The sequence below is a fragment of the Dipodomys spectabilis genome, unplaced genomic scaffold, assembly GCF_019054845.1.
Source record: "Dipodomys spectabilis isolate Male_0828 unplaced genomic scaffold, ASM1905484v1 ptg000042l, whole genome shotgun sequence".
Lineage (NCBI taxonomy): Eukaryota > Metazoa > Chordata > Mammalia > Rodentia > Heteromyidae > Dipodomys > Dipodomys spectabilis.
In genome coordinates, this window is record NW_024870719.1 from 1,922,012 (window position 1) to 1,993,756 (window position 71,745).

At 41.6% G+C, this 71,745-nt stretch overlaps 1 protein-coding gene, 1 long non-coding RNA gene and 1 pseudogene across 4 annotated transcripts in view; 1 reads left to right on the forward strand and 2 right to left on the reverse strand.

Annotated features, from left to right (window-relative positions):
- Positions 1-2,093: 2,093 nt before the first annotated feature.
- Positions 2,094-57,983, reverse strand: Snx6 (sorting nexin 6). 3 transcript variants are annotated; one of them, XM_042677833.1, is made up of 14 exons: positions 57,927-57,983; positions 57,721-57,768; positions 43,773-43,877; positions 42,793-42,903; positions 38,338-38,459; positions 35,976-36,099; positions 24,955-25,050; positions 22,415-22,520; positions 19,088-19,163; positions 14,454-14,493; positions 13,486-13,572; positions 9,019-9,178; positions 8,856-8,941; positions 2,094-3,680 (listed from the first exon to the last, which is right to left on the reverse strand). In XM_042677833.1, exons 1-14 carry the CDS (start codon positions 57,930-57,932, stop codon positions 3,627-3,629), a joined length of 1,221 nt encoding a protein of 406 aa, XP_042533767.1. In that variant the 5' UTR covers positions 57,933-57,983; the 3' UTR covers positions 2,094-3,626. The 3 variants fall into 3 exon arrangements, with proteins under 3 accessions (XP_042533767.1, XP_042533766.1, XP_042533768.1); XM_042677832.1 differs by having other exon boundaries at positions 57,721-57,771; positions 57,927-57,969; XM_042677834.1 differs by lacking the exon at positions 13,486-13,572 and having other exon boundaries at positions 57,721-57,771; positions 57,927-57,969.
- On the reverse strand, positions 41,553-41,650 carry LOC122106573 (annotated as a pseudogene).
- A 6,182-nt stretch (positions 57,984-64,165) lies between the features above and the next one.
- LOC122106485 overlaps positions 64,166-71,745 on the forward strand; it is a 7,779-nt gene continuing 199 nt past the window's right edge. Inside the window, exons 1-2 of the long non-coding RNA XR_006147188.1 lie at positions 64,166-64,243; positions 65,115-65,119. This is a non-coding gene — a long non-coding RNA (uncharacterized LOC122106485). The remainder of the gene's footprint in view (positions 64,244-65,114; positions 65,120-71,745) is intronic.

Sequence of the window (71,745 nt, forward strand, 5' to 3'; positions counted from 1 at the left end):
GATTTCAGCCCTCTTGAGTAGCTAGGATTACAGGCATGAGCCACTGGCGCCCAGCAAGACTCTTGCTTTTTGTCCAGAGAAGCAACATGTCGGGGCTGGGAAGGTGGCTCAGTGGTAGAGTGCTTGCCTTGCAATGCATGAGGCCCTGGGTTCGATTCCCCAGCACCACATAAGCAAAAAGAAAAAAGCTGGAAGTGGTGCTGTGGCTCAAGTGGTAGAGCGATAGCCTTGAGCTGAAGAGCTGAGGGACAGCACCCAGGCCCAGAGTTCATGCCCCACAACCGGACCCCCCCCCCAAAAAAAAAGAAGCAACATGTCTAGAAAAAGAGTTATTTTCTGGACTACACAACAGTTCTGACCAAGTAGACACAAGTCTCCAGGGTGGACATGTCTAGGAAAATAAAAAGTCAACCCTAGTTGGAAGAGGCCTCCTTCTAGTAGGAAGTCTGGTACCCTATAGCTGTAACTAGGCCACAGAGGTTACACCTTAGTAGTTCAGAGAAAAGTATGCCTGATGATAAACCTAAACAAGTACCACTTTGATATGCTGGGAGAGAATGAATTAGTACTGCCGTTTCAGTCTATATGTTATAGCCTACAGAAAAAAAATATTTTATATATATAATATATAAAATATACTTATATAATATATATATATATATATATATATATATATATATATATTAAGCTAGTAGAGGATAGGGGAGAATTCTGATCTCTACCCAGAAACAAAGTAAGACATAGGATTTTACTTATTTTAAATCCTTGAATCCTTCTCCATTCTCCTACAGCAGCTTTTGTTTCTTTTTGTTACATCCAAGACTGGGATGAAAACTCTGCACCTGATACCTTTGGCTCATTGGCTAGCACTCCACCCATACCTTCATTCCCCAGACCAATTCTCATGTCTCCTCTTTTGTCATTGTATTTCTGCAATTAGCCTACTTCAGGCAAATCAGTTTGATTTGCTCAACTTTTTTTTTGTCAGTCATGGGGCTGAACTCTGGACCTGGGTACTGTTGCTCAACTCTTCAGCTAGTGCTCTACCACTTGAGCCACAGTGCCACCTCCAGCCTTTTCTGGTTATGTGTGAGCCACAGCGCCACCTCTGGCCTTTTCTGGTTATGTGGTGCTGAGGAACTGAACCCAGGGGCCCCATGCATGCAAGGCAAGCACTCTACCACTGAGCCACCTTCTCAGCCCTCAACTTCTATTTTATTAAGACATTAAGTCTCATCTGGCTTTTCTGCCTCACTGGTCCAAGCCAATTCATTTGCTTGTAATTTTACCTCCAGCTTCCTTCCTATTCACTGCACATACCTTGCCTCCTACACTCCCAGGCCTTTCCCAATGTCTTTTCCTGTCATCTGGGCATAAACCATCTCCTGCAGGAAGCCCTCCTCCAAGTAAGCTCTCAGTGAACCGTCTTTGAATTATCAAAATATATGCAGTAAGTGCCTTCTCATCTTTTTGTTTCCCAGATGTCATGAATGCATTTCAGTAGTAAATCCAGGACTGACTAGTTTTCTCAGGAAATAAATGCTGTTTTGGAGAAACAAACAAAAAACCTTTTTCTCAATAAAGTGATATGCTTTTGGCTGGTAGCAGAGTTTGAACTCAGGGCCTCATGTTGAACCAGCTTGCTTGCACAGCTAGCTGATCCTCTACCACTTAAGTCATACTTACAAGCTTGCCAGTTATTTTGGAGGTGGGAATCTTACGGACTTTTCTGCCCAGGATTGCAGCAAAACCCAATCTTCAGAGTCTCAGCCTTCCCAGTAGCTAGGATTTGTTGTGAGTTAATTGCCAGTGCCTGGCAATACACATATTTTACTTCATATGCAGATTTTGTTAGTGGAAAGGCCTTACCTACTATGTGATCAACCCACCAACTCCCCACACAAACACTAGTATGTACTGCTACTGCTAGTCTACCTCTATCTCCATGACAGACTTGCTGAAGATATAAACCAGGAAACTTTCCCAAAAGAATTCTGTGCTTCGTTAAGTACAGAATAGCCAATGGATAAGTGAAATATGTAGCTTTTGGATCTGTATTTGCCACTGCTTATCACTTACACATCATATTCACATTTCCAAAGCATGGTACCAACATTTATTAATCCTCACAACACCCCTGTGAGGTAGGTCAACATGTCCTTTGTAGTAGAGAACTGAGGCAGAAGTCAAGTGAATCTGCCCAAACCTGCTAGAGGCTACAAGGGCAGCTGCTGAAGGGCTGGACCTGAATCCAAAAGCTTAGGCTCTTGGTCCTGTTCACACACTAGTGGACGCTGCATGGGTGTATTCTGACCAGTGAAGGTTACATGAAGGACAAAACACACAAATCGCTCAGACAACAACAGAAAAACCAACAGTTCAAATGGCATTGGGAACATGTGAGTTAGAGACATTAACCAGCACATGAGTGAAGCAAGAGCACATGCTGAGAAAGGCTGGAATAGTCCTGACAGGCTATCGCACAGACCAGGCCTTCTTCAGAACAGGGTGAGAAAATGTAAACAAACTAGAAACCCATCCAAGGGGTGATCAGTCCAAATCCCTGTGGTTTCTAAAAAGGAGGAAAGCTAGAAAAAGACAGTGGAAAAAGTCCAAGCACTCACGCAGTTTCACTTTCAACAAGGAATGACAGTTATGTTCATCCACATTAAGAAAGGCCAATAATATTTGTAGTATAGCTAATGGCAATTAGCATTCCATTTGCATACAAACTTTCATCCCAAATATTCTTTTTTTCCTCACAGACAAGAGCTATTCCTTTTAACAGACCTCTCCCTCTGTCCAATTCCACTTCCATGAACTGCATACAGAGAAACACCTCACTCTTCTGTAAAGGGTTGTTGGACTTGGTTCAATATTCAATTTTAAAAGAAATTAAGAAAAACTAAGATCTGCACTATAAAGCATAACAATGGAGTAGATTTATTACAGCTACTCCAAAATTTAGAGTGATAAAATGACCACAGAGTTTAAAACTATCGCTGTTGTCGCTGGTTATGTTAAAATAGTTGGTTTAGTCTACAAGGTTAAGGCAAACATACTAATGCATTTGCTTTTCTTTGTGAATCATACTTAGAAAGATTACAGAAAGTCTGGCCCCAAACTTCAATGTTGATTAATTAAAAGTAAGTCTGATTAAGATGCTTTACAAGGATACATAAAAGAACTAGTTGTATTTTTTAAAAACAAAATAAAAAAAATTCAAGAAAGGCAATCTTTATCTTGTTTGAACAATGTATTCTGAAAAGGTTAAATTTCAAAGATTACTCTTAAAAGTAAATGAGATTGGCAGCCATAAGGATTACTATTTATAAAATAAACACAGTTAGAGGCTACTAAAAAGACTGAACTTTGGGCTTCTGAGCAGGACAAGTGCACAATGGCCAACCACTGTCCAGAGGAGCACAGTGCAGCATCACACTCACAGCCCGCACTGCCTGTCACCGTGCTGCTCCACTGTTTCCCAGAAAAAGAAGAGTAGATATACTGTGTCAACTGGTTCGTTGCTGTTGTTTCCAGTGAGCATAAATGCTTTATGTCATTCAGAGAACAAAAGTAAGATCTGAAGGAAGGCAGCCCTTTTTAACGGGAAGGTGGAATATGGCTTATGTGTCTCCATTTAACACTGCCAGGCAATTCTGTAGCAACTGGAGGTTACCCTAAAAAGGTAGAAAAAAATATTATCAATTTTGTTTAGTTCAAATAGTTTAGAAAAGCCTTATTGAAAATACATGGTGCGTGTTTTCTCTCATATGCAGAAGCTAGATCTAAAATACACTGGGACATGATAAAATTATACAGGACTCTAGGCATTCACCCACAGTGAGATCAAAGGATACTCTTAGGAAGAGAACAGAAAGGCACAATACCTGTGTGCATCTAATCATAGAAATACTTATCAAAATGAATTCTAGGAAATAGAGGCAAGAAGCTTTTTTCTTTGTTGTACTGTTTTCTTTTTGCCTAACTATAACCACTCTGTGTATCACCTTTATTAATAATATAAAAATTTAAGCCGGGCGCTGGTGGCTCACGCCTGTAATCCTAGCTACTCAGGAGGCTGAGATCTGAGGATCACGGTTCAAAGCCAGCCCAGGCAGGAAAGACCGTGAGACTCCTATCTCCAATAAACCACTAGAAAACCGGAAGTGGCGCTATAGCTCAAGTGGTAGAGCGCTCGCCTTGAGCTGAAGAGCTGAGGGACAGCGCCCAGGCCCAGAGTTCAAGGCCCACGACCGACCAAAAAAAAAAAAAAAAAATTTAAAAATACATATAAATATACAATATAACCCAGGTGTGGGGGCATACTCCCTATTATCTCAGCATTAAGGAGGTAGAGGCAGAAGGCTTAAGAGTCTGAGGCTGGGCTAGGAATGTGGCTTAGTGGTAGAGTGCTTGTCTAGCATGAAGCCCTGGGTTCAATTCCTCAGTACCACATACACAGAAAAAACTAGGATTGGCGTTGTGGTTCAAGTGGTAGAGTGCTAGCCTTGAACAAAAGCAGAGCAGGGACAGTGCCTAGATCTAGAATTCAGCCCCAGGTCTGGCAAAAAAAAAAAAAAAGAGAGAGAGAGAGTTTGAGGCCAGCCTAGGTTACATAGATCCTATCTCAAAAATCAATACTTTGGGGCTGGGAAGGTGGCTCAGTGGTAGAGTGCTTGCCTTGCATGTATGAAGCCCTGGGTTTGAGTCCTCAGCACCACATAAGCAAAAAGAAAAAAGCCGGAAGTGGCGCTGTGGCTCAAGTGGTAGAGTGCTAGCCTTGAGCTGAAGAGCTGAGGGACAGCGCCCAGGCCCAGAGTTCAGGCCCCACGACCGGACCCCCCCCAAAAACAAAAAGGCTAGATTAAATAAAGAGAGGAAGGAGGAGGAGAATACAGTCATAATATTCAATGCATATCCTACAAAATTAAGAAAATTGAAGGAAGGGATGAGGTTGTGAGGCACTGAGCAGAATGATAAAAGGGATGATATCCATCAAGATGTATTGTATAGCTGGGCCCCAGTGGCTCACGCCTGTAATCCAAGCTACTAAGGAGGCTAAGATATGAGGATCACAGTTCAAAAGCCAGCCTAAGCAGTAAAGTCCATGAGACTTTTTTTTTTTTTGGTGGGTCGTGGGGCTTGAACTCTGGGCTTGGCACTGTCCCTGTGCTCTCCAGTTCAAAGTGAGTGTTCTACCGCTTGAGCCACAGCACCACTTTAGGTTTTCTGGTTGTTTATTGGAGATAAGAGTCTCATGGCTTTTCCTGCCCATGCTGGCTTTGAACCGCCATCCTCAGATCTCAGGCTCCTGAGTAGCTAGGATTACAGGCGTGAGCCACCATACCCAGCTTTGACGCTAAGAATTTTTGTATATTTACAGTCAAGCATAAGCCACTAGCACCCAGTAAGGGTAACATTATTTTAAACAAGTTTGCTGGGGAATGTGTGGCATGAAACATGTTTTCTGTTGTAATTAATTATCTGAGGGGTGAAGTTATAAAGAGGAATTAAACTGACTTTTGTTATTTTAGACCTGATCATAGATGTAGATATGTGCTCATTATGGGTTGTGCCAAAGACTTTTTGTTGTTTTTTTGGTGCCAGGGCCTGGGGGCTGTCCTGAGCTTTTTTGCTCAAGGCTGGTGTTCTACCACTTAAGCCATAACTCCACTTCCAGCCTTTTGTTTTTTATGGTTAACTGGAGATTAGAGTCTCATGGATTTTCTAGTCCAGGCTTGCTTTGAACTACAATCCTCAGATCTCAGCCTTCTGAGTAGCCAGATCTGGCTTGTACCAAAACATAATGAGTTTTTACGTCTAGTAAATTTAAGAGTATAAGAGCTAACCATACATAACTTATAGTTTTGTTTGGTTTTGTATTTTATTTCTTTTGAGACAGGGTATTACTCTGGTCTGTAGACTACACTGGTCTTGAACACAAAATATTCCTTTCTCTGTCTCTAAAAGTTTAATTTCCTTAATACTTAGTTTGGAGAAATTTGAATTCATTTTTAGTCTTGACTAAAGACAGTAAATGTTAAATTGGTTATTATTTTTTGTACTTTTGACAAGAGAAAAATATATATGTACATGTACACACACATATACATTGTGCCAGTACTAGGGCTTGAATTCAGACTCTCACACTTCACTCTCACAACTGGTGTTCTACCACTTAAGCCACAATTCCAGTTCTAGCTTTTTGCTGGCTAACTGGAGATAAAAGTTTCTTAGGTCTATTTGCCTGTGTTGGCTTTGAACCCTCATATCTCAGCCACCTGAGTAGCTAGGATTATAGGCCTAAGGTAAATTTTTTGTTAAATGATACTTTCTTTTTTTTTTTTTCAGTACTGGAGTTAGAACTTAAGAGCTTTGCGGGCTTGTAAGGCAGACACTCATCACTTCGGTCAATCCCCTAGCCCTAAAATGTCTTATTTTACTTTATCTTATGTTTTTGCAATTTATTTATTCTTGTTGGTTTTTTTGGGTCTTGCCTGAGCACTGCCCCTGAAATTTTTTTGGTCAAGGCTAGCACTTTACTACATTAAGTCACAGCTCTAATACCAGTTTTCTGGTAAACTGGTAGTAAGAGTCTCACAGACTTTCCAGCCCCGGATGGCATGGCACTGTGATCCTTAGAACTCAGTATCCTGGGGCTGGGAAGGTGGCTCAGTGGTAGAGCGCTTGCTTTGCATGCTCAAGGCCCTGGGTTCGATTCCTCAGCACCACATAAGCAAAAAGAAAAAAGCCGGAAGTGGCGCTGTGGCTCAAGTGGTAGAGCACTAGCCTTGAGCTGAAGAGCTGAGGGACAGCGCCCAGGCCCAGACTTCAGGCCCCACGACCGGACCCAGAAAAAAAAAAAAAAAAAAAGAACTCAGTATCCTGAATAGCTAGGATTATAGGGTGTACGTCATGGGCACCAAGCTAAAAAAAGATTTTAATTAGCATATTTAAGTTGTGCAAGGGCAGTTTCATTGTGATATTTCCATACATGTATAAAATTTACCCCACCAACCTCTCCCATTCTTTATTATTATTATTGTGTGTGTTGGATTTGGGTGGAGCTTGAATCCAGGGCCTGAACATCCTATCCCTGAGCTCTTTTTGCTCAAAGCTAACACTCTACCACTAGAGCTATTTCTACATTTGACTTCTTTGATGCTTAATTGGAGATAAGAATCTCAGGAACTTTTTAGCCTGGGCTGGCTTTGAATCAGATCTCACCCTCCTGAATAACTAGGATTACAGGTTGAGCCATTGGTGCCCAGCATCCTCTCCCATTTTTTTTTTTGGTCCATCATGGGGCTTGAACTCTGGGCTTGGGCACTGTTCCTCAGCTCTTCAGCTCAAGGCAAGTGCTCTACCACTTGAGCCACAGCAGCACTTCCAGTTTTCTGGTGGTTAATTAGAGAAACAACAACAACAACGACGAGAAAGTCTCAGTGACTTTTCTGCCCTGGCTGGCTTTCAACTACAATCCTTAGACCTCAGCTTCCTGAGTAGATAGGATTAGAGGCTCTTGGCTTTAAGATGAAATTTTAAATGATTTTTTAAAAAAATTTTTCTCTTTAAAGACAAGGTCTCACTATATAGCTCAGACAGACCTCAAACTCAAGATTCTCCTGTGTGGTCTGGGTGTTGGTGGTTCACACCAGTAATCTTAGCTACTCAGGAGGCTGAGATCTAGGTTCCAAGGTTCAAAGTCAGCCCAGGCTGGAAAATCCATGACACTCTTATTTCCAATAAACTACCAAAAAAAAAAAAAAAGCTGGAAGTGAATCTGTGGCTCAACTGTCAGAGCACCAAAAAACAAACCAACAAAAAGATCCTCTTGCCTCAGTCTCTCAGTGCTGAGATTATGATGATTAAGGGAAAAAAATTAGTAAAAAATATTTGCTTTATTTTTGTGGTGATAGGGACTAATGATACTGGGTTTTCCATTAGACACTAAATTCTTTCAGTTATTACCACTAGAGACATTAGGGATTACACTATGGATATTACCCTTGCTTAAATAATCTTTAAAAAAATCTTCCTTAAACTAGGTGCTAGTAAACTCATGGCTATAATCCTAGCTACTCATGAGACTGAGATCTGAGGAATTTGGTTATAGCTAGCTTAGGCAGAAAAGTCCATGAGACTCTTTACTTCCAATTAACCACCAAAAGGCCAGGAAGTGAAGGTATGGCTCAAGCAGTAGACAGCTTTCCTTGAACAAAAAGTCAAGGGAAAGCACAAGGTCCTGAGTTCAAGCCCCCATACTGGTGCAAAAAAATTAATTAAAAATAAAACATTTCTCAACTAAAATTACTTTAAGGCTTACTGTACAGATCATAGAGGGAGGCCTTTGTTTATTAAAACCAACCATTTTGAAGCAGTGAAACAATGTAACTCCCAAATGAGAATAATTCTGTTGGGTGGGGACTGTGGCTGAGTGTAAAGTGGCTGCCTAGCATGCATGAGGGCCCTGAGTTCAATCCCTAGTACCTCAATAGCCCTGCTGAAGGCACACTGTCACTGAAGGATTATTATCCATTTCATAACCTGACCTGATTTTTGAAAATCTGTTTTTCTTTTCTTTTCTTTTCTTTTTTGTCGGTTGTGGAGCTTGAACTCTGGGCCTGGGTGCTGTCCCTCAGCTCTTCTTCAGCTCAAGACTAGCACTCTACCACTTGACCCATAGCACCACTTCCAGTCTTTTCTGTTTATGTGATGCTGAGGAATCGAACCCAGGGCCTCATGCATGTGAGGCAAGCACTCTACCACTGAGCCACCTTCCCAGCCTTAAAATCTGTTTTTCTTATTTTTTGTAATATATGTCACGAACTATTGAGTTTTCAATACAGTACCTTTGCATGCTTCAGTTCTAATTCTGCAAGTTCCACTAAATTTTTTCTGAATGCTGCAACTCTTCTTGTCTTAAAGTCTATAAGTTCTGTGAATAATAACAACCAAATTAGAGCTGTTTTACATAATCATGAAACATGTTTAAAGGATAACATATAACAGTACCTTGTTTTGCAGATTCAGATATTTTTTCAAACTTCTGACAACATAATTGTTGAGAAGTTTCAGCCTGCAGAACGTCTTTATTCTTGGCTCTTGCCTTATCCAGTGCTTTATTAGCATTTTCATAATCCACTAAAGACCTAGACCGTCTATAGAGGAGGTCCTGTAACACAGAAAGTTTCACAATACAAATTGCATGTTTCTACCTCCACAACCACCAGCAAGCATCAGGGGTAACACACAGTGAATACTACATTCTAGTTGGTAGATTTTTCTTTTTTTCTTTTATTTCTGAAAACTGAACCCAAGGCCTTGACCTGTCCCATTAAGCTGTGAACTTTTTTACTTTTTTGACAGCACTGAGGTTTGAACTCAGGACCTTGCACTTGCTAGATATGCACTGTTTACTTGAGCACAGTACTTTTTGCTTTCATTTTTTTTTTTTCAGATCTTTTTGCCCAAGACCAACCTCAGACATTGTTCCTTCCTTCTATCTCTGCCTCCTGACTAGCTACCACTAGAGACATTTCACTTTTCTTTCTTTTTGGTAGGTCATGGGGCTTGAACTCTGGGCCTGGGCGCTGTCCCTCAGCTCTTCAGCTCAAGGTGGCTCTACCACTTGAGCTACAGCGCCACTTCCGGTTTTCTGGTGGTTTATTGGAGATAAGAGTTTCACAGACTTTCCTGCCCAGGCTGGCTTTGAACCATGATCCTCAGATCTCAGCCTCCTGAGTAGCTAGAATTATAGGCGTGAGCCACTGGCGCTCGGCTTTTTCTTTTTTTTTAAGTAACAGCTTTTATTAGCCAGGAATGATGGCTCATGCCTGTAATCTCAGCTCCCAATAAGTTTGAGGTCAGGCTGGGCTAGAGTTAGTAAAAGGCCAGCCAGAGCTAACAGCAAGATTCTGTTTCAGAACACCAAAGCAAAACCAACCAACCAGACAACACAATAATCAAAACCACCTACAGAAATCTTGATCAACTATCTCAATAAATTAGAAAAAGAAAGGAATTTCCTTAACCTGGTAAAGAGTGTCTCCAAAAAAATTAATTTTTACTACATGGGAAAAAAGTGGAAAAGTTTTCCACTCAAATCAGATACAAAACAAGATCTCTTATCCCATGTCTCCTATCATACTCCTTTTTTGTCAATATGGCACTAGGGGTTCTAGTTAATACAGTAAGAAAAGGAAATAAAAGACATACAGATTAGTAAGGAAAAAATAACTGTCATTTTCCACAGGTGATGTGATGTTTTACACAAAAAATCTGAAGTAAATGATAAAAAAAAATTCCTGGAACCAATAAATTATAACAAGATTGAAGGGTACAAGGTTAATACAACGTAACTTTCTTATTCATTAGACATGAAAAAGCAAAATCTTAAAAGTTTTTTTTTTTTTTGTTGGTTGTGGGGCTTGAACTCTGGGCGTGGGCACTGTCCCTCAGCTCTTCAGTTCAAGGCGAGCGCTCTACCACTTGGGCTACAGCACCACTTCCGGTTTTCTAGTGGTTTATTGGAGATAGGAGTCTCACGGTCTTTCCTGCCTGGGCTAGCTTTGAATCGCGATCCTCAGATCTCAGCCTCCTGAGCAGCTAGGATTACAGGCGTGAGCCACCGGCGCCTGGCTTTAAAAGTTTTTTTTTTTTTTTTGTCGGTCGTGGGGCTTGAACTCTGGGCCTGGGCGCTGTCCCTCAGCTCTTCAGCTCAAAGCGAGCGCTCTACCACTTGAGCTACAGCGCCACTTCCGGTTTTCTGGTGGTTTATTGGAGATAGGAGTCTCACGGTCTCTCCTGCCCCGGGCTGGCTTTGAACCTCGATCCTCAGATCTCAGCCTCCTGAGTAGCTAGGATTACAGGCGTGAGCCACCAGCGCCCGGCTTTAAAAGTTTTTAATATCATTTATGTTACATGTTTCAAAATCAAATACTGAAGATATGAACCTACCAAAAGATTACTAAATATAAAGACTTTAAGTTTCTGATAAAAGAAATTAATGATTTAGCAAATACATATCTTCCACATTAATGGATAGGAAGATATAATTCAATATTTAAAATGTCAGTACTTTTTGTTTTGTAGAACTAGGGATTGAACCCAGGGCCTTGCACATGCTAGGATAGTACCCTCTCATTTATCATGCCTCAGGTCTTCTTGCTTTTTTTTGGCAGTCCTGGGAAACTCAGGACCTGGACACTGTCCCCGAAGCTTGAGCCACTTGAGCCACAGCACCACTTCTGGCTTTTTCTGTTCATGTGGTACTAAGGAATCAAACCCAGGGCTTCATGAATGCCAGGTAAGCACTCTACCACCAAACCACATTCCCAGCCCAGTCTTCTTGCTTTTAGTTTGTTTTTCATAAAGAGTCTCAAGCTAACTTTGCCCAAGCCCAATTCAAAATCTCAGTTCTTTCCAATTTGAGTTATAGACTCAATGTAATCCTAATCAGAATCCCAGTAAGTTATTTTGTGGCTACCAACAAACTGGCTCTAAGGTTTAAGTAGAAAGATTACTGGAAGAACGAAGTTAGAAGACTGTTACAATCCAACTTTTTTCTTTTTGTTGGTCATGGGGTTTGAACTTGGCCTGGGCGCTGTCCTTCAGCTAAGCTATTTAGCTCAAGGCAAGTGCTCTACCACTTGGGCCACAATGCCACTTCTATTATTCTAGTGGTTTATTGGAGGTAAGAGTCTTATGGACTTTCCTGCCTGGGCTGGCTTTGAACTGCTATCCTCAGATCTCAGCCTCCTGAGTAGTTAGGATTACAGGCATGAGCCAACAGTGCCTAGCCCACAATCCAACTTAATTTTAAGACTTACTTTAAAAAGCAACAGTAGTTCAGACAGCTTAGTATCAAGATTAATGGACATAATAAAAAGCCCAGAAATGGGCCTATACAAATACAGCCAATTGGTGTTTCACAAAGGAGCGAAGGCAGTACAATAGGACAAAGACAGTTCTGGAATATAAATCTGCATGCTAAAATAGACATAACAACTGAATCTACCTTTCACAAAAATTAATCAAAACTGGAATATAAGCCTACATGTAAAAGGCAAAATAGACGTTTTTGTTGTTGGCTGTGAGGCTTGAATTGAGGGCCTGAGTGCTGTCCGTGAGCTTTTGTTTTTGGCTCAAGGCTAGCACTCTACCACTCTGAGCTACAGCTCACTTCCCAGTTTTCTGATGGTTAATCTCATAGACTTTTCTGCTCCAGCTGGCTTCAAACTTCCATCCTCAGATCTCAGCCTCCTGAGTAGCTAGAATTACAGGCATGGGCCACAGGCATCCAGCTAAAACAAGATTTTTTTTTTGCCAGTGCTGGCGCTTGAATTCAGGGCCTGTGCATTGTCCCTGAGCTTCTTTTGCTCAAGGCTAGCACTCTACCACTTGAGCCACAACATCAATCCTTTTTCTGTGTATGTGGTACTGAGGAACTGAACCCAGGACTTCATGCATGCAAGGCAAGCACTATACCACTAAGCCACATTCCCAGCCCCAAAACAGACTTCTTTATAACTAAAAACTTCCAGTCTAAGGGCATAGCTCCCTGGTAGAATTTACACTTTTCTAAGTTCAATCTCTAGCACCCAAGATAAAAAAATAAATAAATAAAGCTTTTTCTGCTAAAGACACTGTTAAGGAGACAACTCACAGAGTGGGGGAAAATATTTATAAGACACAAAAATAGGGGCTGGGAAGGTGGCTCAGTGGTAGAGCGTTTGCCTTGCATGCCTGAGGCCCTGGGTTCCATTCCTCAGCACCACATAAGCAAAAAGCAAAAAGCCGGAAGTGGCGCTGTGGCTCAAGTGGTAGAGCGCTAGCCTTGAGCTGAAGAGCTGAGGGACAGCGCCTAGGCCCAGAGTTCAGGCCCACAACTGGACCCCCCCCCCCCAAAAAAAAAAAGACACAAAAATATTTATAAGATATATATAAGACTGCTATTTAAGAACCCTTAGAGCTGGGAAGGTGGCTCAGTGGTAGAGTGCTTGCTTCGCACACATGAGGCCCTGGGTTCGATTCCTCAGCACCATATACGCAAAAAAAAAGCCAGAAGTGACACTGTGGCTCAAGTGGTAGAGCGCTAGCCTTGAGCTGAAGAGCTGAGGGACAGCGCCCAGGCCCAGAGTTCAGACCCCACTACCGGACTGAAAAAAAAAAAAAATTCTGGATATGCTGTATTGGAGGTTTATAGAGCACACTTTTGTGTGTGGGGTTCCCTAATCTACAATTTCTAAAAGAAGGGAAAAAATCTTCACACTTTTCAATATAATTTGTTTTATTTTTTGAGATTGGGTCTTGTTACGTTGCTGGGCTAGAGTCAAACTCAAAACTGTCCTGCCTCAGCCTCCTGAATTATAGGATTATAGGCATGAACCACCATGTATGGCTTGAAAATAAAATTTAACTCCTAGGTAAGACATTCCTTAAAAAAATCAGTCCAAATAGTTCTATGAACAATGAAGTTACCTTAGCTGCTTGAGATTCTCTTAAGTAATATTTTAAGAGATCAGAAAGTTTGAGGTCCTCATCAGCAGATACTCGTGCTTCTATTTTCTAAAAAAAGGGGAGAAAGCTGAGTATTAAATCAGCAGTTATATTATAGTTTGAATAGCTTTTTTCTTTCTTTTCTTTTTTTTTTTGCTGCCTCTGGGGCTTGAACTTAGGGTCTGGGCACTGTCCCTGAGCTTCTTTTGCTCAAGGATGGTGCTCTACCACATGAGCCACAGCTCCACTTCTGGTATTTTGCTGGATAATTAGAGATAAAGAGTCTCACAGGCTTTAAAAGCCATCTTTGAACCACAATCCTCAGATGTTAGCCTTCTGAGTGGCTAGGGTTACAGGAGTGAGCAACCAGCAGCTAGCATGTTGAATGGGTTTGTTTGCTTTTTTTCACCAGTCCTGGGGTTTGAACTCAGTCCTGGGCATTGTCCCTTACCTTCTTTTGCTCATGGCTAGTATTCTCCCACCACTTGAGCCACAGAGCTTCTTCCAGCTTTTTCTGTGTATGTAGTTCTGAGGATTTGAACCCAGGGCTTCTTGCACGCTAGGTAAGCACTCTACCACTAAGCCACATTCTCAGCCCATGATGAATGTTTTTCAACCAAGAATATGAATCTTTGCACAGTCTACCACTTAAGCTACACCTCCCAGTGCTGGACCAGTCTGGGGCTTAAACTCAGAGCCTGGGCACTGTTCCTGAACTTCTTTTGCTCAAGGCTAGCTAGCACTCTACGACTTGAGCCACAGCGCCACTTCCAGCTTTTTCTGTGTACGTAGTTCTGAGGACTTGAACCCAGGGCTTCTTGCATGCAAGGCAAGCACTCTACTACTAAGTCACTTTCCCAGCCACCAGCCCTCCATGGTAAGTATAAAATACACTATTATTAACTATAAATACAACATTATACACCATATTGCTAGATTTAAGTACTTACTCTTGTTTTATCAAACAGTTCTGAAACTTTGAGAAAAAACCTGGAAGGTAAAAATATTTTCATTAGAAACTATATTTAAAGTTTTGATTTTAACTATTCAGTGAATATGCTCTCAAGCCATATTAATAATGGAAATCCTTGTTTCCTTACATAAAAAAACATTCAGTGGTTTTTATTAATGAAAGACTTCATTTAGTTCAACAAAGATCTCTGTATACTTACACAAAACAGAGTACCTGAAATCTTTCACGGATTCGCTCTGATTTATATTGACTGACATTTTAAACTAAACATTAAACTTAAAAAGTCAATTTAGGCTGGCCATTAGAGGTTCACACCTATAATCGTAGCTACTGAGGAGGCTGAGATCTGAGGATCGCAGTTCAAAGCCAGCCCAGACAGGAAAGTCTGAGAGACTCTAAGTAGCCACCAGAAAACCGAAAGTGGCACTGTGGCATAAGTGGTAGAGTGTTCACCTTGAGCTAAAGAGCTGAGGGACAGCACTCAGGCCTAGAGTTCAAGCCTCATGACCAACAAAAAAAAAGTCACTTTAATATTCTTCTTCCTTAATATATGACATATAGTCAGGAGCCGGTGGCTCATGCCTGTAATCTTTTCTACTCAGGAGGCTGAGATCTGATATCTGAAGATTGCAGTTTGAAGCTAGCCAGGCAGGAAAGTCTGAGACTCTTAACTTCAATTAACCACCAGAAAACCAGAAGTGGTGCTGTGGCTCAAAGTGGTAGAGCACCAGCCTTGAGCAAAAAAGTTCAGGGACAGCACCCAAACCTTGAGTTCAAGTCCTACAATCAACCAAAAAACCTTACATATATAATAATATGTACTAAGTAATACTAAGTAAATCTTATAACTTTGAGGTTTTTTGTTTGGTGGGTCGTGGGGCTTGAACTCTAGGCTGGGGAGCTATCCCTCAGCTCTTCAGCGCAAGGTGAGTGCTCTACCGCTTGAGGCACAGCGCCACTTCCGGTTTTCTAGTGGTTCATTGGAAATAAGTTTCACAGACTTTCCTGCCCGGGTTGGCTTTGAACAGTGATCCTCAGATCTCAGCCTCCTGAGTAGCCAGGATTACAGGCATGAGCCACCGGCACCTGGCATAATTTTGAGTATTATTACAGAAACAGAGAGAATACACCGAAAGAGGCAAAAGGCCATTCTATAGGAAAAACACTTGAAGTCCTTAGGGTTATTTGCTAGTTATTTATGGTCATGAAGTTTATGAAGTTCTTGAAGTTTATGCAAGTTTATTTTCTTGTGATGCTTGGGATTTAAACCAGGCACACATGCCTACTAGGCAAAGCCTCTTCCACTGTGCTACATCCTCAGCCTTCATAGTTACTGCTTTAAACATTTCCAAATGTAGATGCTTTTGTTCTAGGAAACAACAAAAATGAATAATGATCTCAGTATAGTTTCTCAAGCTAATGCATCCTAGAATTCTTATAAAGTTTAAGTGGGAAAGATTATAAAATCAATGAAAGCTCTAAAATTATAACTAGATAAAGGTAAATTATGTTAAAAGCAAAAGCAATTTAGTGAATTGTTTTATTGAAAAATAAACTTGCTTGATTGGATTTAGCTTTGAAAACTTGGTAAAGTTAACTTCTTATCAGAGATAAAAATTAATTCTTTGGTAAGGTAGAATGTTAATTATTATAAGCTATGATACCTTGCTTTGCTCGAAAGCTTAGCTTTTGACAAGTTTTCCCACTTAAGAGCTGTTTAAACCAGCACTGGTGGCTCATGCCTATAATCGTACCTAGTGGAGAGAAGGCTGATATGTGAGAATCACAGTTTGAAGCGAGCCCAGGCAGGAAAGTATGCAAGACTCATCTCCAATTAACCACCAAAAAGCTGAAAGTGGAACTACAGTTCAAACGGTAGCGCGCTAGCTAGTCTTGAGCAAAAAAGCTCAGGGAGAACACTCAGGTCCTGAGTTCAAGTCCCAGGACTGGCACAAAAAAAGAAAAAACAAAAGTTGTTCAAAACACATTTGGATTGTTTTTTGGTTATGAATCAATTTTTAAAAATATAAAAGCAACTAAAAGCTAACTATAGTTAGATTAAAACTAGCATTAAGGACAATGCTTAAGCAATTTCCAGGATGCTTCTCTACTAGATTACCCTATGGTTACAATAGGATGCAGTGAGTTATAAAATCTAGAGGAGTATCTTCTTTCAACAGTAAAAACAAAGGGCTGGGAAGGTGGCTCAGTGGTAGAGCACTTGCCTTGCATGCCTGAGGCCCTGGGTTCGATTCCTCACCACCACATAAGCAAAAAAAAGAAAAAAGCCGGAAGTGGCGCTGTGGCTCAAGTGGTAGAGCGCTAGCCTTGAACTGAAGAGCTGAGGGACAGCGCCCAGGCCCAGAATTCAAGCCCCACGACCGGACCCAAAAAAAAAAAAAAAAAAAGAAAGTAAAAACAAAGTAGCAGGCCACTTGGGAGGCTAAAATCAAGAGAATTACGTGTACCATTTTCTGCTTGAGCAGAAAAGTCTGAAAGATTCCATCTCAAGGGAAAAAGCTGGATGTGGTAGCTTGAGCCTGTTAACCTATCTAGAGTGAAAAACAGGAGGATCTTGGTCCAGATGCAAGCCTAAGAAGGAATATCTTACCTCAAAAATAACTAGTGCAAAAAAAAGGCTAGAGGCCTGGATCAGCTGTAGAACACCTGTCTTGAATGTATAAGGCCCTGAATTCAACCCCTATACTAACAACAACAAAAAATTAAAACCTGACATCAAATTTTGCTTTAAAAAATCAATTTGGGTGGGCATGGGTGGCTCAGCCCTGTAATCCTAGCTACTCAGAAGGCTGAGATCTGAGAATCATGATTCAAAGCCAGCCTGGGAAGGAAAGTCCATGAGACACTCTTATCTCCGATTAACCACCAGAAAACTGGAAGTGGCTCTGTGGCTCAAGTGGTAGTGCTCATCTTGAGCTGAAGAGCTCAGGGACAGCGCCCAGGCTCAAAGCTCAAGCCCCATGACGGACAGGCAGACAGACACATAACCACAAAGTAAATTTGATAGACATGGTGGTGTACCTATAATCCTAGCTCCTAGAAGTCTGAGGCAGTATGATTTCAAGTTCAAGACCAGCCTGAGGTACAAAGCAAGACAATGCATAAAAAAAAAAAAAAAAAAAAAGAAAGAAACAACAAAAAGAACGTTGGATATTTGTGGCTCAGGTCTGCAATCCTAGCTATTCAGGAGACAGAGGATTACAGTTCAAAGCCAGCCTGAACAGGAAAGACCAAGAGACATTCTTATTTCCAATTAACTAACCCAGGAAAGGAAAGAGGAAAAAGGAAAGGAAAAAAACAAACCAGAAGTGGAGCTGTGGCTCAAGTGGTAGAGTGCTAGCCTGAAGAGAAAAAGCTCCCAGGCCTTGAGTTCAAGCTTTAGGACACACACACACACCCATAATATTCCACTTAGCTCCCAGGCCTTCACACACACCCCCATAATATTCCACTTAGCTCCCAGGCCTACACACACACACACTCCCAGGCCTACACACACACACACACACACACACACACACACACACACACACACACACACACACACACACACACACACACACACACACACACACACACACACACACACACACACACACACACACACACACACACACACACACACCATAATATTCCACTTAGCTCCCAGGCCTACACACACACACACCCACCATAATATTCCACTTAGCTCCCAGGCACACACACACACACACACACCCATAATATTCCACTTCCTGATGTACTGCTGGTATTATAGATATGTACCACCCCACTTCGCCCTACCCCTCCAAAAGTTTTTATTTATGATAAACTAGACAACACTCTGATGCAAATTCTCATATATGTACATAAACTAGCCAGTTTTATCCAATAAAACATTGTAATTATTAAATATACTGAAGCCCTGCCTTTTTGTTTGTTTGCCGGTCCTGGGTCTTGAACTCTGGGCCTGGGCACTGTTCTTGATCTTTTTTGCTCAAGGCTAGCACTCTACCACTTGAGTCACAGTGCCACTTCCAGTTTTTTTTTTAAAGTAATTTATTGGAGATAAGAGTCTCAGAGTTTCCTGCCCGGGCTGGCTCTGAATCATGATCTTCAGCTCTCAACCTGAGGAGCTAGAATTATAAGCATGAACCACTGGAGACCAGCATACTAAAACCCATTTTTTATTTCTTGATTTAAAACCAGTTAGTCAATATTTTGACAAAAATATTCCAAAATGCTTGCCTAAATTGTAAGTATTGTGTGCGCCTGGGATGGCAATAGAAGTATTTCTCTTCTTTATTTATAGTTAATGTTCTTAAGAAGAATCCTTACTTGCATCCAGGTGCTGTGGCTTATGTTTTCTAATCCTAGCTACTCAGAAGGCTGATCTGAGGATCATAGGATCAGGGTCTAAAGCTAGCCCAGGCAGCAAAGTCTATGAGACTTTTATCTCCAATTAACCAGCAAAAAGTCAGAAGTGGAAGTTTGGCTCAAATGGTAGAGCATTAGCCTTGAGCAGAAAAAGCCAAGTGACAGCACAAGGTCCTAAGTTTAAATCCCAGTACTGGTACAAAAAAATAATAATAATAAAAGAAAAATCCTTACTTGCATATATCTGTAGAATCCTGAGTTCCTAAAGCATAGAGTGAAGAACCAATTCTATTGTAATCATCTGCAGCACCTAGGCAGAAAGTTTGAAGAATTCAATATATCTCTTCATTGATTTAAAATCGTTAGCAAGCAATGTGTTTATAATACCCAAAGAATAGCAAAAGGAAATGACACAAACTATTGTAAAACAACATGATTGTTATAATAGACATGTAAAAATTACTTTGGAAACCAGATGCCAGTTTACACCTATAATCTTAGGAGGCTGAGATCTGAGGATCATAGTTCAAAGCCAGTACAGGCAGAAAAGTCTATGAGAAAGTTCTATGGTTCATTTCTAATTAACCTCTAAAAAAAACAGAAGTGGAACTGTCATTCAAGTGGTAAAATGCCAGCTTTGAGCAAAAAACCTAATGAGCAACAGGTGCTGGTAGCTCAAGTCTGTAATCCTGTAGCTACTCAGGAAGCTGATATCTGAAGATCACAGTTCAAAGCTAGCCCAAGCAGGAAAACCTAAATTCTTCACTGTCCCTCAGCTCTTCAGCTCAAGGCTAGTGCTCTACCATCTTAGGCACAGCGCCACTTCTGGCTTTTTTTCTTTTTGCTTATGTGGTGCTGGGGAATCAAACCCAGGGCCTCACGCATGCAAGGCAAGCACTCTACCACTGAGCCACCTTCCCAGCCCCATAACCTGAGATTCTTATCTCCAATTAACCACCAGAAGACCAGAAGTGGCATTACAGCTTAAAGTGGTAGAATGCTAGCCTTGAGCAAGAGATCAAGGACAGCACCCAGGCCCTGAGTTCAAGCCCATGACTGACCAAAAAACAAAAAAAGCTAATGGACAGACAGCACCCAGGCCCTGAGTTCAAGCTTCAGTACTAGCACAAAACAACAACAAAAAAGAAACACAGAACTAATAAATGAGTGCAGTAAAGCTGCAGGATACAAGTCTAGCAATTTCCTAATAAGTTAAATATAGGGCTGGCAATGTGGCTTAGTGGGAGAGTGTTTGCCTAGTATGCATGAAGCCCTGGGTTCGATTTCTCAGCTCCATATATACAGTAAAAAATTTGTGGACTTCTAGGGTAGAGATTTATTATAACCAATTTTTACTGCTTCATCAATTAGAAACCTACAGTAAAAGTCTTTTTTTTTTTTTTTTAACTGAGAAGTAGTGGTAGGAAAAAAAATAGTGACTATTAGTTCAGTTTGGTGTTACTGCCCTGATTTGTATATACTGAGGCACAACAGTCTATCCATTTTTTTTTTTTTACATTGTAAATGCAAATATCAACATGGTAGAAAAAAAAAAAGGATCATAGTATTTTTGGAAGTTCTTTTTCCCAGTATTGGAGTTTGAATTCAAGACTGTGTATCTGCCTGCTGGCTGGTGCTCTACTACTTGAGCTACATCTCCAGCCCAGCCTTTTCCAGGTTAATTAGAGATGGAGTCTCACAGACTTTTCTGGTATTTTTGTACCGGGCTTAAACTCAGGGCCTAGATGTTATATACCTTAGCATTTTTGCTTCAAGGTTAGAGCTCTACCACTTAAGCCACAGTTCCAATTTTACCACACACACACATATGTGCTGATTCTAGGGCTTGAATTCAGGGCCTGGGTGTTGTCCTTGAGCTTTTTGGCTCAAGGCTGGCACTCTACCACTTGAGCTACATCTCCACTTCTAGCTATTTTTGGGGTTAGGGGACAATGACAATTAAGTGGAGATAAGAGTATCATGGACTTTCCTGCCCAGCTGGCTTTGAACTGTGATCCTCATATCTCAGCCTCCTGAGTAGATAGGATTACAGCCGTGAGCTTCCAGGGCCTGGCTCTTTTTCTTTTCTTTTTTTTTTTTTTTGGTTAGGTACAAGACCAGAACTTGAACTGAGTACCTGATGTTTTTGCTCAATGGCTAGCACTCTACCATCTAAGCCACACCTTCAACCTCAAACGCCTGGCTATTTTTATTTTTATTTATTTTTGTCAGTTGTGGCTCTGAACTCAGGGCCTGGGTATTGTCCTCGAGCTTTTCTGCTCAAGGCTAGCACTCTACCACTTTAAGCCACAGGTCCACTTTCAGTTTTCTGGTGGTTAACTGGAATAGTTCTCATGGATATTCCAGCGTGGGCTGGCTTCAAATCAAGATCCTCAGATCTCAGCCTCCACAACAGCTACAGGCATGAGCCATTAGAACCTGGCAGCCTATTTTTAATAAAAAGTTTGATATCACAGATTCTCAATGAGTCTTTTTTAAACAATTATTTATATTTGAAAGCCTAGTTTTGGGACAAGATCGTGCTGTGTAACTTAGGCTGACCTCAAACCTACAATCCTGTCACTCAACCCCTTAATTGCTGGGATTACAGGCATGTCACCATACTTGGTAAAGACTCATTTCAAAAAGGCCTTGTGGGGCTGGGAAGGTGGCTCAGTGGTAGAGCGCTTGCCTTGCATGCATGAGGCCCTGAGTTCGATTCCTCAGCACCACATAAGCAAAAAGAAAAAAGCCAGAAGTGGCACTGTGGCTCAAGTGGTAGAGCGCTAGCCTTGAGCTGAAGAGCTGAGGGACAGCGCCCAAGCCCAGAGTTCAGGCCCCACGACCGGACCCCAAAAAAAAACAAAAATAACAAAAAGGTCTTGTGGGGGACTGTGTGCTGGTGATTCACACCTGTAATCCTAGCTACTCAGGAGGATAGCTGTTCAAAGCCTGTCCAGGCAGGAAAGTCCATGAGACTCTCATCTCCAATTAACCACCAGAAAACCAGAAGTGGCACTGTGGCTCAAGTGGTAGAGCACTCACTTTGAGCTGAAGAGCTCAGGGACAGTGCCCAGGCCCAGAGTTCAAGTCCCATGACCGACAAAAACAAAACAAAATAAACAAAACAAAAGGCTCTGTGGGGAAGCCAAGGCAGGAAGATCTTGAGTTTTAAAACCATTCTTCAATATATAGCCTATTAAAAAAAATACCCTTGGGTCTAGGTTTCATAGATCACAATTTGAGAACCACTGATCTAATATCAATAGCTAGTCAGAAGGCTGAAATCTGAGGATCATGGTTGAAAGCCAGCCCGGGCACCCCAGCAGGAAAGTCCATGAGACTCTTATCTCCAATAAACCACCAGAAAACCAGAAGTGCTGTGGCTCAAGCAGTAGAGCACTCGCTTTGAGATGGAGAACTCAGGGACAGCTCCCAAGCCCAGAGTTCAAACCCCGCGACCAACAGAACAAAACAAAAAAAGACTTTTATTGTAAATACATGTCAACCTCATAATTATTCCACTAAGAAATACAAACTTTAGCCACTGAAGAATCTTACTTTTGTGAGATCTTGTCATCCTATCAGATTTAGCAGATGCATCCTTAACACGATTATGATATTCTAAAAGAAATGTTCGTTCATGCTCAAAGAAATCATCTACATCCTATGGGATCAAAAGAAAATATGAGCTTTTCCATTTATTTGTTTTAGTACAGTATGCAAATCACTTTATCACCATTATAAATATAAAAGGTCATTAGCTTTCTACTAAAAATCAAGGTCTACATATGCTAAGTTCATCAACACAAAAACTTTATAGACATGACTTCTATCTATCAAGTAAGCAAGCAATAGATGGTTTTGGAACTAAAGGCAATTCATGTCCACACTATATCCTGAAATATCTCTACTTACACTCTGCTTCTACAAACACATTACCAGAAGGAGTAATTAATCACTTTTGAGAAAAGCAAAAAAAAAAATTCTGGTCTCTAGAAGTGAAAAAACTATTTTTCCTGGTCTAATATGCATTCTATGGGCACCATTGGAAGGCTGATAGGCAGACTTCTGACTGCTGTGGGGAACTTAGCCAAATTAGCTATCAAGAAGCAATGATATGATTAATCACTACCCTCAAATTTTTAAAAAATAAGGCTTTTTAAAAATAAGGCCATTTTGGGGCTGGGAAGGTGGCTCAGTGGTAGAGTGCTTGCCTTGCGTGCAATGAGGCCCTGGGTTCGATTCCTCAGCACCACATAAGCAAAAAGAAAAAAAGCTGGAAGTGGTGCTATGGCTCAAGTGGTAGAGCGCTAGCCTTGAGCTGAAGAGCTGAGGGACAGCCCCAGGCCCAGAGTTTAGGCCCCACAACCAGACCCAAAAAGAAAAAAAGAAAAAGAAAAAAAAAAAAGGCTATTTTGGGCTGGAAGATGGCTCAGTGGTAGAGTGCTTGCCTGGAATGCATGAGGCCCTGGGTTCGATTCATTTCTCAGCACCACATACGTAGAAAAAGCTGAAAGTGGCACTGTGGCTCAAGTGATAAGAGTGCTAGCCTTGAGCTGAAGAGCTTAGGGACAATGCCCAGGCCCAGAGTTCAGGCCCCACAACTGACCCCAAAAAAAGACCGCTTTTTTTGCTTATGTGGTGCTGAGGAATCGAACCCAGGGCTTCATGCATGCAAGGCAAGCGCTCTACCACTGAGCCATCTTCCCAGCCCAAAAGACCGCTTTTTTATACATTAAATTTTTTTTTTTTGGTCCGGTCGTGGGGCCTGAACTCTGGGCCTGGGCACTGTCCCTCAGCAAGTCAGCTCAAGGCTAGCACTCTACCACTTGAGCTACAGCGCCACTTCCGGCTTTTTGTTTTTTGCTTATGTGGTGCTGAGGAATCGAACCCAGGGCCTCATGCATGCAAGGCAAGTGCTCTACCATTGAGCCACCTTCCCAGCCCCTACATTAAATTTTTTTCATAGTAGTTTCTCCCTTTCTAAAGTGGTAATCAATCTTTGTTCTCATTTATAAAAGTCATAACCAACAGTAGTTTACATTTAATCACTAAGGAAAAACATCAAAATGGAAGCAGGTTGCCTCTTTCCTAGAGAGCACCCACAACCTTTTGCATTATCAATGGAATCAAGAATCAAATGACTCTTTCTCTGGAAAGTCTAAGTAGAAATACAAAAATAGTATTATACAGTTAACTTTAATTGTAAACACATATACACATAAACAGTCAATAACAAAGCGGCATCATTATCTTCATCATTAGGCTTCCTTACTATTGCCTGATAATGTAATATTCAACATTTTTCTCATATTTTACTGGTAAGAGTTTTCAGATAAATCCTTTTTATCATTTTTAAAACATTAAGAAAAATGTATGTGTTATTTTAGTAGGTAAATAACTGTCTCATGCATTAGCTCATTTAATCTTTCCAGCTAGGTAGTATTAATCCCAATGTGAAAATGGAAAAGTTGAGATTCAGAGAAACTTTCCCCAAGATTACAGAGCTAGAAGAGATCATCAAACCTTAACTGAGGTCTTCTAACTCCAGATATGAACCTGGGCCCTTAACATCTGCAGGGCTAGGTTGAGAGCTAAAATAGAAATAGAGGTAGCTCCTCTTCTTGTCCCACTCTAAAGCTGTCTACCCAACACTCAGGACCTAGAGTGCATGTGGTTAGACATTTCATCCTTCACATTGTCCCTATCCTGCCTTTTTATCTACCCAGCATCCCATGGTCAGTTCCTGACTATCTACAGGAACACATTAAGGGAAGAGGTCCATGCCAGATGTGGAAGGAGGCTTGGGATTTGGACAGGGAAATATGGGGGTCTAGATATCTGGAATAATCAGGTTTGGAAGGAAGAGGCTTAAGCTATAGGTAGGAAAATTCCCTTAGACTGGAAACTTCTAATCTTTGGAGACAGAACCTAGATAAAAGAGAAATAGGAACAAGAAGGAACGTTTTCCAGGCTTTAGGGTTCTACTGTTCAAACTTTTCTTTTGGTTGATTTTAAATACCTGATAGCTCAATCTATGACGTTTGTAAAGGTAAATTCTCAACTAATGACATTGTTAATAAAATTAAAAATCCTACCTTTACACCTGAAACAATTACTCCATCTGCTGATTTAACCATGTTTTTAAAGAAATCCTCAAGTTTTTCTTTTTTGTTCTTTCCTCGCACACTCAGCTGAAAGAAAAGTAGTATGTTAGCTTTTCATTTTCTTGGAGGGGGAGGTGTGTTGGCAGTTCTGGGGCTTGAACTCAGGAACTACACTCTGTCCCTGAGCCAGTACTCTACCACTTGAACCACAGCTCTACTTCCAGCTGTTTTGGTGGGTAATTGGAGATAGGAGTCTCACAGACTTTCCTACCCAGGCTAGCTTCGAACTATGATCTTTCTGCTCAACCTCCTGAGTAGCTGGGATTATAGGTAGGAATCATCAGTACCTTCTCTTTCTTTATTTTTGAAATGTAATTGTATTATGTAGCTCAAGCTGGTTTTGAACTTATGATTCTCCTATCTCAGCCTCCTGGGTGCTGTGATTTCTGGTCTTACAGGTACGCATCAACCACACCAGCTACTTTTAATTTCTTACAAAACTATCAATCTTTTCCAACGTACTTTTCCATTTACTACTCTCTCTACAGAACTTTAGACTTCACATAATTCTCACCACTAGTGCTGAACTTTTAGTTTCTTTTATCACTTCCCACTCTACTCAGGAGTTGGGAACATAGTTAAGCATCAAGAGTACTTGTCTAGTATAAGTAAGATGCTGAGTTTAAGCACAACATAATATACATACAAACACATACAAAGTACTCAAGATTAAATATCCAAGTTAAAAGGCACATGAAGGCCTATAATCCCAGGTCTACGGAGCTAGAAACAGGAGGATTTTCAGTTCAAGGCTAGCCTGGACTACATAGGGAGACCCTGTCTCCAAAAAAAAAAAAAAAAAAAAAGCCAAATGTGGTAAACTCGTTAGTAATCTTATCCCTACCCTCAAAGTGACTTATGGTGCAGAGGAGGATATGGAGATAAAAATGTTTGATTAAATACAGTACAATGAATATGACATTAGAAATATATATTTAGACTAGCAGAACATAAAGGAATTTAGTAGTCTTGGGGGAAAACAACAATAAAATTAGACCTTGCAATGTAGAAAGTAAATTCTTTCACTGGGTATAAAATATATAGGACGTACTGACCACAGCAATAGTAAGAGAATAAAATATATAAAACTTATTGGTGCCTTCTTGGAGATACAGAATATTAAAGGAGGCATAGTTGGAAGAATAATTCACTTGAGCATAAAATAATATAGATAGTAAGAGTTTCTCAGTAGGTTAAATATATAGGGCTAGTACTCAAGAGTATTCAGACATACAAGTTAACAGCATGATGTGAGTATGTGAAGCCATAAGAGTATATAAGATCACCTGTGGGAAAGTTACAGAATTTGTAATTTAAAGAAATTTCAAATTTCTAGAATGTTCAATGATCCCTGTAAAGGAAAGAATTTAAATGAAAAGGGGAAAGAGCCAAGAAGAAGACTCATTTAGGAAAGACAGAGAGAAACAGAGAGAGAACTCCAGGCCTTGCACTTTTGTGCAAGTTTTTTCTCCCCTCACAAATGGTTCTCTACCACCTGAACTGCACTTTTAGTTCCAACTTTTTACTAGTTAACTGAAGATAAGAGTTTTTCAGATGTCTGCCTATGCCAGCTTTGAACCACAATCCTAAAATCTCACCATTCTGAATAGATAGGATTATAGACAAGAGATACTGTCCTCCTCTCCTTCTTCCCTTCCTTCCTAATAGGAGGTATGAACTCAGGACTTGGTGCTCATTTGGCTTGCTTGTTCACAGCTGGTACTCTACCACCTGAGACACAGGAAATATTCTAGAGATAAGGAAATACAAGGGATCTAGCACAGCTTGAAAGATACATTAGTCCTAATATTGTAAACCATATTAAACAATGAAGAACAAAAACGCATGATCATCTAAAATAATGTACTTTTTGTTGTTTGTTGGGGCCTGAACTCAGCCTGAGGCTGTCCCTGAGCTTTTTCACTAAAGGCTAATGCTCTACCACTTTGAACCACAGTTCCACTTGCAATTTTCTGGTGGTTAATTGAAGATAAAAAGTCTCACAGCCCCTCTGTACGGTATTTTCACAATAAAAAAAAAAAAAAGTCGCACAGACTTTCCTGATCAGGCTGGCTTTGAACCATGATCCTCATATCTTAGCCTCCTAAGTAGCTAGGACAGAAGTAAGACACAGGTATCCAGCTAAAATGTACTTCTGCATGATTACTATGCTCAATAAATTAGGAAAAGAAACAAATGTCTTTTCTTATACCAAAAAAACCCAAAACAACAAAAAGAACACACAACAAATATCACTATTTTTTTGGGTGCTAGTACTAGGCCTTGAACTCAGGGCCTAGGCACTGGCCCTGAGCCTCTTTGTGTTCAAGTCTAGTGTATTCTACCACTTAATACTTGATACACAGCATAACTTTCAGATTTTTCTGAGTTGTTTTAGTGGAGAAAAGAGTCTTATGGACTTTCCTGCCTGGGCTGGCTTCAAACCACAATCCTCCTGAGTAGCTAGGATTACAGACATGAACCACCAGTGCCTGGCTCTAATACCACTTTTTTTTTTTTTGGTCGGTTGTGGGGCTTGAACTCTGGGCCTGGACATTGTCCCTCAGCGCTTCGGCTCAAGGTGAGTGCTCTACCACTCGAGCCACACCACTACTTCTGGTTTTCTGTGGTTTATTGGAGATAAGAGTCTCATGGACTTTACTGCCCAAGCTGGCTTTGGACAGTGATCCTCAGATCTCAGCCTCCTTAGTAGCTAGGATTACAGGTGTGAGCCACCAGCACCCTGCTCTCTAATACTTCTTTTTTTTTTTTTTTTTGGTCGGTCGTGGGGCTTGAACTCTGGGCTTGGGCGCAGTCCCTGCGCTCTTCAGCTCAAGGCGAGCGTTCTACCACTTGAGCCATAGCACCACTTCCAGTTTTCTAGTGGTTTATTGGAGATAAGAGTCTCATGGACTTTCCTGCCCAGGCTGGCTTTAAATCATGATCCTCAGATCTCAGTATCCTGTGTAGCTAGGATTACAGGTGTGAGCCACCGGCGCCCAGCTTAGTACTACTCTTAAGGGGGAACATTGGATGCTTTTTCCCTAGGATCAGGAATAAGTCAAAGATGACTGTCCTTGCCATTTCTATAAGCAGGAAAAAAGAAATAAGAAGTATCAAGACTAGAAAGGAATAGAAATAAAAATATAAAGGCTGGGGCTGGGAAGATGGCTCAGTGGTAGAGTGCTTGCCTTGCATGCCTGAGGCCCTGGGTTCCATTCCTCAGCACCACATAAGCAAAAAGAAAAAAGCCGGAAGTGGCGCTGTGGCTCAAGTGGTAGAGCACTAGCCTTGAGCTGAAGAGCTGAGGGACAGCACCCAGGCCCAGAGTTCAGGTCCCACAACCAGACCCCCCCCCCAAAAAAAATTATGAAGGCTAAGCCAGGCATTGATGGTTCATACCAGTAATCCTAGCTACCCAGGAGATTGAGATCTGAGGATTGCGGTTTGAAGGTAGCCCAGGCAGGGAAGTCTGTGAGACTCTTACCTCCACTAAAGCTACAAAAAAAATGTTGGAAGTGGAGTTGCAATGCAAGTGATAGAGCACTAGCCTTAAGCACAAAAGCTCAGAGATAGCACCCAAGCCCAGAGTTCAAGCCCAGGACCAGTGAGGAAAAAAAAAAAAGAGGCTAATGAACTAGTATCAAGGTAGTTGACAAGAAAAGTTTAGGGATTTGATTCTGATTCGCTCTATTCCCCTTTGTCCTAACAAGGTCAACTGTGATCAAGAAAAGCTGCTACAAGCTAAAATTAGCTTTTACAGAAGAGGAGAGTAGGGCTCATTAAAAACATTGTTTGTTATAAATGATACAGCAGGTCTCTAGATCTAATGAGTAAAAGGTAAAACAAGCCAGGCTACCAAAGATAAAATGTAAGAGGTCAGAATTTTAATCTATTAACAATAACAGGCACAGTGGAAATAGGACAAAAGACTATATGACTATGTTTGGAGTCTAATACTAGGGTAATGACAAAGGTCCTAGGCATGTCTACTCATGAGGTAACAAGACTTCAACAGAGGCTAGGGGATAAAATATTTAATCTACTTTCATATAAACTCAGACCATACTTACAGGAAACAGAGATGATGCACAGCTACCTAAGTAAAACAAGTTAAAAACAATTACTTCCTATAGTAATGGCCCACTGCTGTAAACATCAGGACAAGCTTTTCTAGACATCCAAATGCCTATGTTCCCAGGATTCACCAGTTCTACTTCAATAGCTCATCTATCCCATGACAATAGGAATATAATATCACTTTTTTTTGCGGGGGGAGGGGGGCAGCACCCTCGAAGAATTCAAAGAAGAGAAAAAAGCATTAGATACAAGACTGGAAAAAAATATTCCAGATTTGAGCCTATAATCTTTTTTTTTTTCTTTCTTTTTGTGACAGTCGTGGGGCTTAAACTCAAGGCTTAGGTACTGTCCCTGAGCTTCTTTGCTCAAGGTTAGCAATCTACCACTTGAGCTACAGCTCTACTTCTGGCTTTTTGGTAATCATTTGACGAGTCTCTTGGACTTTGCTGCCTGGGTTGGCTATGAACCTCTATCCTCAGATCTTAGCCTCCTCAGTATCTATGAACCTCTATCCTCAGATCTTAGCCTCCTCAGTGTGAGCCACTGGCATTTGGCTAGTAGATAAAGATAAGTTCAAACGGGATGCTGGTGGCTAGCCTTGAGTGAAAAACCTCAGGGACAGTGCCCAGGCCCTAAATTCAAACTCCACAACCAACAACAACAAAAATCTAGTTTGCAGAGAGAAAAATGATAAAATCCTAGCTTTCCAAAAGCTAGCTATAGGGGCTGGGAAGGTGGCTCAGTGGTAGAGTGCTTGCCTTGTATGCATGAGGCCCTGGGTTCGATTCCTCAGCACCACATAAGCAGGAAAAAAAAGCCGGAAGTGGCGCTGTGGCTCAAGTAGAGCACTAGCCTTAAGCTGAAGAGCTGAGGACAGCGCCCAGGCCCAGAGTTCAGGCCCCACAACTGGACTCAAAAAAAAAAAAAAAAATCCAAAAGCTAGCTATAATGATGATCTATACCTTTAATAATCTTTTACTGATTTAATAATTGTTTTCATTTTACATCAATCACTAGAAATTCTTCTAAAAGAGTGATAGGGAAAATTAAACTCTCATATATCCTCAGAGAAATACATTTTAGCTGGGTATTGGTGGCTCACACCTGTAATCCTGGCCACTTAGGAGTCTGAGACCTGGAGTATTGAGGTTTAAAACCAGCCCAGGCAGAAAAGTTTACAAGACCTCATCTCCAATTAACCAGCAAAAAAGATGGGCTGGAAGCATGGATTGAATGGTAAAGTACCAGTAATAAGTAAGCTGGCTGAGCAACTGAAAAGCCCTGAGTTCAGATCCCCCAAAAGAATTACATTTTAACCAATAAAATAAATACGTAAGCTGGGCACTAGTGGCTCGCACCTGTAATGCTAGCTACTCAGGAGGCTCATGAGATGTGAGGACTGGGTTCAAAGCCAGCCCCAGCAGGAAAGTCTGAGATTTTTTTTTTTTTTCCCGTCGGTCGTGGGGCCTGAACTCTGGGGTTGGGTGCTGTCCCTCAGTTCTTCGGCTCAAGGCTAGCACTCTACCACCTGAGCCACAGCGCCACTTCCGGCTTTTTCTGCTTATGTGGTGCTGAGGAATTGAACCCAGGGCCTAATGCATGCAAGGCAAGCACTCTACCACTGAACCACCTTCTAAGCCCGCCCCCCTTGAGATTCTTTTTTTTTTTTGGGTCCAGTCATGGGGCCTGAACTCTGGGCCTGGGCACTGTCCCTCAGCTCTTCAGCTCAAGGCTAGTGCTCTACCACTTGAGCCACAGTGCCACTTCTGGCTTTTTTTTTTGCTTATGTGGTGCTGAGGAATTGAACCCAGGGCCTCATGCATGCAAGGCAAGCGCTCTACCACTGAGCCAACTTCCCAGCCCCCCCTTGAGATTCTTATCTCCAATAACCACCAGAAAACCAGAAGCAGTGCTGTGACTCAAGTGGTAGAGCGCTTGCCTTGAGCTGAAGAGTTGAGATACAATGCCAGGCCCAGTGTTCAAGCCCCACAACCAAACAAAAAAAAAGTGAGTTGGGTGCCAGTGACTCATGCCTGTAATCCTAACTACATAGGAGGCTGGATCAATTTAAAGCCAGCTCCAGGCAGAAAGTCTGTAATACTCTTATCTCCAATTAAACACTCAAAAACTGGTAGTGGAGCTGTGGCTCTATAAGCTCTGGCTTATAGAGCTCAAGGCACTATAGCCTTCAGCAAAAAGAGTTCAGGGATGGTACCCAGGCCCAGAATTCAAGCCCCACAACCAACAAATAAATAAATAGTCTGTAAGTATATACAATTTAGATCTAAAGTCCTCATCTAAGCTGGCACTGGTGGCTCATGCCTGTAATTATAGCTACTCTGGAGGCTGTGATCTGAGGATTGCAGTTCAAAGCCAGGCCGGGCCGGGCTGGAAAGTCCTACTGAGACTCTTATCTCCAATTAACCACTCAAAAACTGGAAGAAGCACTGTGGCTCAAGTGGTAGAATGCTAGCCTTGAGCACAAAGAAGCCCAGGGACAACACTCAGGCCCTGATGTCAAGCCCCACAACTGACACACACACAAAAAACAAACAAACAAAAAAAAACCCAAACCAACCAAAAAACCAACCTCATCTAGTCATAGATTAGATGAAAACATTAGAAAATAGGGAGAGAATAATAGGACAGAGGAATAGATGAGCTGATCAATTCAGTGACTGGTCCCAAATAATACAGATATGGTTTCTTTTCTTTTCTCCTTTATGTTCTTAGGATATGGTTACAGCATTTGCAGACTTGGAGGTGCACTGAAGATAATCGATGCTGGGTAAAGGATCCTTATTTTTCATTATGGCAGCTTGCTATCTTTGTAAAATGGGTTGAGCACAAAGTACAGTAGTAACTGATTTCCCCTTCTTGTATGTATGAACAGATGACTAAATATTAATGTCAGCATCCTCAAATATACCCAAATGAGCAGTGTCTGGCTATTGCTTCTGTTTGAAATGATGCTGTATTTTGATTGCTGTTGGAGGCTTTGAAGTACTACTTGGCAACTCCTTCTCTAAAGTTCTTACTATTCAAACATGACCGATTTGGCTCAACAGTTAGGTTGAGTCTCACTTGCTTAATTTGGTCATCTTTGTACGAATCTAGTGGTTACGGAATGTAGGTTTTTTTTTTCTGGCTTTTTTTCTTTTTAACTGGTTTTATTTTGGTTCATGCAGAGAATAAGGACTTACATAAGACTTGGAGATAAGATCCTCAGATCTCAGCCTCTAGAGTAGCTAGTTGTTAATGAAAGAAAATCCTATCTAACAAAGTACTTTTTCCCCCCCAGAGCTGTGTCATATCATCCTCTGGGCTCTCTGCTTAAAAAGTAGAATTAAGTCACAGATAAGGCTTTTCAAATTGTGTCCTCTAGTATTATAGATGTAGGACAGTACTGTGCTATGTATTACGGTGAGTAATACATAGTAGTACCCTTGCTTTATAAGAGCTGTTTTTAATGATGATACTCAAGAATGTTTTCTTGCTGGGTGCCAATGGATTCTGCCTGTAATCCTAACTACTCAGGAGGCAGAGATCTGAGGACTGTAGTTTGATGCCAGCTAGAACAGGAAACTTTGTGAGACTCTTATCTCTAACAAAGTACTCAAAAAAGCCAGAAGTGGCTCAAGTGGTAGAGCACTCACCTTGAGCAGAAGAAGCTCAGGGACAGCGCCCAGAGCCCATAATTCGAGCCCTAAGACCGGCAAAAAAAAAAAAAAAAAAAAGCATGTTTTCTTTCAAGATGATATAGAGAAATTAATAAACCTGAAGTGGTGCTGTAGCTCAAGTGGTAGAGTGTCAACCTTAAGCAAAAAAGCTAAGGGAGAGTATAGGGCTCTGAGTTCAAGTTCTAATAACCAGCACCAAAAGAAAGATTACATTTTAGTAGGGGGAGCTAGATAATAAATATGTAAACAAAAATTTCAAACACAGATATATAATTTCAGTTAGTACTAAGAGCTTTAGCAATGCCATAGAGTCCTTGGATAGTACTTAGAAGTGGCCTAGCTTCATACCTGTGTTGCTCTAAGTCCAACAAAAACAATTTGTAAGGATAAGAAAGTGATGACAGGGGTTGGGAAGGTGGCTCAGTGGTAGAGCGCTTGCCTTGCATGCCTGAGGCCCTGGGTTCGATTCCTCAGCACCACATAAGCAAAAAGATAAAAGCCAGAAGTGGCACTGTGGCTCAAGCGGTAGAGCGCTAGCCTTGAGCTGAAGAGCTGAGGGACAGCGCCCAGGCCCAGAGTTCAGGCCCCATGACTGGACCCCAAAAAAAAAAAAAAGAAAGTGATGACAACGTTCTACATCTGCTATTGCCATGTATTCTTTAGTAAACCCAACACTCTTTGTTGTAGTTTCTTATAACTCAGGGCATAGCCAGTATTCTTTAGTTTCTAGGTTATAAACAATAACATGGCAGTATGACATGCCATATTCATACTATGAAAGTACTTAATGCTTACAATACTTTACTTCTGAAACTATAAATTGTTCATACAATTTTTTTCATATAATTTTTTTTTCTTGTCGGTCATGGTGCCTGAACTCTGGGCCTGGGCGCTGTCCCTCAGCTCTTCAGCTCAAGGCTAGCACTCTACCACTTGAGTCACAAACCACTTCTGGCTTTTTCTGCTCATGTGGTGTTGTGAATCAAACCCAGGGCCTCATGTATGCAAGGCAAGCACTCTACCACCTTCCCAGCCCTCATACGAGTTTTTAAATTGAAGTTTTATCAAGGATTTTACTATTATAAGACAGGAACAAAGAGAGAAGCATTTCCTGCTCCCCATGCAGACATAAAAATTAAGGACTCAGCCGGGCGCTGGTGGCTCACACCTGTAATCCTAGCTACTCAGGAGGCTGAGATCTGAGGATCGCGGTTCAAAGCCAGCCCGGGCAGGAGAGACCGTGAGACTCTTATCTCCAATAAACCACCAGAAAACCGGAAGTGGCGCTGTGGCTCAAGTGGTAGAGCGCTTGCCTTGAGCTGAAGAGCTGAGGGACAGCGCCCAGGCCCAGAGTTCAGGCCCCACGACCGACAAAAAAAAAAAAAAAAAAAAAAAAAAAATTAAGGACTCAATTTTTTTTTTCATGATTCTCCTGCCTCATTCTCCTTGTTGATTACTGACATGTACCACTACAGCCAGCAGGACTCTATTTTGCCAATCCTGGGCTTGAACTCTGGGGCTGGGGCTGGGCCCTGTCCCTAAACTCCTTTTGCTCAAGGCTACCAATCTACCACTTGAGCTACAACACCACTTCCAGCTTTTTCAATGATTAATTGGAGTTGAGTCTCATGGACTTTACTGGGACTTTCCTGTCCCAGCTGGATTCAAACTTCAGATCTCAGTCTCCCTATTAGCTAGGATTACAGGCATGAGCCGTCGGCACCCAGCTAGGCTATTTACTCACTCTCTTATCTACTAAAACCAAACCAGAAAAGTAAACACACACATAAACACAAACACAGTCTAAATATTATGCTACATTTCTTTTTCACTAAAATTATGCATTAGTTTTGTCGTCTAAAAATAGGTTGCAAGAACTATAGTACCTAGCCATTCATTTTCATTGTTTTTTGGGGTTTTTTTTGCCTATATCTGTAAATGAAAAAAATAATCTATAAATCTTAATCACTTTTTCTTTTTCAATGTAGTAGTCTTTAGGAACAGAAGAAGGTTATGAGTAAAATTGGCAGAGATAAGCACTAAACAGTTTGTTCAACAGATCAAGAGTCAATGACTTGCTACGTACTGATGGCTCACACCTATAATCCTACTTCACTACTTAGGAAGCAGATATCTAAAAATTAGAGTTCCAAGCTAGCCCAGGCAGAAAAGCCTATGAGACCTTTATCTCCAATTAACTACCTAAAAAAACTGGAGTGGAGCTGTGGCTCAAGTAGTAGAGCACTAGCATTGAACACAAAAGCTCAGGGACAGCACAAAGGCCCTGAATTTAAGACCTAGGTCTGACATTGGGGGAAAAAGAGAAAACTCTAAATTCAAATTTAAGAAACATTAATCAACTTAATAACACTACTTCTTTCTTTTTCTTTTTTTTCCCCTTTATACCTTTTGGCCACACTCAGGGTTTGATCTGTGGGCCTTTTACTTGCTAGGCTGGCATATTCCACTAAAGCATGCCTCCTGCCCAATAACTCCTTTCCTTAAGTTCTCTACTCAGGATGAAAACTAACAATGTTCTATTGAATACAAGTTGAGTATCCTTATCCAAAATGCTTGGAAACAGAAATGCACCATATTTTAGAGGTTTTTGGCTTATGGAATCTGACAACTTTAACAAATGAGCATCCCTAATCCAAAAATTTGAAATGTAAAATGCTCTAAAATCTAAAATCTTTTGAATATTATATTGGTGCTGAAAAAGTTTGGACTTTGAGATTTGAGATGTTTGACCTATAACATCATTTATCATCACTACTTTAATACACTCAAGCTCTACTGAAATGCTGGTATCTCTAGTGAAAAGATACTCTTAAACTGCCTTAACAATTAAAAAAAATTATAAAAAAGGTCCAGTGCACTGGTACCTCGTATCTTTAATCCTAGCTACTCAGGAGGCTGCGAGCTAATGATTGAGGTTCAAAGCCAGCTCAGGCAAGAATCTAATCTTCAATTAACTACCAAAAAAAGCCAGAAGTGGAGTTATGGTTCAAATGGTAGAGTGCTAGCCTTGAACAAAAAAGCTCAGGAACAGTGCCCAGGCCCTGAGTCCAAGCCTCAAGACCTATACAAAAAAAAAAAAAAAAGCCTAGTGATTTTCTAAGTACTCGCTGATTTTTTCTCAATGACACTTAAAAAAATCTCCATCACTACTTTCATTTATTTGATACTCACATCTTGATTATATTCCAAGAAGACATGGAAATTTAAATCTTTTCGCAAAATAGGATGTGCTGCCACACGACATAGGAACACTTCATGCATTGCAACTGTCTTCTTGAATATTGCCAAATATTCACTAGAAACAACATACAAAATTAAAGGTAAAAATCTGTACCAACCACAGTCATTTTCAACAAATTTTTCAGCAAATATTTTTTGGATTATTCTAAATACAAATTTAGGAATGCAAAGATAAGTCATGTAAACAAAGGTTTTAACTGAACTGTTAAATACACAAAACACAGCTCTGAAAAATATTCATGCTAGTTAACAGTATTTATTATATCTAAATGTTAATATTTTTAAGTTTCACAAACTTTCCTTACTATGTAAGATGATGTTAAAAATCACTATTGGATAGGCTGGGAATGTGGCTTAGTGGTAGATGCTTGCACAGCATGCATGAAGCCCAGGGTTCAATTCCTCAGCACCACATAAACAGAAAAAGCTAGAAGTAGCACTGTGGCTCAAGTGATAGAATGCTAGTAGCCTTGAGCAAAAAGAAGCTCAGGGACAGTACTCAGGCCCTTGGAATGTTTATTTTTACCTCCGGAGAAATTATCTATACAACCTTAGTAATTCAATTTCTATATAATTATTGCTTTTAAAATACCTTAGTAGGAAAAGTATCAAACCCCAAATCTCAGTAAGCATATTTTCAATGTTAATAATTATTTTCATCTAATGACCAAATATACGAGACACTATAGACTGTTTTTTGGTGTTACAGCAAAGAAATATGCTTAAGTATTTTAATATTATCAATGAATTCCAGCAACAATATAGTAACATATGTCAGTTTAAGAAAGGGAAAAACACTCAAGGAAAAGGATCAACATTCTTGCTTCAACTACAGGCAAGAAGGTAAGTTTTACATACCAGCAAACCAGCAGATCAATGTTGGGAGAAGTTTGATCTCTGTGAGGGTAGTCATTCAGTGAAGACAAAAAAGAAGGATGCAGAGGATGGAGGTAGCAGTAGAATAAACCCAAGGTTGTCTGTTATCCAACCCCTGACCAGACCACAAAAGAATCATGATCAGGGCCCCTGGAAAATCACAGACTCTTCAATATTAATGTGCCCTGCTAATTTCCAATTGTCAGTCTGAAATTTTCAAGTATACATCTGTCTTGCTATCAGACTACCTGTACTTAGTACTGACAGAATTCTTAACATATCTGTCACTTTATGCTTTAACAAAGATCTACTTTACTAATTATCTTTTTAAGAGTTTATTTAGAATTCTGAAGAGGAATCCGGTAGCAATATGAATAATATACTTGAAAACTGAAACTGAGTGCTGAATCTAAGTGTTAAGAGAAAAGGAATGCATGAGAGGAAAAAAAAATGACCAGAATGAGATGGACAATAATGTAAGAAAACTTCCTGTACAGTTTTCAAAATACAGAAAAAGAATATACAGCAAATCCAAATTTCAAACATTTAATTAAAGTGGAGAGTCTTTATTTTAAGCAAATATGTTAAAAATAGAAAATGAAGCCAGGTGCCAGGGGTTCATGTCTATAATCCTAGCTACTCAGGAGGCTGAGATCTGAGGTTTAAAGCCAGCCTGGTCAGGAAAGACAGTGAGACTCTTATCTCCAATAAACCACTCACAAAGCCGGAAGTGGCTCTGTGGCTCAAGTGGTAGAGCACTCGCCTTGAGCTGAAGAGCTGAGGGACAGTGCCCAGGCCCAGAGTTCAAGCCCCAGGACAGACGACAAAAAAAAAAAAAAAAAAAGAAAAGAAAATGAATTATCAATTTTCCAAGGATTTAATGGATTTCCAGTGTATACAAAACTACCAGTCATTCGATGAAAAACAATTCTTATCTATTCTCTCACTATTTTGCTACTTTTCGTTTTGGTTATAGGCAGAAGAGGTTATATATAGAAGAGGAGGGACCATCATATATAAACAGATAATTGCTTAATATATATTCATCTATGAGAAATAGCAATTGTACTAGTGTACACATGTTGAAAAAAAGAGAACTAGTTGGTATGACCTAGGTCGTACAAATAAAAAAAAAAAGACAATTTATATTTTGCTCTACTGCTTTTTTTTAATAAGTTTTTAGATCCTTGGTTTTCAATTTTCAGTCACTTAAAACCATAAAAAGTTTACAATGGAGATTATTCTGTAATTTTCCTGTAGGCTCTGATCATGATCATTAACACTAGCTGGATGACTTAAACTTGTGTCTTTCAAAAAGATATGGTGAAATACTAAAGAATGGGATATAAGAGAGCACAAAAAAAGGCATGAAAACAAGCACAATTAACAAAGGCCAATAACAAAAACCATCACATACGCTTCCAATTCCTGTTTCATCTTTGTGAATTCCTCCTTTGTCATCGACCCTTCTCCTTCTCCAAGCTTCTGTAGTTTTTCCCTTGAAGCATCAAAATCAGGTCTTGGTGGTGCCGGTGGGATCTATTAAAAAAAATCTATCATTAGTTTTATGGGACTATTTCATTTCGTTTCACACTGTAGCACTGCAACCATCAAAGGCTATGTTTGAGAAAGCTAAAGTTATCCTAAGTTAACTGAGCACCAGAAATAGCCAAATTCAGATTAAAGAATTTCACAAGATCAATTGACACTCTTGAGGTCCTTTCACCAAACAGGAAATACAGCATAATACTATTTTCTAGGTATTGGAATAGTTCTCAACTATCAACTTGCAGACTTCTTCCCAGTATCTTCAAAATCATATGTAACTAAGCTGTGACTGACTACATACTGAATGAGTATTTGCAGCAAATACTCATACATTTTTCAGAAGTAGGCAAAGGTTATAATTAAATACCAAAGTAATTTTTTTTTATGGTCAGTCATGGGGCTTGAATTCTGATTCTGGGCCTGGGCACTGTCTCTCAGCTCTTCAGCTCAAGGCTAGCCACAGCGCCACTTCTGGTTTTCTGGTGGCTTATTGGAGAGTCTCATGGACTTTTCTGACCGGGCTGGCTTTGAACTGTGATCTTCTAATCTCAGCCTCCTGAGTAGCTAGGATTACAGGCGTGAGCCATCAGCGCTGGGCCTGTGTGATTTTTTTTTTTTTTGGGTCCGGTCGTGAGACCTGAACTCTAGGCCTTGGCGCTGTCCCTAAGCTCTTCAGCTCAAGGCAAGTGCTCTACACCACTTAAGCCACAGCACCACTTCCAACTTTTTTTTTTTTTTTGGTGGTCGTGGGGCTTGAACTCTGGGCCTGGGCGCTGTCCCTCAGCTCTTCAGCTCAAGGCGAGTGCTCTACCACTTGAGCTACAGCGCCACTTCCAGTTTTCTGGTGGTTTATTGGAGATAGGAGTCTCACGGTCTCTCCTGCCCGGGCTGGCTTTGAACCGCGATCCTCAGATCTCAGCCTCCTGAACTTTTTTTCTTTTTGCTTATATGGTGCTGAGGAATCAAACCCAGGGCCTCATGCATGCAAGGCAAGCACTCTACCACTGAGCCACCTTCCCAGACCCTGTGTGATTTTTTTTAAAGAAAATAAATGAATACTAACAATGCTATCCAGCAAGAGATATTAAAAAGAATCCTAACTACATGTTGGTTTGCTGGGCACCAGTGGCTCATGCCTCTAAAGCCTAGCTACTCAGGAAGCTGAGATCTGAAGATCAAGGTTCAAAGCTAGCCTAGGCAGACAAATCCAAGAGATTATAGTAGGCAAGTAGCAAATACCTAAAAGTAGAATTGTGGCTCAAGTAACAGAGCTCTAGTCTTGAGCAAAAAAGATCAAACAGTGCCCAGGTCTTGAGTTCAAACCCCAGGATCAGTACCAAGGAAAAAAAAAAAGAGTTGGGGGATCCTGAACTGAAAGATTGTACCAGAAGCAAGACTTTATGATAACAAGACAGAAAGTAATGACAAACCTCATTCTAGTGATCCACAGACAAGAAGTAAGTACTGAATAAAAAGTAAACACTTAAATAAAACGTAAGATGCAGACAATACATTTCATTTAAGAGCTGGATATGAGAAAAAAATTAACTTAGAAGAAAGGCTTATGTGTAAGAATTATTAAGGGTAAAATCAATGACAGAAGCTAAAGAGAAGGCCTGGGAAGGTGGCTCAGTGGTAGAGTGCTTGCCTTATATGCATGAGGCCCTGGGTTCGATTCCTCAGCACCACATAAGCAAAAAGAAAAAAAGCCAGAAGTGGCGCTGTGGCTCAAGTGGTAGAGCGCTAGCCTTGAGCTGAAGAGCTGAGGGACAGCGCCCAGGCCCAGAGTTCAGGCCCCACAACCAACCAAAAAAAAAAAAAAAAGAAGAAGCTAAAGAGAACAATTGAGGGGCTGGGAAGGTGGCTCAGTGGTAGAGCGCTTGCCTTGCATGCATGAGGCCCTGGGTTTGATTCCTCAGCACCACATAAGCAAAAAAGAAAAAAGCCGGAAGTGGCACTGTGGCTCAAGTGGTAAAGTGCTAGCCTTGAGCTGAAGAGCTGAGGGACAGCTCCCAGGCTCAGAGTTCAGGCCCCACGATCAGACCCCAAAAAAATAAAAAAATAAAAAAAAGAACAATTGACATCATAGGAAAGTAAAAAAGAAAAGTCTGAAAGAAGGGATGGGGGTATGGTTCAAGGATAGAGAACTTGCTTAGCAAGCACAAAGTCCTGGATTTAATCCCTTGTACTGTAACAAAAAGGAAGGAGAAAAAAAGGGCAGGAAGAGTAGAAAGGAGGAAAAGTGTTGTACCAAGAAAGCAACAGGGTTAGAAAATACCAAGTATGGTTTAACAAATTTTTGTTGAGTTATTACTATATGGACAGGCATAATGCTGAGCTGAACACAGGTTTTATAAAGATTAATAAGTCATGGTCGGGGCTGGGAAGGTGACTCAGTGGTAGAGTGCTTGCCTTGCATGCATGAGGCCCTGGTTCAATTCCTCAGCTCCACTTAAGCAGAAAAAGCCGGAGTGGAGTGCTAGCCTTGAGCTGAAGAGATGAGGGACAGTGCCCAGAGTTCAAGGCCCACGACCGACCGACACAAACACACACACACACACACACACACACACTCATGCTCTTAGTCTATGAGGAGCATTTAACCTGTAAAAGACAAAAGTAGTGAAAAAATACTATCTTGTAAGAGAGGAAAGATAAGAATAGGATGAAAAAAGAAAACCACCACTTTTCATTCACTAAAATCTGAGCTATAAGTCGGCACCAGTGGCTTATGCTTATAGTCCTAGCTACTCAGGAGGCTGGGATCTGAGGACTGAGGTTCAAAGCCAGCCAGGGCAGGAAAGTCCATGAGATGTCTATCTCCGATATATTGCCCAGAAAAAAAGCCAGAAGTGGTGCTGTGGTTCAAGTGGTCAAGTGCTAGACTTGAGCAAAAGAAGCTCAGGGACGGAATCCAGGCCCAGAGTTCAAGCTCCAGACTAGCAAAACATAAAAAATAAAAATCTGAAACAAATGACTGAAAAGGAGTGCTGGCCACAAGGACAGAAATGGGATAACGTCACAATGATTTTAGGGAAATTATATAAAAACTAACTTTCCCAACTCTCTGGTCAAAAGCTGAGGCTGAGTAAGGGTTTTTTCTTTTTTTTTTTTTGTACAAGGCCATGCTAATCTTCTCTGTACTGTTCCAATTTTAGTATACATGCTGCCAAGGCAAGCACGTAAGATGTATTTTTTATTACAACATCTTACAGAGCCTTCTATTGCTTAGTACCCATCTGCCTAAGAGTTCAAAGAACCAGTATGGTTCTGTTAGTTACATTTAATAGTCCCCTCAGTAAATTCCCAAGGAGAAGACTGTTGACATTCTAGCATTAAAAATTTAAGCTTAGCTAGGCACTGGTGGTGCATGCCTATAATCCTAGTTACTCTGGAGGCTAAGATCTTAGGATCACGGTTCAAGGCCCAGGCAAGAAAATTCATGAATTTCTTATCTCCAATTTACCCCCCAAAAACTGGAGTGGAGCTATGGCCCGAAGTGGTAGAGGACTAGCCTTGAGCAAAACAGCTCAGGGACAATGCCTAGGTCCTGAGTTCAAGCACCACATCCATTACCACCACCAAGAATAATAAAAAACAACAAATTAAATAAATCTCAGTTCTGAACAAGATAAGAAGATAATTTAGGATAAAAGGTAATAGCCAGACTGGGAAGGTGGCTCAGTGGTAGAGTGCTTGCCTTGCATACATGAGGCCCTGGGTTGGATTCCTCAGTACCACAAACACAGAAAAAGCCAGAAGTGGCATTGTGGCTCAAGTGGTAGTGCTAGCCTTGAGCTGAAGAGCTGAGGGATAGCGCCCAGGCCCAGAGTTCAGGGCCCACAACAGACAAAAAGAAAAAAAAAGGTAATAGCCTTGCAGGGTTTGGTGGCTCATGCCTGTAATCCTTGCTACTCAGAAGACTGAGATCTGAGGATCGAGGTTCAAAGCCAATGATCAGGCCTCTGAGACCCTTATCTCTAGTTAGCCAGCAAAAAACCAGCAGTGGAGGTGTGACTCAAGTGGAAGAGTGCCAGCCTTGTACAAAAAAGCTAAAAGAGAGTTAAAGGCCCTGAGTTCAAGCCTTAGTTCTAGCGCGTGCATGTGCACGCACACAACACACACACACACACACACACAAACACACACACACACACACACACACACACACACACACACACACACACACACACACAACACACAGTAGCCCAGTGTTTTGTAACTAGCAGTTTGAAAAATCAATTGGTAAGTAAAAATGCTAAACAAGATTACAACACATTAAGTATCTAAAAATGCTGCTAGAAAATGAAATCTTTGTACTTACAATGTAACCTGCATAGTCTTCATTTTCAACGAAGGAATCATGAAGCCAGATAAATTCTTCATGTTGTCGGACAACAGAAAACTCATTTTGCTTAAAATTTGGCAATGAACTCTACAAAAATATGAGATTCTTGTGAATAAAAGTGAAAATTACACTAAGATGTAATGTTTAATAAACATTTTAGGTCTTTGATTTTAAATACAAAGACTATCAGAGACTTTAAACTATACATGAAAAATTATAAGATAAGCTGAAAAACTATTTTCCCCTCTTTGGGAAAGTAAGCAGATAGGTAGTTATCATATTATACTGCTCTCATCACTTAAAAATTATCTCGTTGAGGGCTGGGAAGGTGGCTCAGTGATAGAGCGCTTGCCTTGCATGTATGAGGCCCTGGGTTCGATTCCTCAGCACCACATAAGCAGAAAAAAAAGGCCGCAAGTGGTGCTGTGGCTCAAGTGGTAGAGGCTAGCCTTGAGCTGAATTGCTGAGGGACAGTGCCCAGGCCCAGAGTTCAGGTCCACAACCAGATCCACAAAAAAGAAAAGAAAAGAAAAGAAAAATTATCCTGTTGAGTCGAGCACTATAGGCTTACACCTATAACCCTAGCAAATCAGGAGGCTGAGATATGAGACTCTCACCTCAAAGCCATCCCAGGCAGATAAATATGAGACTCTTACCTCCAATTAATTGCCAAAAAAACAGAAATAGAGGTATGGATCAAGTGGTAGAACACTAGCCTTAAGCACAAAAGCTCAGGAACTGCACTTAGGTCATGAGTTCACTAAAAAGCCGTAAGTAGAGCAGCAGTGGCTCAAGTGGTAAAACAGTAGCTTTAAGAGGGTAAAAAAAAAAAAGCTCAAGAGCACCCAGACTCTGAGTTCAAGTCCTAGGACCAGCACAAAAAGAACCTTTTTACTCAAACATAACATTACTACAATATTAACACAATAGCTAAAATAATACAAAATCTCATTTACCTTTGTATGTACAGTGAATTTTACTTTATCTCTTTCACTAAGAGCATCAGAAATGTCCACCTGTAGAGCAGCATCACTTTGAAGATCTACACTTATTGCTTTAAGCTAGAAAAATAAATGAATACTTTAATTAAAATTTTATTCTTATTTTTTATTTTTATTTTGACAAGGTTTTATTATGTAGCCTCGGCAGGACTTAAACTCTGGCTTTCAATTCTCAAGGGCTAGGATCCAGGCATGAACCACACTGGCTCTGTGTGCTTTCATGCAACTTAATTCTTCTCTCAGACAATAAGACCACACAAAAAATGAAGAATCTCAAATCTAAAAAAAGTAGTGAAGCTAATTTTATCTACACATCTACATTGCGGCATGGTTTGGGGTAGTGCTATTACCTTAACCAATTTTTATTCTATACTGTTTAATTAAAGTCAGCTTTGCACACACCACTTAGCTAATCACCATCTGTTATCATTTCATCTAAAAAGAAAACTATTTTCCAAGAAGATGGGACATTAAAGTTCAAGTATTCTAATTTAAGGAATGTGCCTACCTTTCAGCATAAAAGGAAAAAATACTGCTTCTTTTAATTCAGGAATATACACTGCAATTAGCAAATATAAACATATTACAAATATGTGATGTACTAAGAAAAATACTAACGTAAAGCCAAAAATAATGCTATATAAGCTTCAATGCATTTGAAGAACTGGGTAAGTTGCCTACTTAAGAGCTTCCATTTGCTGTCAATGAGATGATTTTCCCACTTACAATGCCAGGGAAGAACCTAGGGCCTTGTACCTGCTAGGTAAGTGGTCTACCATTCAATAATATCCCCTGTTCTTACGCTAAATTCTTTTTTTTTTTTTTTTTTGGGTCCGGTCGTGGGGCCTGAACTCTGGGCCTGGGCACTGTCCCTCAGCTCTTCAGCTCAAGGCTAGCGCTCTACCACTTGAGCCACAGCACCACTTCCGGCTTTTTTCTTTTTTCTTATGTGGTGCTGAGGAATCGAACTCAGGGCCTCAGGCATGCAAGGCAAGCATTCTACCACTGAGCCACCTTCCCAGCCCCTACACTAAATTCTTAAAATTTTATCCATGCTTCCCTTGACTTCAGAACAATCCTCCTATCTATGCCTCTGTGTGGCTGGAATTACAGCTATGATCTATTATGCCTAGATTGTTCTAAGAGATAAGGTCTTGCTAGTTGTTTTGTTTGTTTTGGTTTTTTTCCAGTCGTGGGGCCTGAACTCTGGGCCTGGGCACTGTTCCTCCGCTCTTCAGCTCAAGGCTAGCGCTCTACTACTTGTGCCACTTTTTCTGCTTATGTGTTGCTGAGGAATCGAACCAACATCCTTTCTCTAATAACTAGGGTGTATAATAGAAAAGCCAGTCTCTACAATGTTAATCTCTCACATCACACAATTTCACTGAAAGTTAACTGCTCCATTTCATCAACTCTAGATGTGTATATTTATATTTTAATACATTTGCGATAGATCTATCTTTCAACTGATGACAAATTACAAATTAACTGGTAATAATTTTCTTCCTTCTAAATCTAAGAAAGTACTAAAGCTCATTTTATCTATATATCTACATTAAAGAAGGGCTTTCACTAGGCACTGGTAAAAGTATATAGTAAAAGATCTTTCGCTGGGCACTGGTGGCTCATGCCTACAATCCTTGCTACTCAAGAAGCAGAGATGTGGAAGATTGCTGTTGGAGGCCAGCCCAAGCAAAAAATTTGAAAATCTCATCCTGACCAATGAAAGTTAGAGGTACTGGCATACCACCACATCCGAGCTTTGTATTAAGTGTAAACTGGAGGATCATAATCCAGGCCATCCAAAGCATAAACACTATTCATCAAAAAACTACTTGCTAGGTGACAATAGCTCATATCTATAATCTTAACTACTCAGAGGCTGAGATCTGAGAGTCATGATTTGAAGCCAGCTGGGGCAGGAAAGCCTGAGAGACTCATATCTCCAACTACCAAAAAAGCTAAAAGTGGAGCTATGGCTCAAGTGGTAAAGCAAAAAAGCTTAAAAACAGCGCTTAGGCCAAGTTCAAGCCCCAGAAGTGGCACAAAAAGGAAAAAAAAAAAAAACATTTGATTAAGATGCACTCATAACCTGACTTATAAAATTGAAATCCCTTTATCCAACTACCTAATAAAAACTAATTTAAAAATCACTTGAAAAATGACTAAAGCAAAAAGGCTCCTGCCTACAAGTGTGAAGCCCTAAGTTGAATACCCAGAATCACAAAAAGCAAGATGTTTCATTTAACTGTATCTTAGATTTGATAAAACATTATATTACAAATTTAATATTAATTACATAAAAATCTGTAAATTTTATTAAAGAAAAAAGCTATAATGCAAACAACCTATGAATCTCCAACTTTAATTAACTTTCCTCAACTAGTGAGTTCAGAAGAAATTTTCCACTTGACTACATTCAGTGGTTTAATCTTTATCTGGGCCAATAAACTTTGTACTTTGTCAGAGGCAGACTTAAACATTTGTTGCTCTAGTCAAAAGACTAGCACAGACAATATGGAGTAAACAAAAAAGTTTGATTAAAAAGTAATTTGAGTTGGGCACCAGTGGCTCATGGCTATCATCCTAGCTACCCAGGAGGCTAAGATCTGAAGACTGCAGTTCAAAGCCAGCTCTGACAGGAAAGTCTGTGAGACTCTAATTAATCACCAGAAAACCAAGTGGTGCTGTGGTTCAAAGTGGTAGAGCACTAGCCTTGAACGAAAAAGCTCAGGGACAATGCCCAGGCCCTGATTTCAAGCCCTACAACCTATCAAAAAAAAAGAAAAAATGCAAGTAGGGTGGTGTACCCCTATAATCCTAGCTATTCAGGAGGCTGAAATCTGAAGATCAAGGTTCAAAGCCAGCCTGGGAAGGAAAGGCTTTGAAACTCATATCTCCAATTAACCACCAAAAAGCTTGGAGTGAAGGTATGGCTCAAGTGGCACAGTGCTAGCCTTAATCCCAAAAGCCAGGGACAGAACCTGGATCCTGAATTCAAGTCCCAGGACTAGCGCACATACACAAAAGAAAAATAAATTTTAAGAATTCAGTTCTCTCTTGCCAAAGAGAACACCAAAAGTAACTTTGATTATTCCAATAGCCTCCCACTGGTCTCTGGCTTCTGCCCACCATGATCTTAATAAACTACAACCATTCCTGTATTCAAAATACAAGGGCTTCACACTGTGGAAAAGTTAAAGCCCTTATATTGGTCCAGCAGGCACTGTAAAAGCTCCACCTGACACGATCTCTATCTAATTCACTATGCTCCTGGCTCACAGCACTCCTGCCATATGGTTTTGCCTTGCTATTCCTTGAACATATAAGCAGGAGACACATGGCAGAACTAGAGTCAGAGACACAATTCTGCCCCGAACATTCTGCCCCCAGATATCTACCTGCATGGCTCACTTCCTTTCCCTGCTCCTCCTCTTCTTTTTCTTCCCTTCTTCCCCTCCCAGCTCTTCTCTACCCTCTCCCCTTCTTCCTTTGCCAACGCTGGGACTTAGAGTCTCATGCTCTTACTAAGCTTTTTCACTCACAGCTGGCACTCTACCATTTGAACCATTTCCAGCTTCTTTCTGCTGGTCAATTTAGGAGTCTTATAGATTTGTCTATACGAGCTGGCCTCAAACCATAATCCTCAGATCTCAGCCTCCTGAGTTTCTAAGATTAGTTGTGTGCACTTGAAAGGTTTCCTTCAAGTCTTAAAGTCTTTCTCAGGAAGGACTTTCCTTACCACCCAGTCTAAAACCACAGCTCAAATCACTGTATTCTCCCTACCTAACAATCCCTATCCCTCCTTTGTTTCCAGCATTTATTTACCATGTAATACACTTTTTACTGTATAATGGCCCTCCCTGACTAGAATTCAACTCCATTAGGACAAAGATTATAATATTTACAAAGTCAGTATTACCAATAAAATGTAAACATTTGACGCTAGGCAATATAGCGATATGTATTTAATCTTTTGTTTTTTTTTTTGGGGGGGGGGGTTGGTCACGGGGCTTGAACTTAGGGCCTGGCACTGTCCCTGAGCTTTTTCGCTCAAGGCTGGCACTCTACCACTTTGGACTACAGCTCCACTTCCAGTTTTCTGGTGGTTAATTGGAGTTAAGAGTCTCATGAACTTCCTGCCTGAGCTGGCTTCCAACCTGTTGTTTTTGTGGACAATATGGCATATACCTATAATCCCAGCATGAAGGAAGCTAAGGCAGGATTAGGAGTTCAAAGCCAGCTCAGGTACTTAGGAAGATGAAGTCTGAGGATTGAGGTTCAAAGCCAGCCTGGGCAGAAAAATCCTGGAGATTCTTACCTCCAATTAACCAGTAAAGTGGAACTGTGCTCAACTGGTAGAGAACCAGCTGTTGAGTGAAAAAGCTAAGGGACAGTGCAAGACCGAGTTTAAGGTCCAGTACCAGCACAGAGAAAAAAAAGTTCTCACACTCAGGATCAACTTAATCATCAACTATCCTTGCTTTTACATTTAGCTGCTGAGTATGGGTAAAGTCACAACCATTTTTACTGGTTCACTGAAAGTTCTCTAAACTACACTCAAATCCCAAATAGGTATGCTCAACTTTCCTGATTCCTGCAGCAACTATTCCAATCTTTTCCCATGTCAGCCTTCTATAATACTACCTTACTCTCAGCAAGTGACCTTGCCTCTCATATACCAGGAAGGCAAATGCCAGCAGCTGTCTTTCCCTCAGATCTACCAACATATCTTTCTATAAATATATAAATGTAGCCTTAATACTATCTTTGCCTTCTCAGTACTTCATATAGGTCTAAGCTGTCCACCTGATCATTTGATCTTCTATTTGCAAAAGGATCTAATTACATACTGCTCTTCTAAGTCCGGCCTTGATCTCACAAAACTTTCCCACTAACTAATTTCCAAACCCAATGATATTTTTCAGTCTTCTTGGTCTCTGTACAGTATTTTTCCTTGGCATAACTCAACATTTCCTCTTTGTTTTTTTTGTTTTTGTTGGCTGTGGGGCTTGAACTCTGGGCCTGGGTGCTCACCCTGCATTTTTTTTTTTTTTTTGGTCCGGTCTTGGGGCCTGAACTCTGGGCCTGGGCACTGTCCCTCAGCTCTTCAGCTCAAGGCTAGCGCTCCACCTACCACTTGAGCCACAGCACCACTTCCAGCTTTTTTTTTGGGGGGGGGGGGGGCCCGGTCATGGGGCCTAAACTCTGGGCCTGGACACTGTCCCTCAGCTCTTCAACTCAAGGCTAGTGCTTACCACTTGAGCCACAGCGCCACTTCTGGCTTTTTTTCTTTTTGCTTATGTGGTGCTGAGGAATCAAACCCAGGGCCCCAGGCATGCAAGGCAAGCACTCTACCACTGAGCCACCTTCCCAGCTCCCCCAGCTTTTTTCTTTTTGCTTATGTGGTGCTAAGGAATCAAACCCAGGGTCTCATGCATGCAAGGCAAGCACTCTACCACTGAGCCACGTTCCCAGCCCGCCCTGCACTCTTCAACTCAAGGCTAGTGCTCTACCACTTGAACCACATTGCCACTTCTGGCTTCTTCTGTTTATGTGGTGCTGAGGAATCAAACCCAGGGCCTCATGCATTCGAGGTAGCACTCTACCACTGAGCCACCTTCCTAGCCCTACTTCCCACTGCCTGGAGACTTTATCATTATGTACTTTATACACATTCTTCTCTCTACTAGCCACATCTACCTTGTAAACCATACCCCACAAGGAACTAAATCATCCATATAGGCTAACCTTTCTACTGATAGGCTTTGCTCCCATTTTCCCAGAACCCACAACATCCCCCTAGTCCTGAGGTCAATATTTCAGGGCAAGCTCATTTTGGTAATATGAATATTCAGAGCTGAGACCCAGGGCCAAACTACTTGTGTCTAACTACATCTCCTATTGGCTATGACCTTGGGTAGATATTTCATCTTTCCTAATCTATATTTCTTCCCAAAGCAGGAATAACAGCAGCAGACTTCATATGGAGAACTGAGTTAATACCTGGCATATACCTGGCGTTGTGACTCAAGTGGTAAAGTGCTCACCTTGAGCTGAAGAGCTCAGGGACAGCCCCCAGGCCCAGAGTTCAAGGCCCACGACTGATTAAACAAACAAAAAAAAAGTCAGAGGGAAACAAAAGTCAAAATGTTTTATGTGTCTACTGTTTTATCTATTTAGTGGTAAAACCTCAGGGCTTCATGCTTGTTTTTTTTTGGGGGGGGGAGGTCCGGTCGTGGGCCTGAACTCTGGGCCTGGGCGCTGTCCCTCAGCTCTTCAGCTCAAGGATAGAGCTCTACCACTTGAGCCACAGCGCCACTTCTGGCTTTTTTCTTATGTGGTGCTGAGGAATCGAACCCAGGGCCTTGAGCATGCAAGGCAAGTACTCTACCACTGAGCCACTTTCCCAGCCCCTGCTTCATTCTTGTTAAGCAGGCTCTAAATACTTATGCCATGCCTCAAATCCCACATCCTTTTCTTTTTTTTTTTTTTTTTTGGTCCAGTTGTGGGGCCTGAACTCTGAGACTGGGCACTGTCCCTCAGCTCTTCAGCTCAAGGCTAGCTCTCTACCACTTGAGCCACAGCACCACTTCCGGCTTTTTTCTTTTTGCTTATGTGGTGCTGAGGAATCGAACCCAGGGCCTCATGCATTGCAAGGCAAGCGCTCTGCCGCTGAGCCACCTTCCCAGCCCCCACATCCTTTTCTTTCTTTCTTTCTTTTTTATCAATCTCATTGGGAAGCCCTGCATTCTATGTCTTTATTACTACTCATCCCTAGTTGTTCTCTCTCCTTTGTACTCTCATAACGTTTTTAAAAAGGCATTATAATTCTACCTCCCCCACTCCATTGTGATGACCTCAGAACAGGAATTTTATCTCATTCACCTCTTTTATCCTCAGATAACAGTAGGTCACATTTTTTAATCTGGGATAATTACCAATAAACTTGGAGTACATTTAAGTTTAATGCCATGTAGATACAAAGTATAAACATTTGGACAAGTCTTGAAAAATAAGAAAAGGTAGTAGGTGAAGGTGAAGCCGGGCACTGGTGTGGATCATGCCTGTAATCCTTCCTACTCAGGAGACCCAGATTGGAGGATGGCAGTTCAAAGCCAGCCTGGGCAGGAAAGTCACAAGACTCTTATCTCCAACTGATCACCAGAAAAACAGAAGTAGAGCTGTGGCACAAAGTGGTAGAGCACTAGCCTTGAGCAAAAGAGGTCAGGGTTCAAGTCCCACAACTGACATAAATAAATAAATAAAAAATAAAATACATGGGCTAGGTAATGTGGCTTAGTGATAGAGTGCTTGCATAGCATGCATGAAGTCCTGGGTTTGATTCCTCAGTACCACATACACAGAAAAAGCTGGAAGGGGCTGGGAAGGTGGCTCAGTGGTAGAGTGCTTGCCTTGCATGCCTGAGGCCCTGGGTTCGATTCCTCAGCACCACATAAGCAAAAAAGAAAAAAGCCGGAAGTGGCGCTGTGGCTCAAGTGGTAGAGCGCTAGCCCTGAGCTGAAGAGCTGAGGGACAGTGCCCAGGCCCAGAGTTCAGGCCCCATGACTGGACCCAAAAAAAAAAAAAAAAAAAAGAAAAAGCTGGAAGTGGTACTGTGGCTCAAGTGGTAGAATGCTAGCCTTGAACAAAAGACGCTCAGGGGCCATGCCCAAGCCCTGAGTTCAAGCCCCAGGGCTGGCAAAAATAAATAAATAAATAAAATAAAATACAGAGGTCTTTGCAATGATAAGTAGACTATAAAGTATGTATGTGTGGGTGGTAAGGGTGGCATATTAAAGCCATCCAAAAACAGTTATGAACAATGATGAATGCTAGCCTAAGAGTTTTTTTCCCATTATTCCAAAAAAGAATGGGTCCAGGCTAGGTATGGAGGCTCAAGCCTGTAATTCACAAAAACTTCACAGGACTCCATTTCAAGCAATTACTGGGCACAGTAGCACATCTGTTACACCAACTATAGGGGTAGTACAATGGGTAGAAGCATAATGGCATCCCAGAGACACTGAGAATTATAATTAGGAGGCTTGAAATCCTGGTTACCCATGACATAAAAGGAGACCTTATCTTGAAAAATACCAAGGCAAAGAGGAGCTGAAGGTTCTCAAAGGGTAGAGTGCCTGTCTGATAAGCACAAGATCCTAGATTCAATCCTAGGATCACAAAATGGGAGTGGGAAGGTTAAAAAAAAAATGCTTTTTAATAGCCAGGTGCCAGTGACTCACACCTGTAATCCTAGCTACTCAGGAGGCTGAGATCTGAGGATTGTGGTTCAAATCCAGCCCACACAGGAAAGCTCATGAAAGTCTTATCACCAATTAACCACCAAAAAGCTGTAAATAGAGCTGTGGCTCAAACATTTCCAAGGTGTGCTGATATGAGAATAAAGGGTATGCCTGATACAGAAGTTTCTTGCACAAGCTTTCCACTTAAAAAACTATTATTATTGTGAAGAAGGAGGAGCAAGGATAGGAGTCCAGGAGATGGGTTACTCCACCTACAGTAATTTCTACAAACAATTATAATATTACCTAGAATTGAAATCAAATGCTAAGAAGGAATTATGTCATCACTCTGGTGTGAATGCTACTTAACATGCACATCAGAACAAAATGTGACCATTCAACAGGCTCATTTATTTACTAAATAATGTCATTGTCCTTCATCTAAGGGGGAAAATCTATTATTAAGATGCTGGGGCTAGCGCTGGAAAGGTAACTCAGTGATAGAGTGCTTGGCTTGCATGTATGAGTCCTGGGTTCGACTCCTCAGCACCACAAAAGTAGAAAAAGCTGGAAGTGGTGCTGTGGCTCAAGTGGTAGAGCACTAGTCTTGAGCTGAAAAGCTGAGGGACAGCGCCCAGGCCCAGAGTTCAAGCCCTATGACCAAAAAAAAAAGGCTTCAGCTAAAGATATCAAAACATGGCCTAGAGGACGCTGGTGTCTCTCACACCTGTAATAATTCTAGCTACTCAAGAAGCTGAGATCTGAGGATCAAGGTTTGAAGCCAGCTCAGGCAGGAAAATCTAGAGACTATCTCCAAATATGCACCAAAAAAGCTGAAGTGGAACTGTGGCTCAAGTGATAGAGTGATAGTCTTGAGCAAAAAAGCTAAGAGACAAAGCCTAGGTGCTGAGTTCAATCACCAAACGCAACACACACACACACACACACACACACACACACACACACACACACACACGTTATCAGCCAAGTGCTAACACACACACACACACACACACACACACACACACACACACACACACACACACACACACACACACGTTATCAGCCAAGTGCTAGTATCTCAAATCTGTAATCCTAGCTACTCAGAAAGCTGAGACCTAAAGGATCACACTTAAAGAGTCAGACTGGGCATAAACTCTGTAACAACTGGCCAGCAAAAAAAAAAAAGCAAGCCTGATTAGAGTTGTGGCTCAAGTGGTAAAGTGTCCCAAACCCCGTGAGCAAAGCTGAATGAGAACATGAGGCCGTCAGTTCAAACTGGTAAACCCCCCACCCCCACCTGCACACACACAAAAGCCATAATCTTTCCTCTCCAACTCCAAAAGATTCTAATTTAGTAAGGGCCAGAATCTACTAGTTTCTGTTTTGCTTTTCAAATATCTTAGGCAATTTTGGTTTGAGTGGGGTTTGTTTTTGAGACAAACTGCAGAAATTCCATCCTCCATCTCCACAAGTACTAGAATTTTACAGGAGGGTACTACTTACCTAACAGACATTGCTCACCCCAGGAGATTTGTGTGTGTGTGTGATACTGAAGTTTGAATTCAAGGCCCTGGTTTGCTCTACATGGAGACAAGCCTCCAACCCTACCCCAGAAGATTCTGGTCCAAGTATTTCAGGCCACTTGAGAAACATACACTGGTTCCCATGTCCGAAACTGTTGTATGGCCTCAAGACAACCCAGTTTCTCTGAGGTTGGGACTTCTTATTTATCAAAGGGGGGCATTAAGGTTCAGATGAATGAGAGGACCTTAAACAATGCTTACCACATCACCATGCTATAATTATTACTATGATTCATTCAGTTCTACTGAACAAAAATACGAACTGAACATATCCACATGAAATTCTAAAAGCTTTTTAACTCATATTATTTTTGTTGTTGTTTTACTTTTTAAGGATCAAGTCTAAGACCTTCCCATGCACTCTGTCACTAAGCTATGTTCCTAGATAAGTTTCAATCTGTGCCAGGCACCAGTGGCTCACGCCTGTAATCCTAGCTACTCAGGAGGCTGAGATCTGAGGATCATGATTCAAAGCCAGCCTGGGCAGGAAAGTCTGTGAGACTTATCTCCAATAAACCACTCAGAAAACCAGAAGTGGCACTGTGGTTCAAGTGGTAGAACACTCATCACCTTGAGCTAAAGAGCACAGGAACAGCACCCAAGCCCAGATTTCAAGCCCCATGACCATCCAAAAAAAAACAAAAAACAGTTTCAACTGTAAGATTCAGTAACACAGACTGGGAAAGTGGCGTAGTGGGAGAATACTCACCTCACATGCATGAAGCCCTGTGTTTGATTCCTCAATACCACATAAACAGAAAAAGCCAGAAATGGCACTGAGGCTCAACTGGTACGGTATTAGCCTTGAACAAAATGCTCAGAGACAGTGCCCAGGCCTTGAGTTCAAGTGCCCAGTACTGGCAAAAAAAAAATAAAAAGCAGCAACTCAGGGACAGTGTCCATGGCTCCAGGACTGGCCAAAAAAAAATTCAGTATGACTTTCCTGGTAAAGCATGCTCTTTCTATTCCTCCCTGCTTAACTTTACAACATGTGAAAAAAGTTTACAGACATGTTACTTAAGTTTTTATTTCTATTAGCATTTTTTTTTTTTTACAAAAGCATAACGCCATTAACACTAATATTCATCAGAAAATATTCTACTTTTACTTGGTGTGGTGATGCACATCTGTAATATTAGGTGTTAGAAAGACAGAGACAGACACTGAATGGAAGGGAGGAATGAGAGGGAAAGAAGGAACAGTTTACACTAAGCAAAAGGAAAGAAATGTATTACCTGATGTGGAAGAAATAACGGTATTGTCAAAGCTCCTAGAATTCACAAACTTTATAGACCATGACAATGACAATTTGCCTTGTGAAGGTTAAAATGTGTTTGTGACTTTAACCAAGTATCACTATCCACAATACTGTGAAATATGTGAAATTTATGTAATCACCTAATCTCAAAAAACAAAAAGGAAGAAAAGTGAGAGAAGGCCTGGGTTAGGAGCGATGGGTGACAATGTTATCAGACACTTTGTATTCATATACTATTTTGTAGAATGGGAACTTCTTATTATTAAAGATAATAATAATAATAAAAGGTAGGTGGAGACAGAAGGACTATATGTTGGAGACCAGTCAGGGCAAAGTTAGCCACGCCATCTCTAAAAAAAAATAAAAAAATAAGCTAGGCAATAATAATAAAAGGTAGGTGGAGACAGAAGGACTATATGTTGGAGACCAGTCAGGGCAAAGTTAGCCACGCCATCTCTAAAAAAAAATGAAAAAATAAGCTAGGCAATGGTGGCTCGTGCCTGTAATCCTAACTACTCAGGAGGCTGAGATCTAAAGATCTGGGTTCAAAGCCAATCTGGGCAGGGAAGTCCATGAGACTCTTATCTCCAATAAACCACCAGGAAACCAGAAGTGGCACTGTGGCTCAAGTGGTAGAGCACTTGCCTTGAGCTGAAGGGCTGAGAGACAATGCCCAGGCCCAGAGTTCAAGACCCATGACTGACCAAAAAAAAAAAGTAAACAGGCTTGGCTGGGGATTTGACTTGAATGATAGGGCACTTGCCCAGCATGCACTAGGTCCTGGGTTCAATTTGCAGTAATGCAAAACAAGAACAAAGAAAGGGAGAAAATATTCTACTTTCTACTCCAACAATGCAAATATTTAAAAAACAAAAACAACTTGCCCGGCACTGGTGGCTCACACCTGTAATTCTAGCTACTCAGGAGGCTGAGATCTGAGGATAGCAATTCAAAGCCAGCTCAGGAGACTCTAATCTCCAATTAACCACTAGAAAACCAAAAGTGACATTCTGGCTCAAGTGGTAGAACGCCAGCCTTGAGCTGAAGAGCTGAGGGATTGTGCCCAGGCCCTGACATTTTTATTTTGCTATTCAACTCAAAGGTCTCACAGACTTTTTGTCCAGGCTGGCTTTGAACCGAAATCCTCAAACACTAGCTAAGATTACAGGTATGGATCATTGGTGACAAGCCAGGACATTAAATTTTAGAATCTACAAATTCTATGTTTTTGACCTAACCAGAAAGTCTAAATGATAAACAATGCTTCTTTGTACAGAAAAGGCTAATTTGTGGTTGATTTTTTTTTTTTTGGGTCTGGTCATGGGCCTGAACTCTGGGCCTGGGCGCTGTCCCTCAGCTCTTCAGCTCAAGGCTAGTGCTCTACCACTTGAGCCACAGCGCCACTTCCGGCTTTTTTCTTTTTGCTTATGTGGTGCTGAGAATCGAACCCAGGGCCTCATGCATGCAAGGCAAGCACGCTACCACTGAGCCACCTTCCCAGCCAGTGTGGTTGATTTTTTTTTAAGTATGCAACATCCTCTGCCTCTTTATTACTACCTGAGAGCTTTAGTGATAAAGGTCATCAGTTAATGTCCACTACCTCATCTCCTATTACAAACAACAATATCCTACCACGTCTTGTCACCTACCAAAAATATCTACTAATCAAATGTATCTCTCACACTATTTAGGATAAATAAAAGCAAAATGGAAAACTGAAGTGGAAAGAAAACCACAGAAGTTTGCTGTGATTATTCAGACAAGGCACTATACACATTACCATACTTCACCCAAGGCAAATAGGGGTTTAAGGATAGCTGAGGGGGCGCAATCAGAAATGTTAAAGGATTTCTGACACCAAAGGTATAACAGTAGTTACCAGGACAGGATAGGAGGCATCGGGTGAGGATAAGGAAGGACACTGGTCAAAGGGTACAAACTGAGTTATAAGACGGTTCAGTTCTGGATACCTAATGTCGAACATGGTGATTATATTTAATAATAATGTATACTTAAAACTTGCTGAGAGTAGCTCTCAAGTGTTCTCATCATCCCCCCCCAAAAAAAAGAAAGAAAGAAAGGGTGGAGGGGAGGGATAAAAGGACAACCAGGTGAGGCAATCATTTTACAATGTGTCAGAATGTCACGCTGGAAAATAGTCTTATAATTTGTCAGACGTATCTCCATAAAGGTAGAGGGAACCCTGCAAAGGATGGGGGGAGGGGTGGGTGGTTATCAGAAAAAGTAGCGAGGATCAGCGCAGGCTACGGTCTCTAGCACTGGGTAAAATCTGGTAGAACAATTTAGTACTGCTGAGATCTGGTGACTGTCAAGATCCTTGCCAAGGGGCGATGTGAATGTCTCCTCTAGACACAGAACAGGGTGGACAGAAGGGACTTCGCGAGGTCCTTAAGGAGCAAATGACGGGTGCCGCTGGGAAGGTCTGAGATTGGGTTTTCTCGGCCCCAAGTGGCAAGACTGAGGGCGTTCTAGCTCCAGCCTCCACGTCCCCACTTGCACCCTGCCGGGGGGAGGGGGGGGAGGGAGGGGAAGAGGGTGCTCACGACGGGGTCCGAGGCCGGGCCGAGACAAGAAAAAAGCGGCCGTGGGTCCCCGGGAAATCAGGAACACGGCGGCCCCCAGGGAGGAAGGGCTGCGGGAGGGCGGGGCGCGATGCGGCCGGGGAAACCGAAAGGACGATTCCGACCGAGGGCTGCGCAGCCCGAGCCCCCTGCGCACACCGCACCGGGGGAGCTGAGTAGGGGCTGGGGGGGAGGGGGGCTTTCTGCGTGAGAGAAAGAACCAGAACTTACTCCGCGGTCTTCCTCTGAGAGGAAGTCGGGGCCGTCGTCCAGGCCTTCCTGCTGGGTCGGCGGCGGGCCCGACGCGTCGGGGAGAGGATAGAAAGGGGAAGATACAAAGGGAGACATTAATGTCAGGCCGGCGCACTCCCCGCGCCCGCCCCGCGCCAGCCGCCCCCACCGCGCGCCCGGGGATCGACACCGCTGAGAACACCCACCATCATGGCTGCTCCGAGACGAGGACCAGCGCAGGCGCGCACGCACCGCCAGTGAGACGGAGCCGGCAACGCGGGGCGGGGCCAGGGCTGGAGGCGGGGCACGAAGTAGCCCCGCCCCTTCGCGCGCGAGGGCGGGGTCTGTGAGGGAGAAAGGCGGACTCCTGGTATCTCGACGCAAGGTGCAGGCTCCTAAATCAGGGAGGGCTCGCAGATCCGGATCGTCATGCTGGAGGCAACTCGCGGCTTGGCCAGCTCAGACCGTGGAAGGCCACCCTTGAGGGGGAGCTGTCCAGTTCTTGTGCCCTAAGGGCTCTGGCAGAAAACCTGGCCTGCACCTTCACGAAACCACAGTAAATCATCTCGTCATGATAATTAATCACAATTAATATTTTGCCGATGGAAGTTGCAGGAACCAAGGGCCTTCACGTAGTAAGAAAGCAGGGACTATAATCAAGTTTTTACTGCCGAAGAGGTAATAACTACCTCAGGGTTTGAGGTGCTAATGATGGAGCACCATAAAAATGAGCGGTTCTTAGAACAGGGAGAATAATTCCTGATTCCCTAATGCAATTCAATTCCATTAATGACATCAGCATTTTATGTTTAAGCCAAAAACCTCAGTCCTACTCAAAACCTTTCTCACTCCTCATATCGAATCAATTACTCTTGCTCTACAGCTAATTCTCTCTTCTCCACGCGGTCCCATTTCCCACCTTTCTGTAGCAATAACCTTCAGCATCTCCTATGGACATTTTCAATAATCTCATTGATCTCGTGTGTGTGTGTGTGTGTGTGTGTGTGTGTGTGTGTGTGTGTGTGTGTGTGTGTGTATGTGTGTGTGCAGACATGCTTGTACTGAAGCTTGAACTCAAGGCCTGAGCACCATCCCTGGGCCTTTTTTCTCAGGGCTGTAGTGCTACTACTACTACTAGAGCCTCATTTCCACTTCTGGCTTTTTTGGTGGTTAATTGGAGATAAGAGTTGCACAGACTTTCCTGCCTGGGGCTGACTTGGAACCACAGTCAATCAATAATCACTTAGCTCTTTGTCTTTGTACAGCCCAGACAGGCCTGGCACTTAAGATCTTTTTGTCTTAACCTCTTGAGTTCTGGGATTAAGCCAAACACCACTGCCACTAACTCCTTTTCTTTTCTTTTCTTTTTTTTTTGCCAGTGCTGGGGCTTCAATTCTGGGCTTGAGTGCTATCCTTGAGCTCCTATTTGCTCAAGGCTAGTACTCTACCACTTGAGTCACAGCACCACTTCTGGATTTTTCCATGATTAATTGGAGATAAGAGTCGCACAGACTTTTCTATCTAGGCTGGCTTTGAACTGTGATTCTCAGATCTCAGCCTCCTGAGCAGTTAAGGTTACAGGCATGAGCCAATGGCACCCAGCTTCCTCCCTCCTTCTTTCTTTCTTTCTTTCTTCCTTCCTTCCTTCCTTTCTCTCTTTCTTTCTATCTCTTTTTTTTTTTTGTTTTTTGTTTTGTTGGTCATGGGGCTTGAACTCTGGGCTTGGGCGCTGTCCCTCAGCTCTTCAGCTCAAGGCAAGCTCTCTACCACTTGAGCCACAGCCCCACTTCCGGTTTTCTAGTGGTTTATTGGAGATAAGAGTCTCACCGCATATCCTGCCTGGGCTGGCTTTGAACTGAGATCCTCAGATCTCAGCCTCCTGAGTAGCTAGGATTACAGGCGTGAGCCACCCGCACCCGGCTCTATTTCTTTTTTGTGCCAGTCCTGGGGTTTGAACTCAAGGCATGGGTTCTGCCCTGAGCTTTTGTGCTGAAGGCTAGTGCTCTACCACTGTGAGTCACAGCCATTTCCTAATTTTTATTAGTTAATTGGAGATAAGAGTCTCATGGATTTTCCTGTCTGGGCTGCCTTTGAACCACAATCCTAAAATCAGAGCCTCCTGAGTTGGCATGAGTCTACTTCCTATTTTTTCTTACTTTTCATATATCTCCCGTATGTATGTAAGTATGTATGTATGTATGTATGTATGTATTTATTTTTTGTCAGTTGGCCTGGGCACTGTCCCTCAGCTCAAGGCTCAAGGCTAGTGTTCTAGCACTTGAGCCACAGCGCCACTTCTGGATTTTTCTGCTTATGTGGTGCTGATGAATCGAACCCAGGGCCTCATGCATGCAAGGCAAGCACTCTACCACTGATTCACCTTATTTATGCCAGTCCTGGGGCTTGATCTCAGGACCTGATCACTGTTCCTGAGCTTTTTTGCTCAAGGCTAACACTCTACCACTTGAGCCAACAGCTCTACTTCCAGCTTTTACTGTTCATGTGGTACTGAGGAATTGAATCCATGGCTTCATGCATGTTAGGCAGGCACTCTATCACTAAGCCACATTCTCAGCCCCTCTCTCTATTTTACACACTGCTGTCAGTTTTCCTCCTACAACTCAGATATGAATGATTATGCTACTTTTTCTGCTCAATAATCTTTACAAGCTTTCATTCTATAATGGTCAAATTCTTCAGCCTACAATTCTATACCTTATACATTGGAATCCTTGCCTAATTTATCAGGCTCTCCATCTGAACTTACTGAATTGAAGTTCTCTAAACAATAATAGTAAACCTACAAATATTTCCATTAAAAACTTGTGCAGAACACCCAGGCCCAGAGTTCAAGCCCCACGACCGACAAAAAAAAAAAAACCAAAAACTTGTGCAGGCAGGTGCTAATGGCTCTCACATGTAATCCTAGTTACTAGGAATCTGAGATCTGAGGATCTCGGTAGGAAATTAATCACAGAAAAAGCTAGAAGTGGAACTGGGACTCAAGTGGTATATTACTACCCTTTGAGCAAAAGAAGTTCAGGAACAGTGCCCAGGTCCTGAGATTAAGCCCCAGGACCAGCAAAAAAAAAAAAAAAAAAATCAAAATACTTCTTGCAGCTTTTATTTTGTATGTATGGAAAACTGACACAGACAGATTAAATTACTGTCCCAAACACAGGCAGGTTACTCTCTTTTTCTTTGTCTTTTGTTTCTGTTACTACTACAGTGACCCTTTTCACTGGGAGTCATGAGGCATCATGTAGTGTCAATGAAGAGTAATGTAGCTTTATGAGAAATCTTATAGTGATTTTTTAATAATAGAAAGTGGTCCAGTAGTTCACACCTGTAATCCTAACTCCTTCCAGAAAGCTGAGATTGAGGATTGCTGTTTGAAGCCAGCCTAGGCACAAAAATCATTAAACTCTTATTTCCAATTAACCATCAAAAAGTCTGAATGGAGCTGTGGCTTAAGTGGTAGAATGCCCAACCTTAAGTGAAAAAGCTAAGGGACAGTACCCAGGGTCTGAATTCAAATCCCTGTACTGGCACAAAGAAAGTGTCAATATTCCCTTCTGATTTGTTCTTTTTCTGTTGGTCATGGGGCTTGAACTTGAGGCCTGGACTCTGTCCCTGAGCTTTTTACACTCAAGGCTAGCATTCTACCACTTTGAGCCACAGTACCACTTCCAGTTTTCTGGTGGTTAATTGAGATAAGAGTCTAATGGACTTTTCTGCCCAGTCTGATTATAACTGTGATCTTCAGATGTCAGCCTTCTGAGTAGCTAGGATTACAGGCATGAGCTACAAGTGCCCAGCACTGATTTGTTTTTTGATTGAAGTAAATGCCTAAAAGCTCCTCTTCAGCTTCAAAAGAGAAGTTAATCAACTTAAATATCTGGATTTATGTACAACTGATTGGAGGGTCAATTTTGACCTGGTGGACTAAGGTTGAGAAGTGCCATATAAAATTACCTTACAAATCTCTAATTATTACCCAAGGGTTTTAAACATCTTAACAAAGTCCAGAAACATTATAAATCTCAAAGTCAAACTTTAAAGTCACCAATTATATAAAAAAAAGATCAAGATTCAAAATACTAGTACTACAACGAAAATTCGGAATAAAACATGATGATTACTGCAGTGATAATTCATAGCAAAATACTTACTTGAGGAGAAAACTCTATTCTTGAAATAATAAAACTGTAATGTAAACCTGAGCTTTCCTTTCTGAACAAATGACTCAAGCAATAAAAAATAAATTATCAGCCGGGCCCTGGTGGCTCACGCCTGTAATCCTAGCTATTCAGGAGGCTGAGATCTGAGGATCATGGTTCAAAGCCAGCCCGGGCAGGAAAGACTGTGAGACTCCTATCTCCAATAAACCACCAGAAAACCGGAAGTGACGCTGTAGCTCAAGTGGTAGAGTGCTAGCCTTGAGCTGAAGAGCTGAGGGACAGTGCTCAGGCCTAGAGTTCAAGCCCCATGACTGACCAAAAATAAAAAATAAAACAGGATGGGGGCCAGGAAGGTGGCTCAGTGGTAGAGCGCTTGCCTTGCATGCATGAGGCCCTGGGTTCGATTCCTCAGCACCACATAAGCAAAAAGAAAAAAGCTGGAAGTGGTGCTGTGGCTCAAGCGGTAGAGCGCTAGCCTTGAGCTGAAAAGTTGAAGGACAGTGCCCAGGACCAGAGTTCAGGCCCCACGACTGGACCCAAAAAAAACCAAACCAGGATGGAGGTATGGGTCAAGTGGTAGAGCACAAATCATGAGCAAGAAAGCTGAGCAAGAGCCTCGAAGCCCTGAGTTCAAGCCCTAGTACCAGCAAAGAAAAAAGTCAGAAAATATCCCTGATTGTTTTCTAGATGAGCTTTTTTTTTGGGACTTAAACTTAAACTCAGGGCCTTTGTCCTTCAGCTTTTGTGCTCAAGACTAGTGCTCTACCACTTGAGCCATACCTCTATTTCGGCTGGCTTGGAACCATCCTCAGATCTTAGCCTCCTGAGTAGCTTGGATTAAAGGCTTGAGGCATTGGTGCCCAACTAGATGTGCTATTATTATTAGGTCAAAAGCTTTATAAGAATATTCCCAAATTACTCTAGAAATTTCTAAGTCACACTGCCACAACATTGAATATAATGTCTATTTTCCTGTATAACTTTTCTAAACCTAGACAATGCCTACCACCGTATAGGCAATGAAGAAAAGATTCATTGAATAATTTTTTTTAAGGGTATGATGGAAGCTGATACTGTGGATCATACCTGTAATCCTAGCAACTTAGGAGACTAAGATCTGGAGGGTTTTGATTCAAAACTAGTTCAGGCCCAGAAGTCTGAACGTTTATCTCCAATTAACCAGCAAACGATTATGCTGCAGGCATGGTTCAATTGGTAGTGCTAATTTAGCAACAGCTTGAGAGATTAAGATGGAATCTAGTTATTTTAATGTAAATTTTGCAACATTTATTTATTTATTTTTGTGCCAATCCTGGGGCTAAGATTATAGATGTGAACCACTGGTGCCTGGCCTCATTTATTTCTTACATATGGAAGTGAATTTAGTACTGAAGTCCAAGAAAAGAGTCCTAGTTCTGTGGAGTTATTTAGTAACTCAGGCTCTTCTCATCTGTGGTTTTGCTATGTGTTTTGGATAATTATAGAAGGAGGCACCAGAATTCAGGGAATATGTGGACTTAGATGGGAGAAAAAAGTGTATGTTTAAAGCCAGGTACCAGTGGCTCTCACCTGTAATCTTAGCTATGCAGGAAGCTGAGATCTGAGGATCACAGTTCAAAGCCAGCCTGAGCAGGAAAGTCCATGAGACTCCTATCTCCAATTAACCACCAAAAAGCCACCCATAGAGCTGTGCCTAAAGTGGTAGCAGGTTAGCTTTTAGCACAAAAGCTCAGGGACAGCTCCCATGCCCTTCAAAAACCAAAAAAGTGTACATCTAAATTTTCTCTGGCTGGATAAATGGATCAAGAAAATGCAGTACACACACACACACACACACACACACACACACACACACACACACACACAATAGAATTCTACCCATCCATGAGAAAGAATGATATTGCACCATTTGTAAGGAAATGGAAAGACTTGGAAAATATTATATTAAGCTAAGTAAGCCAGAGTCAAAGAAACATAAGCTTCATGGTTTACCTCATTTGTGGTAACTAGGATGTGACTATAAATCTACAAGTAAACACATTTAATGATTAAAATAAATAAATAACATGGGATATGATAAATTATATTGGATGCAGGTCATTAACAGGCCAAAGGAATCTATGCATAGGAGTGGAGCTATGTACAGATGACCATATAAAATAATATTCTATGAAATGAACTCCAAGAAAAAGGAACGAGACATTCTTTAGCTGCCATTGTTACTGTTTTAGTTTTCTTTTCCTTTTGTCTTGTTTGTTACTTTGTATTTCAGAGGGTAAGGAAGGGCACATAAAAGGTGGAACAAGGGTGAATAAATACAACAGTGATGTTCACTAGACACTGTATAGAGAATGAATTGGATGTATTAAGGAGGGAAAGACTGGGAGAGAGTGATAAAAGGTGAGACATGGTTCAAAAAGAATTGTACTCATGCACTGGGAATTTGGCTCAGTGGTAGAATGCTTGCATCTCATGCATGAGGCCCTGGGTTCAATTCTTCAGTACCACATAAGCAAAAACGAAACAAAACAAAAAAAGCCGGAAGTGGTGCTGTGGCTGTAGTGGTAGAGCACTATCCTTGAGCTGAAGAGCTCAGGGACAGTGCCCAGGGTCAGAGTTCAGGCCCCACGACCATCAAAAAAAATAAGTAGGGGGCTGGGAAGGTGACTCAGTGGTAGAGCGCTTGCCTTGCATGCCTGAGGCCCTGGGTTCAATTCCTCAGCACCACATAAACAAAAAGAAAAAAGCCGGAAATGGCGCTGTGGCTCAAGTGGTAGAGCACTAGTCTTGAGCTGAAGAGCTGGGGGACAGTGCCCAGGCCCAGAGTTCAGGCCCCACCACCGGACCCAAAAAATAAAATAAAATAAGTAAACTTCTTAAAAAAAAAAAAAAAGAATTGTACTCATTACTCATTATCTGATTCATGTAACTGTAACCCCTCTGTATATGAATTCTACAATAATATATATGTATATATGTATGTATAAAATTTCTTTGGCCTTTACTATAGTCAACAAACCAAACCACAGCAGTATTACCCAAGGATTGTCACCAGGAAAAATCACAGATATTGTTATATATTAAAGTCTCACCACTGTTTGAAAAAAATAGTTATTCTAGGGCTGGGAAGGTGGCTCAGTGGTAGAGTGCTTGCCTTACATGCATGAGGCCCTGGGTTCGATTCCTCAGCACCACATAAGCAGAAAAAGCCAGAAGTGGTGCTATGGCTCAAGTGGTAGAGCACTAGCCTTGAGCTGAAGAGGTGAGGGACAGTGACCAGGCCCAGAGTTCAGGGCCCATGACTGGCCAAAAAAAAAAAAAAAGTCATTCTACATATTGTTTTCTCATTGTTTTTGTTTTTGTTTGGTCATGGGCCTTGAACTCTGGGCCTAGGCTCTGTCCCTCAGCTCTTCAGTTCAACTTGAGCACTCTACCACTTGAGCCACAGCGCCACTTCCAATTCTCTGGTGGATAATTGGAGATAAGAGTTTCACAGACTTTCCTGCCCAGGCTGGCTTTGAACTGTAATCCTCAGATCTCAACCTCTTGAGTAGCTAGGATTACAGGCATGAGCCACTAGTTCCTGGCTTTGTTTTTCCCATTGTTATGGCTAGTTATCCAATATGTTCATTTTAGAAAGTACATATATAATTGTATCACTTTTTTTTTCTCTTTGAGACAGTGTTATTATGAAGCCCTGAACTTCTTATTCCTCCAGCCTCAGCCTCCAGAGAACTGAGATTATAGGCAAATACCACCATGCCGAGGTACAATTCTCTCCTCTTTTTCTTTTATCTTTTTTCTTTTTTTTTTGGGGGGGGGGTCCAGTTGTGGGGCCTGAACTCTGGGCCTAGGCACTGTCCTTCAGCTTTTCAGCTCAAGGCTAGCGCTCTACCACTTGAGCCACAGCGCCACTTCCGGCTTTTTTCATTTTGCTTATGTGGTGCTGAGGAATTGAACCCAGGGCCTCATGCATGCAAGGCAAGCGCTCTACCACTGAACCACCTTCCCAGCGCTCTCCTCTTTTTCTTTTTTGCAATTCTTTTTTTTTTTGCCAGTCATTGGGCTTGACCTCAGGGCCTGGGCACTGTCCCTGAGCTTCTTTTACTCAAGGCTAGCTTTCTACCACTTGAGCCACAGCACTACTTCCAGTTTTTTCTGTTTAATGTGGTACTGAGAAATCAAACCTTGGGCTTCATGCATGCTTGGCATGCATTCTACCACTAAGCCACATGTCCAGCCCTGAACTTCTTTTTAATGACATTATATTTCCAGATAATTTATTTCCTTTACAAATCCTACACTATACATTGGAAAGACTATTCTGGACTTCTATAAAATATATAACTAGCATTCTTCAAAGCAATTAACTTGGGCGGGGGCGTGGCTCAAGTATAGCACCTGCCAAGTAATCACTAAGTCCTGAGTTCAAACCTAGTACTATCAAAAAAAAATCTAGTTAATGTTATGAAAAAAAAAAAAAAAAACATGACTGAGATGCTACCGTGGACCAGAGGAAGCTGTGAGACAGCTAAATATAATGTCTTATCTTGGATTAGATTCTGAAATAGGAAAAGGATGTTAATGGAAAAACTGATGGAACCCAAAGAGTCTAAAGTTCCATTAATAATAATGGTCTCTTAGTTTTGGCAGATGTGCCACAGTAATTTAACATATTAGCATTAGAGGTAATTGAAGCTGAGTGAGAAATATATGAACACTGTTTTATTTTTGTAACTTTTCTGTCACTCTAAACTTATTCCAAATTAAAATATTTATTAAGAAATAATGTTTCTGCCAGATGCCAGTTGCTCACACCAATAATCCTAGCTACTCCGGAGACAGATCTGAGGATCGCTGTTTGAAGCCAGGCTGAGCATGAAAGCCTGTAAGACTCTTATCTCCAATGAATCACAGAAAAAGCTAGAAGTGGCACTATGGCCCAAGTGGTAGAGCAATAGCCTTGCATAAAAAGGAGCTCAGAAGCAGTGCCTAGGCCCAGAGTTCAATCCCCAGAACTGGCAATAAATAAATAAATAAAATCATAAAAAAGAAAGAAAATAATAATGTTTCTACTGAGGAGGCTACAATCTGAAGACTGCAGTTCAAAGCCAGCCTGGGCAGGAAAGTCTTGACACTCTTATGTTCAATTAACCACCAAAAAGCCAAAAATGGAGCTGTGGCTCAAGTGGTACAATACTAGCCTTGAGCAAAAAAAAAAAAAGCTCAAGCACAAGTGCTTAGGCCCTGAGTTCAAGCCCCAGGACCTGAACCAAGAAATAAAAAGTAAAAAGTTAAAAAAAAAGTCCATTTTCTGAAAGAGATGAACTGCACAAAATAATTAAGCTTGCTGCCCTAGAGCATTAGAGTGTGGCCACAAACATCAAGTTGGAAGCTTCATGGGCCAAGCTTGACATCAGGGACATGGCTGCTGCCCAAATTGTCACATGCCCCATTCTTTTTTTTTTTTTTTTGGTCAGTCATGGGGCCTGAACTCTGGGCTTGGGCGCTGTCCCTTAGTTCTTCAGCTCAAGGCTAACAAATGTTCTACGACTTAAGCCACAGCACCTCTTTTGGCTTTTTGAGTGTGTGGTGTTACGGAATCGAACCAAGGGCCTCATGCATGCAAGGTAAGCACTCTAGTACCACTGAGCCACCTTCCCAGCCCCAACACGCCTAATTCTTGATGCAAAGGATTCTGGGAAATCTAAACTCTAGGGCTAAGGAACTCATGGTTCAGCAGGCTATCTGCTACCTGGGTTCTAGTGGTGAAGTACAGATACTGGATATGACTCAGTATGTAAATTCAGATGATTCCACACATGTTGGTTTACAAAGGGAAAAAGTTCAGAGTAGATAGGATGATGCAGAAACCCAGGGCCAACCAAAGCTCCAAAAGACTTAAAATGTTCTCCATGGCAGTAATGAGTTCCTGTAGCAGTAGCCTAGGAAGCTGTCCTTAATAAAACTCTCAACGCTGGTGCTGGTGGCTCATGCCTGTAATCCTAGCTACTCAGGAGGCTAAGATCTGAGAATAGCGGTTCAAAGCCAGCCTGGGCAGGAAAGTCCATGAGACTCTTATCTCCAATAAACCACCAGAAAACCAGAAGTGTTGCTGTGGCTCAAGTGGTAGAATGCTCACTTTGAGCTGAAGAGCTGAGGGATAGTGCCCAGGCCCCATGAGTTCAAGCCCCATGACCACCACCACCACCAACAACAACAAAAGATCTCAACAAATAGCTTCCATTGTATTGCAATAAAATGCAATTTGAAAGCTGGAAAATATAAAGCAAGGCTAACCTGGAACAGAAAAAGCTAAAAAATGCTTTTCAAATACAAAGACGTGAGCCACACAAAACTACATTTGAGGCTTGCATTTGCCACTGATTAATGAAATGGGAATTGTTTATTTTGCTTTGGTGCTGATACAGGGCCTTAAGACTCAAGGCCTGGGTGCTGTCCCTTAACTTTTTCTTCAAGACATCTACCATTTGAGTCATTTCTCATGGACTTTCTTGTCTGTGCTGTGCCAGCTTCCAATTGCAATCCTCATTTCTGTCTCCTGAGTAACTAGAGGTATAAGCCACCAATGCCCAGGATGGGACATGTTTCTTTTTAATAGTAAGACAAGAGATTTCAATGTGTTTCTTTTTTTTTTTTTTGCCGGTCGTGGACCTGAACTCTGGGCCTAGGCGCTGTCCCTCAGCTCTTCAGCTCAAGGCGAGCGCTCTACTGCTTGAGCCACAGCACCACTTCCGGCTTTTTCTGTTTATGTGGTGCTGAGGAATCGAACCCAGGGCCTCAGGCATGCAAGGCAAGCACTCTACCACTGAGCCACCTTCCCAGCCCTTCAATGTGTTTCTAAATTTTGTTCCAAGACTCCCCTTTCTAGGCTAAGAGAAGAGGTTAGCAGCCTCAGGACAAAAGGAAGCCATCTCTTGCCCTTGCTTGCAGGACAGCTCAACATGTGAGAAGATGGCTGGATGGAGAAGCCACAGGCTTTTGCACCCAGGAGGAACTGGGAGACAGAAAAGTGGAAGTAGGATAGAAGGATGCAGGGAGGGAACTGTCTCAGCCACAAGTTGCCGTAAGTGTTGATGTAAGGGGAGGCTGTGGTCCGGCTTCCCATTTCAGAACTCTGGGATGGGTATGAAAGGGGAGGTTGTCCTCTTCTTCATCTGTCAGGCAGAGGAAGGTCTCTCTTTCCCTGGGTTAAGATGGAGGTCCTGAAGCTTCCCTAACCTTTCCAGTCCTCAAAATCAGAAGAAACGGAATCAGCAGGTCCTCCTAGTAAACCTTGTATTGAGTAACTTCCATATGTAGAAATGAAAGTTCTTCAGTGATAGACAGAGTGAATTTGATCAGGGTACATTCTATGCATATATGGAAATGTCATAATGAAACCCTCTCTTGTACCACTAATACACAGAAACAAAATAAAGAGCCAGGCATAGGTGGCTCATGCTTGTAATCCTAGCTATTCAGGAGGCTGAGATCTGAGGATTACCATTTGAAGCCAGTCTGGGCAGGTAAATCCTTGAGACTCTTAACTCCAATTAACTACCAAAAAGCCTGAAGTGTAATTGTAGCTCAGGTTGTAAAGTGATATAGCCTTGAGTGATAGAGCTAAAAAAACAGTGCCCAAACTCTGAATTCAAACTCCAATACAGGCATGTAAATTAAATAAGTACATGAAGGAAGGAAGAAAAAAGAACACCACTATACAGAGCTCAGGGATAGCACTCAGGCCCTGAGTTCTAGCCCCATGACTGACAATAAAAAATAAAATAAAATAAAGAGTATCTGAGACAAGCAGAAAAGGTCAGATAAGATGATGTTAAGTGAAATGAACCCCAAGATAAGGACACAAGTGGTTTTTTCTTTCTTGTTGTTGTTTCTAATGTATTTATAATGTACCACGTGATTTTTTGATGCTTTGTATGTCCCTCCCCACAGTATAACCCCTGTTTTCACTGTATTTGATGTTGGTATAATTTGGGGAGGGGAAGGGAAAAAACAAATTGTTTAAATGGGGATACAGGTAGACCCATTGCAACAATGAGATGTACAAGATGCTATGTCGAAAAATGAACTTTACAATTTAGGTGGGGGGTGGGGGAACTGGGGGGTGGGGGGAGTGTAGTTGTGGAGATGGGAAGGAAAGGGATGGTAGGGGAAAAACAAAGAAGGAGGCAACAATGCTTGATAAGAAATGTACTCATTGCCTTGCTCATGTAATTGTAACCCCTCTGTACAGTATTTTCACAATTAAAAAAAAGAAAAAATAAAGATTAAGTATAAACTGTAAAGTTGAAGATATGGGAGTGATACAGGAAGGGTCATAAACCAAGGAATTTAAGAGGCAGAAAAGAAGTGGACTCTCAGCTCCAGCCTGCAGGAAGAATCAGACCTACCAATATCCTGAGCCCACTGCAGAGGTTTATTGAAGGTTACAATCATCTTGTATTGAGAATAGTCACACAGGCTCTCCCATCTGCAAGAGTGGAGAATGTAGCGCAACTAGAAACAAGGAGAACTAGAGAACATCTGGACTGTTTCCTCATTAGCATTTTATGGTGGCTTCCTATCAGCAAGACTAAACAGCTTTTCAAATTTTTTAATTGTCATTATTAAGGTGGTGTGCAGAATGATTAAAGTTATGTAAGTCAAGTAAAGAGTACATTTCTATTTGGACAATGTCACCCCTTACCTCACTCTCTACCAGTTTCTTAATGTCTTGCTCCTCAAGAACACCACAGTTGTAATCTCTATGTTGTAAACACCACACTGTAATCTCAGTGCTTGGGACGTGGAGCCAAAAAGTGAGTTCAAATCCAGCCTGAGCTACCTAGCAAGATCTTATCTCAAAAAAGTGAAACAAAATGTCACACTTTCAAATTCCACCAGGCTTCTAATCGTTACTGTACTCTCAGCTTTCCAGTGAATTCTGTGGCAGGTGATAGTGGTTATCACTAGAATTTCTCAAACCCTCCTATGTCACATGTATATAAAGGCTTCCATTTGGTTAGGTGCAAAGTGGGAAATATTTTGAATAATTTAAGCACCCAGGCCCTGAGTTCAAGCCCCATGACCAAAAAAAAAAAAAAGTTAGAATTTAGTGTATTCTGCTAGTATGCTTTTAAAATCTATATGTTCTGCCTAACTTTCCTTTTTTAGAAACTGCAAGGCAAAGGAAATTGTGTAACTAGCAAGGTCAGGGAAGTGACTGCAAAATATGAGTAAATGGAAGAAGGAAGCAGAAAGAAATGTCAGTAGGCTATTTGGGTTAATTCTCTGCTTCTGAAAGCTCCAGAACAAAATGTCAGAAAGGGAGAGGGTACAGGAGCTAGATAGGAAGAGGGTCAGGGCATATGATTTTTTTCTAAGATCTTTAGACATAGAGATGAACCATAGGTATTGAACCACAGATCTTAGACACCTGATGCGCTGGGATTATAGGCATGAGCTACTGTTGTCTAACTACTTAATTCTTTTTTTTTTTTTTTTTTTTTTTTGGTCATGGGTCTTGAACTCTGGGCCTGGGCGCTGTCCCTCAGCTCTTCAGCTCAAGGCAAGAGCTCTACCACTTGAGCCACAGATTGTCACTTCCGGTTTTCTGGTGGTTAATTGTAGATAAGAGTCTCACGGATTTTCCTGCTTGGGCTGGCTTTTGAACCACTATCCTCAGATCTCAGCCTCCTGAGTAGCTAGGATTATAGGCATGAACCACCAGCACCAGGCTACTTAATTTTTCTTTCTTTTTTTAAAAATATTTTTATTGTAAAGCTACTGTACAGAGGGGTTACAGTTACATGAATAAGGTAATGAGTACATTTCCTATTAG

Excerpts from the sequence above, each read along its gene's own strand:
- Snx6 (XM_042677832.1), bottom strand. Across the intron at positions 43,878-57,720 it reads TCTCAGAGGAAGACCGCGGA|CTTAAAGCAATAAGTGTAGA; the intron begins GTAAGTTCTGGT and ends TTATTTTTCTAG. Across the intron at positions 36,100-38,337 it reads ATGAAACAGGAATTGGAAGC|TGAATATTTGGCAATATTCA; the intron begins GTATGTGATGGT and ends TGTTGTTTCTAG.